The 72,089-nt window shown below is 44.3% G+C and overlaps 1 protein-coding gene and 1 pseudogene across 2 annotated transcripts; one reads left to right on the forward strand and one right to left on the reverse strand.

Moving 5' to 3' along the window:
* Window positions 1-11,658: 11,658 nt before the first annotated feature.
* On the forward strand, window positions 11,659-52,157 carry LOC147888302 (uncharacterized). 2 transcript variants are annotated; one of them, XM_087393711.1, is made up of 8 exons: window positions 11,659-11,857; window positions 14,201-15,772; window positions 41,472-41,591; window positions 41,745-41,960; window positions 42,595-42,655; window positions 42,773-42,844; window positions 51,488-51,603; window positions 51,699-52,157. In XM_087393711.1, exons 2-8 carry the CDS (start codon window positions 14,343-14,345, stop codon window positions 51,799-51,801), a joined length of 2,118 nt encoding a protein of 705 aa, XP_087249837.1. In that variant the 5' UTR covers window positions 11,659-11,857; window positions 14,201-14,342; the 3' UTR covers window positions 51,802-52,157. The 2 variants fall into 2 exon arrangements, with proteins under 2 accessions (XP_087249837.1, XP_087249836.1); XM_087393710.1 differs by having other exon boundaries at window positions 14,209-15,772.
* On the reverse strand, window positions 21,459-23,621 carry LOC147888303 (uncharacterized; annotated as a pseudogene).
* Window positions 52,158-72,089: the final 19,932 nt, after the last annotated feature.

Here is a 72,089-nt window from a genome sequence, read left to right on the forward strand (position 1 = left end):
TTCTATTTGGGTGTCTTCTATATTTAGATTTGCCACTCTGTCAGATGATCAATTCACACTTGCAGCTTGGTTGTTCAAGAAAGGGCTTCAAACTTGGGGGTAGCTTTGGAATAGAAAACATATCAGATGGAAATCTTGGCTTGAAATTAGAAGAGTTCTCTTTAACCAATCAACATCAGAGACTGATTATGGAAAGACTAGATTTATGGCAAGCAGATGTGACTTGGAAGGGAGGGTCAGTAGTGTGCATGCACAAAGAGCTTAGCTGGGTGGGGTGCTCCTCTTCATTACCCATCCCAACTCCTACTACTTATATGGAGGATCTATTTAGAACTCTTAACAGAAGGTGGAAATTGAATGATGACAAAGCCAAATGGTACTACAAATTCCATAGAATTTGGACTAGGAATGTGTCTGAGAAAATGTAATTCTTGCCTGGCTAATACTTGATAAATTTGTTTAGTCTAATTCAAGAGGACTCAGCATTAGCAAAGAGGATGGCAAGTGTATGAGATGTTTAAACTCTGTTGATGATGTCTTCCATCTTTTTTTTGCTTGCCCTCATGCCAAAAAAGTATGGAATTTATTCAGATGGAATGTGGTGAGCCTGTTAACTGGAAAGCTATTCTTCTAGGAGATGCTTGTTGCAGGATAAGGCATGAGCCTTGATTTCTCATAAGGGTCCATGCACTCTGATTCATTTGGATATCTAGAAATAACTTCCAATTTAATCATAAAGATCTTTCTAATAATGCTATGTTTGCTGCATGGTGGAGTAGGAAAAAAGGAGACTTGACTTCTTTATTAGTGCATACAACCTTGAACATTAGAGGTTAAGTGCATATATTTCTAGACACAAGCGCTCTTATTTTATTTCAGATGATCATGCAAAGCTACCCCCTTTTCTTCAAAGAAGATCTGCCACAATTGGGGACCCCCTACCCTCTTCCCTAGGCTCAACTCCTCATCATTCTCATGCCTCTTCAAGCAAAGCTCGCTCCATTTTTGCTACTGATGGTCCCATCCACTCTACATCTATTGTTGGGTGCCTCTCCATCAATTCCCCCTCTGTGGCTGTGGACCCATCCAAACAACCTCAAGATGCCTCTCCTGGAGCCAACACTCAAATCCCTGGTTTTGGCTTGCTCAGCTCACTCCTATCCTTGTTGATCTCACCCAATTGTCATCTATGTCTATTGACCCTCTCCAGGGCCTTTCTGCTGCCTAGGGACATTCTACAGACACTCCACAGACACCTCTGCTACTGCTGCCTCAGATTTCAGGAAGAAACTTCCAGCTTTTCATTTCATCTTTGAGAAGTCACTCTTGACTTCTTTAGGAGTTTATATTTTTGTTGTTCTTCAAGATGTAAGGGCTCTTTTAGCCACAACAAACACCTTTGGTTCTATATTTTTTATGTATCACATGACAATAAAGACACACTACTTTTCTAGCCCCACCCAAAAAAAAAACATGTGCGGCATGACTAGATATGTGTATGTGTATGTGTTTGGTGTGATTTAGAAAATCATGGAGATAATTAAGGGCAAGGTCAATAGAGATCTTAGCTATGAGGTCAAATACATTGTATACAATTGCCTATATTAGGCTATCTCTTTAGAATAGATGAAGAGAGATTTTGTGACTTTGATCCCTCTCACCATTTCAACCATGCTTCAATTATACTCCATAGTTCAGTCCTCTCCCAATTTCATATTGCCTACAATATCCAAGCTTTACATTGTTTGGAACCAACTAACCTATAACTTTCCCTACATTTCAAGTTAGTTTGAAAAATTTTAGGAGGAATAATTTTATAAAAGTAAGTTTTTAAATGGATATCGAGTTATTTGTGAAAAGAAAATAATCAAATAGACCTTGTGGTCACATTGACATGGTATTCAACAAAGTAAATGCAAACCTTTAATTATATTAGAGAAAATTCAAGTTAACTTAATGGGAAAAAACACCATTAACAATAAAAGATTTTCTAGATGTGCCTCAACAGAGAAGCTAAGGGCATTTAAGTAATGAATAAAAGTGTGTACAAATTTATGGCAATTTAGACAAAGCTATGAAGACAAGCAAGTCAATAAATTATCAACAATTTTAAATGTTTGGGTAGTGGTCTAATTCAGACAACCTATTTACTTTGGAATCATGTGCAAAGTGAGTTAATGTTTTGTAAAGTCAAGATAATGTTTTGTGAGAACATCGATCAAGGTGATGCTTTAGAGGTAGTAGCTATGATATCTATTTAAAAGGGAATAAAATATTTTCTCGATGACACCAAGCAAAGATACGAGTAATGGTAGCAAGTATTTGAAGACAAAATTAGCCATAACGTGAATTAGGTTTCTTTGTAATAAGTTTATCAAGTCAATTTTGCCTATCAAAGATTTATGATTGTCTTCTAGAACAAGCTATAGTAAGCCAGTGACTCCATATAGTATAAGAATTGCTTTCACTTTATATGATTTTGATTGGGCATGCCAAATTTTTTCTAGAAGTAGACCAAGTCTATTGGTAAAGTACAATTGTGTACTTTGTGTATAAGTGATGTCGAATTCAAACTATGATTTAGTGATGTTTTTAGAACATCAAATGTTATAATATTTATAAGTCTAATATTGCTTTTCTAATTTTGAATGGCCATTCCTTATCATAATTCCATTTTTAGTTTAGGTATTCATTGAGTTGAATGAAGTCACATTATTTTTACATCATTTTTTGGGAAGCATTCTTTCTTCTCTACATTATTTGGTCCACAAGAAAAGATGATCCATTTTTAAAAACTACAATTTGTCGATGAAAGTAGAATACATGATTTTTTGCAATGAATTAAAAAAATTAGTGAATTCTAATTTAACAAGTGATGTTTGAACACTTGATGGAAGTGTTTCAATGTAACGGCAGTGTTGCCATAGTTGGCCATGTTTTATAGTTACCTAAAAGACTCTCCTATAATCGATACGGCAATGATTAGTTTTGATAATAGATGGATGATACCACTTTCATTCACATGTGGCAAGTTTTGTGTTTCAAGTACTACTAAGGTGCGATGCCTCATATGAATGACAAATCACGTGATATAATATTTCCAAATGTTTTAAGTTTATGGAAGTTTTTCTAAAATGCCAAGTACATAAGTGATATAGCAAAAGTACAAACATCTAGATTTTAAGCTAACATTTGGATTTACGAAAATCAATTTTAACAGGTTTTACATCTACCCAGTATAGGTTGGCTAGAATTCTCCTATCAAAAAATAGTAAGTAGATATTGAGAATACTACAAAAGGTTTACACCTTAAGGATCCTTAAGAGGGGATATGTTTAAGTATTCAAGCAAAAACTTCATAAGCATAGAATGAGTAAAACTATAGTTTATTGGTTTCTTCCATTTCCACTCAAGAACTAATTGAATTAATCAAGGGAGAGTAAAATGCCCCTCTCATAATGTGAACAAGGGAAATGAAATCAAGTCAATTTTTCAAGCAAACAAGAGAGCACATGGTGTGATGGACCAACATGACCTATGTGGATGTGCACTTTAGATGGAATGAAATAACTATTTGAAAAAACATTTGTAAGATTTATAAGCTAGAATAACCAGATGGCATAAGGAAAGTGAAATATAAATATGAAAATATATTATTATTACTTTAACTTAATGGCCAAAACATCTCTCCGGCTTATGATGAACCTCCTTTAATGGGGGGGGGAACATAACTAGTTGTAAGGAAAATTATATAGGATGAAGGAAACCTCTCTTTAACTAAAAGCTTGGCTTTCTCAAATGGTACTACCTATCTATAACTCTCATTAAAAAAAAAGAAATCTTACATCACACTTACTAAGCTTTACTTGTTCTATTCTTTAACTCACAATCTGTTATTTTCAAAATCTCACACCTCATTTCATCACTCACACGAATTGCAATATTTGCTTAACCATAATTAAAATACCTTTCAGTATTTTAGCAACACAAATTGATAAATCATTGATGGATGGTGCACACATGCGACACATTCCATAGATGGTACACACATGCCACACATACATAAAATCGCAAGGATGGTGCACACATGCTGCACATACCGTCCTCGCAAAAGTGGTGTACACAATGCCATGCACTCATAGTCGTAGAAGGATAACCAGCCATGTAGGAGAGCATACATGCCTCACTAGAAATAGCGAGCACACATGCATTAGCTGCGTGACAAAAATGCTGGATCTTGCTTAACTAAATGCATAATTCCAATTATCATAACATCCCTCTTGCTTGAAATCACAAATTTCCTCAATTGCATGATAAAAATCTAGTCAATAAATCAGGGTACTGGAAAAAAAATATTACTTGAGCATCCACTTAGCATCCTCAACGGGGTGATTCTTGAATGTGACATTGAGCTGTAACAGTCTCGAGATGGATGACCTCCTGAGAAGTTTTCTCACAAGTCTCCCTCGTGCACAGCCAATGGTGCCTTCAATTCTAGGTCTGCCCAAGGACTATGCCTTGGTCATTCGTTTAAAAAGAAGCTAGGTCTTGTCGCACTGTCGACTCTTTAAGCTATGAATGCTTGATCATTGGAATGACCTTTGCATGCATGAATGGATTGCGTTCTGAGTTCTTCAACAAGTAAAACTGACTGGAGTTCTAGTGTTAGAATTTGTCATTGAATGGCAATAATTTGGACTAGATTCTCATATCCATCTCCTAGTCCATTCAAGAGGACTTGAACCATTTCTACTAGATTCATGGTCTCTCCTACTACTACAAGTTGATTGATATAATCCTTGATTCATGAGTACATAAGCATGACCAGTTTCTTTGATGTTGCAGAAACTCTGGTTGATTTGGTTTTGTAGTGCAAGAATCCTGGATGTGTTCTTGGACTCGTAGAGAGCTACGAACATATCCCATGCTTCTTTGGATGTCTTGACTGCCCTATTTGTCAAAATATTTTCTCGTGCCCTTGGCTTTGCGATGCAGTGGTCAGTCCTTCGTGCACTAGCCCCAACTCTATCTATTGTGACTTCTTTCCTACCTTGCGTGCAAGGCTTGCTTGCTTGCAAAAACATGACCTCCAAGTGCTATGGGTTGACAAATCTGTGCTGTGATACCACTGCGACGAGAAACACTCACGAAACCCCAAATCCTCGCAAACACAATAAACACTATACACAAAATACACACAAACTTTCAAAACTCACAAACACAAGAGACAAAACAAGCATGCTAGATACAGTCTCTCCCCATGAGAGTGGTGCTCTCCTTTAACCTCCTATGTATTTGAATTATGATTGAATAGTTTTTGGGGAAACATCATACAAAATTAGGCTTATCCTAGTCCATCCATGCATCACTGGAGTTGCACCTATGTGCCAAAAATATGGCAAATCATGCTTGCCAACAAATGCCATCGCCCAATCACTTAGTCTTCCCTTGAAGTTACAACAATCAATAATAATGAAAATGTTTCAATTATAGAATAATCTTGGAACTAATCACCACAATTAATGTACCTTTCAGTATTCTAGCGACACAAAATGAATAAATCACATATGGATGGTGCACACATACCACACACACATAAAAGCGCACGGATGGTGCACACATGCTACACATACCATCCTCGCGTAAGTGGTGCACACAATGCCACACACTCATACAGTCGTAGCCATATATCCAACCATGTAGGAGCACACATCCAAATCTATACAAACAACGAGCACACATGCATCAGTTGCGCAACAAAAATGCTACATCTTGCTCAACCAAATATTGAAGTATTAAATTAATGGGATAATTCAAATTCTCATAACAATATGATGCACTTGAGCGATGCACTTGAGCGGCAATGCTTTCAATCTCATTTCAAGGATCCTTGGACCAAGTCTCTTCTCTTTGACTCCTTAGTCTGTCTAGTGGGCATTTATGATAGTCCTCGCTGGGGGGCCTAATCTATCAGAGGTAGAATGCCTGAGTGGAGAGTCTCTAGGTTCTCATGGATGACTTGCATTAAGCCGTCAATCAGATATCATATCATTTTATATGAGTTTGGGATAACCCCACTATAGCTTGATGTGTTGCATTTCGGGTCATCATGTGCCTCTATTGAGTCATGTATTGTGGTTGCTTGATCTCAGGCTTATGGTGGTTACCATGATTGACCTGCAGTGGAAGTGAACAACAAGAGAGAGAGAGAGAGAGAGAGAGAGAGAGAGAACTACTCATAAGACTGAACTAGAAATAGATAAAACTAGAGAGACATAAGGATCTTAAGAGAAACCCCTCCATTGCTAGGGAAAACCTCTACTCCAAGGTGACTTGGATACTAAACACATAGATGAGAACAATGGGGGAGAGGGCCCCTATATATAGGGTGTCCTCTTGCCCTAAAGAATCGACTAAAGGGGGAGGAATTAGTTGACCTGACCTGCTAGTTGGGTCAAAGGACCAGGGTTGGGGGCCTGGTTGACACCCCAGCCAAGGTGCCTCTTAGGTACCATCAAGGTAGTCTAGTGGCAGCCATAGGGATGGCCCAGAGGTAGGCAAAACAACCCTACATCCCTGTGGTCTGGTCTGTGGGAGACCCGACAATAGCATAGTCTAGTACGGGGGCAACCCTACACCTCTTCGTATTCCCCTCTATATGTCCTTAGATGGAGTAGCCCCTATATCTACCCCCCTCTATCCTCTTGGGTGGGCAAACCCATAAGCAAGGCCCTCACTCAACCTCTCATGGGTAGGCAGACCTACAACCAAGGCCCTCACTCTACGATACAGGAGATGTCACCTCTAAGACCCCCTCTCAGCTCTCATCATCTTGAGGGAGCCGAAATGGTCCCCAAGCAGTTTTTGTGCCAAGGACTTGGTGAAGAGGTTTGCCTTGTTGTCCTCCATCTTGTGCATCATCGAGTACCTTCTCCTGAACATAATGGTATTGGATCACATCATCAAGCACATTCTCCCAAACATAATCGTACTAGATCTCAATATGCTTGGTTCATGCATGGAATACTGGGTTATGAGCAAGTGCAATACAACTTAGATTGTCACTATGAATGACGATCGAGGACATCTATGGGAATCCAATCTCCCCAAGTAAATGGCAGAGCCAAACTGCTTTACAAGTAGCGGAACAAGCAGCACGATACTTAGCCTCCCTCAAAGACAAGGTTTCAGTGGGTTGCCTTTTACTACTCCAAGCGATAGCTATTGAGCCGAGGGTAAAGTAATAACTATTAGAAATGACCCAACAGAGGGTACACACAACATAAGACATATAGCAATGCCCAGGAGCTCACACAGTGTGCGGTGTGGGTGTGGAATCACAAACTTCTTTACTTATGTGCATTCAATAGATGTGCAGACTCATCAATAGACAATGCACCAGCCAGATAGAGAAACCACCAAAATATATATATTTCCGTCCAAAGCTATCGACACAATACAAGAGAGACAGATCCAGAGTCCCACCAATGGTGTGGTCCTCTGATCTTACCACAAGGTCCTTCTCCTATCAGCTGGCTATCTCTAGACTCGAGCCCGCATGCTCCACCTCGAGCGTCTATAGACTTTCCGTCTAGTGTGTTCTTCTCCACCTTACTGCCTATGAATTAGCCTAGGTGGGCAGCCCCTGCTAAGCTTTGTCTGCAGCACACAGGTCTCTGTTCCACTGCTCCAACCTGCTTGTGAATGGCTACTCCAGAAGGTATGATGATCTCAGCACCTTGCTGCCCTAGAAGACAGCCAAGGTCCAGCCTCTTCCTGGCTAAGTCTACAGCCCTTCAAGCACCCTCTCACCTCTTGGATATAGGTCCAGAGGGTGGCTTCCTGCTGCTCCTTTCTGCCTCCTGGAATGCTGGCTGCTGGATGTGAAATGAGGCCACAAGCCTCTCCTTTTATAGGGCTCAAGGCCCCCTTGAACCAACCGACCAGCCAGCCCTAAATGGACCAACTGACTGGTCTGTAGCAACCCTAACCAACCGACCAGTTGGTTGGCTAGTTGGCTGCCTATCCAGCCCTATTTAGGGCCCTTTGCTGGCCCTTTGTTCCATGCAAGGTCCAGCCCCTTGCTGCTGCTGTCCTGCCACCTGCCAGCCCTGCTTGTAGGCCATAGACCTGCCCATATGCTTTGCCAAGGACCCCGTCATGCAAGCGCCTCTACCAGGCCCTTCTCCAGCACCGTACAGTTTCGTACACCCTGCTGATGTCAGTGCCTCCAAGGATCTGCACAGTCTCGTACAGCCACAATGCTGTCCCATACTGTTCCTTCAGGGTTCCTCCTCTCTTGGTTGTGAGGTGCTGCCCATGTGGCAGCCCCCTCCCTCTCTCTTCTCTAGGCATCTTCTGCCCTAGGTCTCCCTCCCCCACGCTCTCCTCATTTGGGGGCTTACAGATGGGGAGGTGACCTTTCCAATAATAACCAATGGTTGAACGACGAGTGCCTGACTCTCCTCCCTAATTAGAATCACTCTAGCCTAGTAGTAGCTGGATCCTTGCTACGATGACTGATAGAATAACCCTTGATTATGAGAACCTTCTATGTACCGGAGGGTCCTCGTACCAACATCCTGGTGAGTCTTCTTTGGTGTCTACATGAACGAACTCAATAGCCCAACGAAATAGTATAGTTCCAACCTAGTTTTAAGGAGCCAAATCAAAGATCCAATCAACTTATGGTACTTGCTTGCATCCATAGGCTCATTAAGATCATACTTATATAGTTTGGTGTTGGGGTCAATGGGGGATGAGATGGCTCAGGGAGCTTGCTTGAGCTCATACAGAGTTTTCTTCAATCGATAAACCATCCCTCCTTACTTGGTAAAGCTTGGAGGTTGTTTCACATAAATCTCTTCCTTCAGGTCACCATTGAGACAGGCAGATTTGACATCCATCTAGTAAATCGTGCATTGCTTATGAGCAACAACCGCGAACACTATGCTGAGAGTGGCCATCTTGGCAGTAGGAGCAAAGGTGTCATCATAATCAATTCTAGGTTTGTTGGGAGTATCCTTTGGCCACAAGAGAGGTTTTATGTTTATCCATAATACCATCGGATGAGTGCTTGGTCTTGTAGACCCACTTGACACCAATGATGAAATGGTGCTTGGGTCTTGGTGGCAACTCCCAAGTTCCATTTCTTTCAATGGAGTCTAACTCCAACTCCATGATCTTCTTTGAATGCTTTTGAGAGAGTGCTTCTAGGATAGTCGAGGGTTCTTTGTCTTTGACAATGCGGGACATCAAGGAGTAGTTGACTTGCGGTGGGCCTGCTTCTAGAACCTTCTCCTTATTTTGGTGAGATCTACCTTGATCGTTCTCTTCTCGAAGCCACGAAGAAGGAATATCTATTAAGCCAGAGTCATGGAGAGATTCAATTAGCCATTGGGGTACTTTTTGAGAGCCGACCTTGAACTTTCTCCTATTGCCTGAGGAGGTGGCGAATCATCGAGGTCATTATCTGGGTCCCTCTCTGTTTGAGGGTCGGGGACAACAATTGGTATGTGAGGAGGTTCAGGAACATGATCGTCACCACTATCATCACAATTGGTTTCGCAATAAGGGGTGGCTCTGCTTCAATCATGGCCGACAACATCCCTGTTGAGGACAATCTCTTGTCTTGAAGAGTCATTAGATCTGTAACCGATTGACTGGGAGTTGTAACCCACAAATATCATCTGGGCAGACTTAACATCCATTTCCCCCCTCTGTTTCTCGAACAAAGGCATCACATCCAAATGCGCAAAAATAAGATACATCTGGTTTCTTTCCAAATTAATCCTCGAAGGGAAATGACCTTTTGAACAACAATGGTCGAAGAACGGGCATGATCCAACACCTCCATTTGATTTGCAAGAGAAACCCTCATCACGGGGGAAGTCCTATTGTACAAGGATGCTAGGTACTCCCATATGCATTTGGCTACCGTCATGTGCTTTACATGATTTATAATTTGACAAATATAGCTCAGAAAAATGAAAGAACGTACCCTTGCATTGACTCTATCCTAAAGCTTAGCCAAATTATTGGCCTCCTTTTGATCAAGGATCGCTAAGTTTTCTGCAAGGGGGTCTAGCCTTTTGACACTCACCAGAATGAAGTTTGTTATGTCACAGGACTACAAAATGGACTCCATCATACCACACCAAACACCATAGGTATTCTCGTCCAGTTGATGATATACTAAGAAGGTGGGTAATACCAGGATCTTCACCTTATTTTCTGCCATCTCTCACAGGGTAGCCATTTTGGACAAAAGTGGAGTGAACGGAGAAAGTTAGGTGGGAGGATAATAGAAAAGGGTATGAAGGAAGAAGGAGAGAGGAGAGCAAGAAACAAGGCAAAGAGGCTTGCAGAAAGCACTTCCTTCAAGCTCCTACAGTCTGGCCTTCACACACGACAGCTCTCAGATTTGAAAACTCCCGTTTATGTACTCCCAAATGCCCCGTACCTTCTTATTCTCCTCTTTAAATAGCTCCAAAATGCCGCCCAAAATATTTCGTAGTTTGCTGGTTCCAAGCCCTCTCCCCAACACGTCTTCTTAGCCAACCTTTAACTTTGATACCATGTGAGAAGTGCAGCGGAACCGAACATATAAGCTATTCAAGTTCATCCCTTAGGACCCTTTTAGGCTAAAAAACGACGAACTACAAGGGGCACATCTTATGCTCAGTTCACACCACATGGACACCGAACTTGCAATAGGGACATCTGGGTGATGTGGCTCAAGGTCTTTACAGACCAAGCCCCCACCTGCCCAAGTTGCTATTTTTCCCTCCATGGTGGGCGGGGATCATTACACACTGCCATGAAGATGTGGCAAGGTATGGGAGGTTCAAGCCCCACCAGCCCCTAAGCAGCAATAAATGCTTTCAACAATGTAAACCCCCGCCCATGCTCTTGGGCAGGGGGTCTTGGCTGCCCAACTTTGTCCACCTTTCTTTTTTTAAGGATCCAATAAGCTTTTTAAATGTGGCAGTACACCCCTGCAACAAAGTTTGGCGGGTGGGGACTTGGGCGGTCTGTAAAGACCCTCAAAATCATTTGATTTTGAGTTGTTCGCCTGAAAGAAAGATGTAAGGCACACTCGCCACCACCCATGGGTTGGACACCCACAACACCACCAAGTAGAGAGGCTATTGCAGGCTGTAGGTTTCCTTGATAGTTGATAACTAGACTGCTCAAGGAGTGGGCTTCAATAGTGGTAGACTCCTCCATCGACCTCCCTTGGTTGTTAGTTGGTGTGAACCTGGCCTTATGTTGCGAAGCAGAAAGGATGCATCTAAAAGATTCGAACGTAAGTAGCCAACTTACCTCTGGTGGGGTGCTTCACTCTGTTTCCGTTTCTTAGGTAAATAGTTGCTTACAGCTTCCGTTCAGAAACACTAGCACTCGGTACTTCAACATGGCATGCATTGTCATCGTAAAAGTTTGGGGTCAGCGGAGATTAAATCCGATCCGGCCAGACCTACCACTTGCCCTAAAAATTCTAATCCTAGCAACAAATTCAGAATCTGCGTCATCCAAACCTAACCCACGATTAACTGCGGTCAAGCGACTACCACTTTGGAGCCCATCAATTCGGCCATCCATGGGGGGGATGGAAAGTGCCCAGAATCCGGCTTGCGGCCACCTTAGTCGACGCTAGGGCACTGTGCGTATAACCGGTTCGTTAACAACATCTCAGTACCAAAAAGCGGTGTTGCATATAAAGCAGAGACAGAGTGATTAATGAGACGATCGCTCTGAAGAAGATCCGTTTGGAGCGAGAGGATGAAGGAGTTCCTAGCACTGCTATACATGGAATCTCTCTTCTCAAAGAAATGCAGCATGGTAACATTGTGAGGTGTGCTCGCTTATCTTGCAACTTTATGTCTGATTCCTTCGCTCGGTGCGTCTTTCTAAGCTGTTAAGCGGCGTTAGCCACGAATCTTCTTTTTTTCTTTTCCATTTCCAATTTTCTCTGGCCGTGACCATCTTTGACGTCGGCGTCTTGCTCTTTATTATATTGATTCTACCCCTTTCTTTCCAATATTTCTTTCGATGCACAGTGCACCTATGAACATAGCGTTGTGATAATGGCATCTCGGTACAATCGTTATTCTCATGTGCATGGACACCCTGCTAGATGAGTGAGAGAAACCTCGAATAAGAGGTTTGAGATGCTCTTACTAGAGTAGCACCTGATCCACATTCTAACTATACATCAGTTTTTGTGCTGACGTAAATTAGCTGTATCTCAGAAAGATGCTTTTGTGAAACCTGTGGTATTTCATCCCGGTGATGGAGCGCCAACTATAGTTATTACCTATAATGCAAAACTTAAGACCCTTTGCAAAATCTTTAATAGCAGTTCCACTAGTATGAGTGCTGGTCAAAACATTTATACCTTTCATACTAAGTACTGTTGGGAGCGGATGACGTCAGTGGGGATGTCATAGTAGCTAGTCCCTGCTATAGGTGGTGGAGTGTATGGTTTTCAACCTTATGACGAGCATTGTCATTGCGGAGCAGCCATTGGATCCGGTTAGTAGAAGACGTTCTCTCCGTAATCAATCTCTCTCTCTCTGTCAGTCCAAGCATTTGGGCAAAGAATACCTTTGCAAGAATGTACATAGTGGAGCTCCTGACCCGTCTTGAAGAGTGCACTTTAAAGAGTGCCCAATTTCATCAGTGGCTTCTCGAATGTTTTTCTGCAGAACTTTTACACCAAGTATGAAATGTAAAAGCAGAACGGAAATGGACAGGAAGGGGAACATACAAAATTCCAGCTGCTAGATGCAATCCTGCACAGGAGCCGGGCAAGCCAAGGGAGGCAACAAATGCAACAAGGGACGTAAGGGGTAATCAGACGTTGCTTTGTGGAGAAGATAAAACCAGTGTCATTAGGGAGGAGAGGAGTGGTGTGGAGCATTACCTTCCGACAGGTGATATGTCATGTGGCATCCAAAAATCGTCGGAAATAGCTTTCGGGAGGGGAAGAATGTCCCAAAGCAGAGCGTTTTTGGATGTTTTTCCTCGCATGACATAAGACCCATATTTCCCCTCTTTGTCCCCTCCATGACATAAGACCCTTAGACGACAGATGACAAGGCTTTCCTTTCCCTCTCCTCTCCTCCAATCAAGTTAGACTTAGATGACAAACAGGGCAACGCTCCTCCTCCATCTCCCTCTGTCTACTGTCCTCCCATTTTCTGCTTCTGAGGCTCTGTATTCTATTCATCCATGTGTGTGTTTAATCAATTCCCCGTGTTTCCCCTTGCCATGTGTGCATCTCACAAATGAGTGAAAGAGAGTTTTCTGCCAAGAACCTCCCTTCCTAATCGCGTATGGGTGGTCTCTATGCTTACACCATCTTCTTTATTGTTCTATTGCGAATCAAAGCTTAACCAAGATCTATGCCATTGGAAAGCATTTCAGTTTTGCTTTGGGCTGGCTTGCTTGGAACCTGTACAGCTCCTTGCATCTTACGATCGAAAACTGAGTGCCCATGCTAGAAAGGTTCTTGAAAGGTTTTGTCGTTTACGAAAGGGGGTAATGAATAATGGGCCTGGTTTCCTGAAGTCTGGGCTCAACCATTCATGTTGGCTACTTAACAAATTTTGAATCTTAGTGAGCTTTGTATATTCAATGACACTAAGCTTCAATTAGTTAGAATTGTGAGATGATTTCCAAACCGAAGCTAGTGTAAATGGAAACGTCGTGCAATAGCCAGTGTTAAAGTGATGCCTGTCCCAGGGATGTAGATAAATTATGTGATCTGATAACTACCATTGGTACGAACCCTTATACACAAGGGTTAGCTGGCCCTCCCCAAAAAAAATGATGTTGGTAATGTTGATGAGTTGTCTCAGTAGTTTTCATGTAGTTTGATTATAAGTACTTCAGCAGTGACTGAATCTGAATATGTGGTCGTCTTTTATAATTGCTAGCGAAGGTGCGAAATTTTACACAATCTACCAAAGCCTATTGGTCGCGTAATGATTGTTATTTTCTAAATCTTAAGAAGGTGCTTGCAGCATCAATATATGTGTATATTTTTCTTTTAAAGACGTTTTTTGTGTTCTTTGTATCTCTACACCTAGTCTATTTTAAATGCATGAATCGCCTCATATTTTTTTGAAGAGTTGGTAGTAAGGTGGTTGTGGTTGGTAGGCATCCTCTAATATACTGTGTGTCTCTTTGCAAGACTTGCAGCTGCATTTAGTTATCTGGAATATATGTAGTGTGGGGTGCTTTGCTTTTAGATACAAAGAGCAATGGCAGAGTGTGAGCACATCTCTGTGTTGTAACAAGGAGCTGAATTAAATACATACAACATTGTTACTGTCATGGAGCTAAGACCCAGAAAGGATCGCAGCTCCTCTGCCTCCAAGTTACCTCCGTCTACTCCTGTTTCTTCTGTGAAGGTCAAGGTGCAACGTGGGTCTTCTTGTAAAGCCCCTGCATTGTCCTCCTCCTGCAAGAAGCCTACCTGTGAGGAGGAGAGGAGTTCAAGAAAGCAAAACAATGTGAACACTCTCATTCCTGAGACAAGTCGGACAAGGGAGCAAAGATTGCAGGGATCAATACGAAAGGTAGTTTCAGCACGTGAAAAGAAAGTAGATGAAGGTAAAGTTGCTTCAGTAGAAAGTAATGTTGATGCAGGAACAGATGTATCAGTTGTTTTAGCATTGCAGTGTTTTTCAATGGAGGTTGTGAAGGGTGGTGTTTCTGAGGTCTACAATGAAGGTAGAGAGGGGTCTGGTTCTTCCCCCTTCAATAACGCTCAGGGGAAAGATGAAACCAATCGGAAGCTTTTTGAAGATATTTGCAATGGTATAGTGGGTCAAGAAGACGCAGAGCTGAGAAGTACTGAGCTCCACAAGAGTGATACTTACATTAATACAGGTGACACTTTCGGCATCCCTTTTGACAGAGTTCTTAGTTCCAGTGAGCATCAAGAGAAGCAAATTGAAGACCATGCAAACTCAATAAACAGAGTCAAAGAAGAGGAAATGAACTCTTTTACACCCATGCTACGTGATGAGTGTGTTCATCAAGCAGTACATGCGAGGGATGCAGAAGTTAAATTAGCAGAGACAAGATGTTTAGCTGAAAATGAACAATTAATGTCAGAGGTAAGAGAGCATCCTTGTGCAAATTTGCAGAAAAGCATTCACGAAGTAGAATCTGAACAAGATATTTGTGGGAGTCCCATACTGGAATCACCTGAAGCAACAGGGTTATATTCTGAAGGAATTGCTGGTATGTTGCCTGGGAAAAGGCTGGGAAAGGAAAGGACTGCTGTAAGGAAGATAGCTGAGCAGAAAACTGACAAGTCTCAAAGAGACAAGCTTGACAGATTGTTTTTCACAAATGGTGGCAAAGGATCTATTAAAAATGAAAGAAATTGGTCCCCTTCCAAAGAGGATACTCAGGTACCAATTTCGAAGACTAGTGAGATCGGTTGCATTACACAACACGGCATTATTGGCAAAGAGGAAGAAAAACAAGGCTTGGCATCTGCAGCGAAAAATGAAACAACACATGCAGAGGTGTCTATATGTCATAGATGTGATAAGGAAACTGACAATGACAAATACACTGGCACACTAGAGACTAGCGGGGAAGCCGAAAGAATTAATATTCAAGGATCATCTATAAACGTGAGCAAGATACGGAGGGAAGATGTTGGTGATGAAGTTGAAGATGAACATGAGATGGCAAAGCTTTTTGTCAGGTCCCTTAAGAGACATTTGCAGCAGACATCTGGTAAAATGTAAGTTCTCATAATATTTTGTGTCATTGTATTGATCTGGGATGTTTTATTTTTGTGGCTTGGTTCAAGGAACGTTCTCAAGGATGTTAAAAGTTCTACTAAGGTGTTGTGTCTCTATCATGGAAGACATGCCTTACTGCTTTTTGCCCTTCGCATTTCTGTTACAAACTGTCAGAGTTGTGCTATAGTGGAAGCACAATTTTCAGGTAAACTTATAATTTTGAATTAACAATTATGCAAAATATCATTCAAAATTCACATTGGGGATAGGGTTGAGAAAAAATTAGGCACTGGTGCTGATGGTTGTGCGAGGTACACCCCCTACCCAAGCTAATCCGAGGTATATTTCCTTTATTTCAATGGTGAGGCTTAGTAATTCAGGTCCTCGGACAGAACCCAAGCACCATGATTCCCTATTGAGGAATATGAAGTATGAGAACCAAAGTATCAAAAAGTCGTAGCCAATAGCAGTCCTTGCAGATATCCAGGTGCAGAAAAGTCCAAAAATTGTCGAGGTAGAATCCAATCTCAGCAAAAAACCAAGGCTGAGATCATGAGTTCACTGTTTCTCAAATTCTGAAACACAAAAGCTTCACGTTAGAATCAGTTAGCAGAAATCAATACTTTCAAATCTAACATAGCTAACTCTTAGAACTTGGATAAAATAGGTTAGAAGTAATTCAGGTGTACATACAAGAGAAAAGAGCATGCACTCAAATCACAAATTGGGAATAGGCTAATTTTGAACAACAAAAAACAAAAAATCTAAATCTGTATGACTGGATATATTCTAGTCTTACAAAGGTATATATAATTTGAAGATCGCAATTACTTCTTGTCTGTCCGGAGCATGGAAACATGTAAAAAGCAGAAATGAAGCAGGCTGCAGGTGAATAAAGAGCAACTATAGGTCGGATTTGCAGGCAAGAGTGATCAAATTGTGTCAGTGCTGAGTAATACGAGGAACATGCCAAAATCTCAGCTCAGCTAGGAGATGATTTGCTGCTTCATTTTGCCATCCACCCTCTGTTGAAACACTTGTGCAAGGCTCAGGCTGGCTCCAGGTTGCTCTAGGCTGCCCTAGGGCAAATTGCAAGTAGGCTTAGAACCTCTTGGAACAGGAACATGCGCTTGGGGGGGGGGGGGGGGGAGAGCAAGAGAGCTGAAGCTGAAAGCACGTGCAGGAGACCAGAATTGACTAGGAGATAAATCACAGTTTTTTGGGCCTGGGCCCTAGATCCCGCAAAGTTTAAAAGAAAAGATCTAGTTACTTGACTAAATTAGTTTAGAAAAGCTGTTAACAAAGTCAAAAACGACTTTTCTCATTTATTAAATCCCAACTTTAATGTTTAATTAACTATTGTAGATTAAAACAATGTTTAGGTAGTTAGTTTAATACTTGATTATATCTTTTATACTATGGTCTACACCCACTGTTGGGCATTGATGAGGTCAATGGGGATGTCATAGCTAGTCCCTGCCATGCATGATGGAGTTTATGGTTTTCAACCTTATGAGTGACTATCATGAGATTGAAACTGCACTATGTTATGTTTTTAGAGGACAAGTTTGGGCATGTTCTCTTTAATAAAATTTGCCTCATGCCCTCTACCCATGGACACAATTAATTAAACAAATAGGCCTAGAACAAATATGATCTTAGGGTTGCTAGGCTCATAAATCTAATTGGACAACTCAGAATCGTCCCAAAACTGAAAAACATTAGTTAGAACTCAAATGCACTCTAGCTTATGTGAATGTAAATAATCATGGTGCTAATCTAGACAACAGGTTCTGAAGATAAGTCTAGGTGATCTTGATCTGCCCACATTAAAAACACCAAGGCTCGCCTCCAAAGCTAGTCTGAAGGTGTTAGGAAGAAACTACGGCTATTGTAGACCCAATGGGTGTTAGGAAACCTTTGTGGATGTGCAAAGGTTCATCAGTCTCATACAACATGTCGACAATTTAATATCTGGCGAAGGGTGATTTGGTAAGATATACTCATAGGACTCAAAACTTTCCTGTGCACAGGATATGTAGAAAATAACCCCCTTGGTGTGAAATCATGTCACAAGAACTCACACAAAGGAACTTACACATGTGGTCAGTAAACATATGCACATAAAAGAATAGATGAAATAACTGAAAATAAAATATCCAAGAAAAGTTCATAAATGTAGTCAAGAAAAGTGTAGATATGTTACATTAGGATTATAGCCGCTTTTCTTTCAAGTTGGAGAACTTAGTAGAGCTTGGAACATAGTCTTAGGTTAATGTAGGAATTCTTGTGTTTGTGATTGTGTGTTGTCTGAGAGACTATGCTACTCTAAGCTTGATCATGGTGGTACGAAGGGAACCAAAGGAGAATCACCAAAGAAAGTAGCCTTGGTAGTCAAGAAATTGTGCCAATGAAGCAGTGGAAGGCTATTGGATATGTCGACTGGATGCGGGAATGAAGCAGTGGAAGGCTATTGGATATGTCGACTGGATGCGGGACATTCACTTAAATGCAGAGGAGGAGACTCTAGTGATATAGAGGGCCAAGGTAGAGCCTCGTAGAGATGAAGAGGCACTGGCGGACTGTGAGCAAAAAGGTGAGAGTAGGAAGGAGAGCAATGTAAGTTGTATTGTAAGAGATAGTCAACAACACACAAAACTAAGGGTTTTGTCATAGTGACAAAACCCTAACTAACCCAACCACTAACTACTAACTGTAGTTGGGTATCCTAACTACGGTTAGGGAAAAAAACCTCTAATGAGGGAAAAGTACCCCTAACCCACTTATTAGTCATACATTGGTCACTACCATGAATTATGGCGATAATTCCAACACCCCCTGCAGTGCCAATGTGATGATGTACAAGGAAAAGATCAATCACCAAAAGGAGATAAGTTGAGAGCATTGCGGAATGCCTCAAACTTCTCACATGGAAGTGCTTTGGTGAAGATGTCTGCAACATTGTCATGTGTGGAGACATAGATCATACTGGTCTCCCCTGCATGGAACTTCTCTCTGACATAATGATAATGAACCTCAATGTGCTTTTGAGGTTCTTTTTACGAGTATGAAACACTGGTTTCTTGGCAATTGCAATAGCACTCTGACTATCAGTGACAATAGGAGAAGGACCCTCCAATGCTAGATGAAGATCAGCCGCTAAACGACGCAGCCAAACACACTCAACTGTGGCTATGAAAGTTGCCATGTACTCAGCCTCACATGAGGAGGTAGCCACTGTAGATTGTTTCTTGCTCAACCAAGAAATACAAGCATCACCCAAAAAGAAACAATTACTGTCACAGGGACGTGATGGCGAAGTGATTAAACTAACCATTAGTGAATTTGGCCTAGGGATGCCAGGCTAGGGGCATTAATTAATGTCCAAAGGGTACCTTTGATTGAATGTGCAACAAGTGCAACTCCTAGTGCTATTAGCTTGGTCCTATTCTCTAGGGTCATTGGTTTAGTTCACTAGGGTCATGCTTTAAAAATTGACCCATTAAAGGTCCTATATACTAGGGTCACTGGTTCCAAGCACTAGGGTCATGACCTTTAAAAGTGACCCCCTAGGGGCATTAAAATCCCACGCCCTATTTGCCATGTGTCCTGTGTGTGAGCATGTGTGGGCTCTTTGCTTGACTTGTGGCACCTGTGTGTCCCATCTGGAAGCTATTGGAAGGTCTTGGAGCCCTTCCCTAGTCTACCCTGCTGTTCACCAGAGGAGTCTTCTAAATTTGTAAGATTGGACTTATTCTAGTCTTACAAAGGTATATCTTTTGCAAAAGATGGCAGATTTCTGCAGCTCTCTCTTGGCTGGCTGAAGACATTTTTGAAGCTTTCTCCGCGACAGATCCTCTCTCCTTGGTGTTTCTTGCTGCTGGCATGCTCCCTGGACCTAGGCGCCCCCATTATGGGCCTTTTCTGAAGCTTTTCTCGACATTCTTCGTGACATAATGCCTCCTTTTCATTGTCTGAAGCCATATTCTTGGACGCCTCTCTCCTAGCTCCTGTTTGGTGCTAGGCGCACTGAGTTCTGAGCTTCCTGTGAGTTGGAATCTTCATTTTGGTGGATGAATTCATGGCGGATATGCTGCTGATTGCTGGACACCCTCTCTTGTTACCTTTTCTGGTGTTGGAAGGCAGTCAAGGACAGCTCCCTCCTGCCAGAGTCTGCTATCTACTGTTCGATCATCTTCTGAGGCTGTTTCGAGCTGAAATAGTCTGCATTTGTTGGCCGAATTCTTGTCTTCTCCTTCTGCTTTGTGCTACTGCCACTCTTGCTGAGTTTTTGGAAGGTTGGATGCCCTGCCGTTGGCTCGGGAGAGGATTGCTTGGCATGATGTTGGGTTGTTCTACTTGCTCGTTTGGGAGAGACTAAAATGAAATCGTTTAGACTTCACAAGTAGTTGTAGCTTGAATGAAGAGATTTAGACTACTTTTTGATTAGCCTTCTCCTTTAGTGCTAGCCTTCGTCATGGCTGAGTTTGCCCTTCACCTCCGGAGTGCCGACAGAAACTCAGAACGAAGACTTTGTATAAATGGATGCTAAAGTATGTGTGGGTGTGTGGATTTGTATCTGTGAGAGCATACTTTTATACTATGGTCTACACCCACTGTTGGGTGCTGATGACGTCAGTGGGGATGTCATAGTAGCTAGTCCCTGCTATGCGTGATGGAGTTTATGGTTTTCAATCTTATGAGTGACTATTGTGAGATTGAAACTCCACTATGTTGTGTTTTTAGAGGATGAGTTTGGGAATGTTCTTGGATTCATCTAGGTATATGTTCTACTTGCTATATGCTTGGCTATTGAAGGGAACCAAGAGAATAGCATTGGGAGTTCGTCACTTGCACAGCCACGGGTTGGCATTGTACTGGGTTGCATCTGTGGGTGAGTTCAAGAAGGGAGTCCCTTGTAATTGAACTAACCAGTGAATAAATAAATACCGCAAGGGGCGCCAAGTGTTGGGGCCAACAGGTGTCATTGTGTCTGCTATTGAGTAGGGGCATTCTAGCCTCCCTTGTTTTGTATGGTTCAGTGATGCTATGCTGTGGAATTGTATGCTCTAAGTATTGTGTTTGGGCAATGGCAATGGAACATGGTGGTTGTATTTTGGTGTTGTGAGAAGATAGAGTAAGATATACTGCCCTTTGTCAGTCAAAGGCCGGTTACAGTGGTTCCATTGCCGGGATCCTCATCAAATCATCCAAAGGAGTCCCTGGGCAGCTTGGGCAGAGAAAGTATCTGCTGATTTTTCTTGGTACAGCCACCCATTGCCTTTAATATGGAGCATATAAGGCTTGGTTATGATGCATACTAAGAGTCTGAGCCAGAGCAACAGACAAGGGGAGCACACCGTGGAATAAGAGTGCAAGATGCAGCCCATGAAGGGCAGAATACTCAGGTTGATGCATTGGGGCAGCCAGCTCCACTCGCTCTCGCTATCAACGGATGACTCCTCAAATGTGTCATCATTTGCTAGAGGTGGTGCAGCACTGCTACTTGTATTTGCTAGAGGTGGTGCAGCACTGGTAGTAGCCCTCTCAAAAGATCGTGTCGCATGAGATGGAGCTGAAATCTCCTCATATAGCATGGAGTGAATGTCTCTCTCCTCCTGAGGAATCTCTGGAACGTCCTTGGTTTTGTTGATGTCGATTCTATCTGGATTGACTTGTTGTGGCTCAATGGGTTTCCCCTTCTGCTCCAGCAATCTCAAATTGCAATGACAAAAAACAAGTCTCTCCAACTGCAGTAGAGAGCCTATTTCTCTTTTTTGTGTGAAAGACAGCCCAGGTACTCCAGTTTCTCTCGCACGGGCCAGAACTACAGCCCTGCGACAAAACCTTCATGGCAATGTGTGTCTGCAATTTGCAAAGAAGTGCAAATATTCAATGAAAGAGACATAGAAAGAGTACAATAGAAACAGCAACTTTCAGCAAGATATGCTACCAAAAGAGATAAGAACCCTGCCAATTCTAGGGTAGAAATGCCATACTTCTCCCACCAAGAAACTGGCTGTAATTGTGTGTCACGAAGCAAAGCAGTTGGCTTTCCAAACATAGAGATACTATTGCGGAACATGAGACGTTGATCCTCGAGCTTTCTCACAAGATTGCAGTAATGTACTTCGTCCAACCCTCCTCAAGCTCCTCACACAATGCCTGGCTCTCACTCCTCCACAGAGGATGCAATATATGTGCGACCGTGTGGATTGGTCTATGAAACCAGTCCCAACGCTTGTTCCATATCTGCTTAATGTCTTGAATCCTACATAAATGATAAGAGTTCAAAGGTTAAGGATGCAACATGAGCTTAGAAGTCAGCAAGCATTGCAATATGCATAATGGAAAATAAATAAATATTATGCAGGTAGCAAGGTCAAATGTGTTTGGTCTAGTTAGAGAAGAACCTTTCGGGCTCTAAAACAGTACAAGCATCCAAGGATTCCCCAATCTTGTCCATGAACTCATATAGAAGCCCGATGGTGCTACCCGCCATATCTGTGAGGCGCAGGTAACTATATAGAGGGTTTAGGGCCTTCACCAAGGCCTCTACATCTCGCCACTAACTATCTTGCAAAACTGCCTGAGCAAATGCAATAGACTTGGGTTCATCCCTGTCATCCCATGTACACCACTCACGACACACCACAGTGCGTGACAGGCGAAGTCGCACTCTTAGCAACCTCTCCAATACAATAAACATGTATGAAAAGCGCGTGGTGGAGGGCTTTAGGAGCTCCAAATCAGTGTTTGCCCTGAACATGCTCAGAACCTTTGGCCTCTTGGTGACAAATTTCACCATACTTGATGCTGTAGAGAAAAGACAGCTCAACCAATCAAGCTTCCCTATATCTTCCATCAAGAGATCAAGACTGGGGGCTGCGCAAGGTGACCAGACAATCTTAGGAAACTCTTCCTCAAGCTGCGTCAAGCATCTATCCCGTAGACACACAATTGGAGCCATTATCTGTAATGACCTGTACAATGTTCTCAAGTCCAATTTCAATGATAGCTTGACAGATATGAGACCAAATAAACAGTCCTGTAACCATGGTCCCTGCCAGGGATGCATCCATGGCATGAAGAAACATAGTGCCTTTGCATGACGACCTGAGTATATTATATACACTTCTCCTCCTCACATCTGACCACCCATCGCATAGCAACGTGCATCCATACTTCTCCCAAGTGGCCTTTAGTGGTTTCAGCTCCCTCTTCAAAGACTCCTTCTCCTTGTAAAGGTGTGATGTGCGCAAGGTTGTATAAGAGGGACCATCCCACTCACAACCTATGCGTGAGATGGATCTTATGGCCCTTCTCCAAGCCGGCATGCGCGCAATGTTAAATGACATCCCACACTGAATGAACAACTTTGTCAATTGACTAGTTGCCTCCTTCATGGCAGCCTTTTGCATCCCTGTCTTCATATGCCCTTGCTTGTATATTTGCAAACTAGTTCTTTTTGCTCGAGGTGTTGAGCTAGAACCACCACTGACAGCAGCAACATCACTAGCATCTTTCCCCTCCAAGTCCTCTGTACCACTGTGAGATCTTTTGGACAGCATTACATGTATCTTCATGGATGGCTTCCCAAATTGGGAGTTCCTTGATCGGGATTCCTGTTACCTTGGACTTCCACCTTTTGAGTTCATTGAAAATCTCTTCAGGCACCTAGTTACACGGACCAACTCCGAAACTTGAGGTGTGAGAGAAATGGGCCTTCAACCTGGTCCCACTACCACTTTTCGAAAGGCCACATAACTTGCACTTCCACTTTTGAGCACTTGAGCCACCATACTTGGCCTCAAAAGTAACATTATCCCATAGTGAATCACGAGGCATCTTGCTACCTGCAAAATCAACCAAGAAAAAAGAAAAGAGCCTCAACCTTAGCTTAAGGCTTACATTGCTTCAAGAAGGCTTAGCTTGGGCCCTGCTGCTGCACTATAGTCTATGCTAAAGCCTCAACCTTTGAAATCTTATGCCCCGGTGCAAGCATATGATTACACACACACACACACACACACACACACAGAGTCATAAGACTCATATGATACAGCCTACATAGTACAATGCAGCTGTAAACAGATATATATCTACATATTTTTTGGGCAGCTACAACATGCAAGGCGGCAGCAGATCCTTCCAATGTCCAGGCAATATACACACACAGAAAAAACAGCATCTTGCAAACAGGACGTTTTGGAAATAGGTACCTGAAGGCTGGAAATAATTGTGCCCTTTGGAGCTGGGCAAAGCAAGCAGGTCGTTGCTGGCAGCTGCTAGTGTGAGGCATACGTATGGGCGTACATACGGACGTACGTACGGACGTCAGGGCTTGGGACACCAACAGGTGCACGGATGAGCTGTATGGGGATTCACGGGTGCGTGCGTATGTATGGCCTGCAAATTGTTGGGCGATACAGAAATCAAAGTCGGGGGCTCAAGAAACGTCAAAACGGGCATTTTTGGGGCTTCTCAACATTTGAGGGTTTTTGGGGGCCCCGAAATGTGCGTTTCAAAAGCGAAATGTTTTGTATGTTTCGGGTCAACTATGTTAATATCATTTTGCCAAACTTGCGAAAGCCTTTTGTTCTTCAATGCGATGCAAGCGGCAACAGTGTTGGTGGAGTTCTTAGGCAGGAAGGCAAAGTGGCTGCATATGAGAGCAGGCTGCTCCGAGATGCTGAACACAACATGAATGTATATGAGCAAGAATTGGTAGCTGTAATACATGCTCTTACTGTGTGGAAGCACCATCTTTTAGGTGCTGATTTTTATGTGCAAACTGATCACCAATCGCTGAGGTACTTTCTCTCTCAGAGAAAGTTGTTAGAGAAGCACATGAGATAGGCAAACTTCCTTTCCATTTTTCATTTTCAGATTGTTCATGTGGCTGGAAAGAAGAATATAGCGGCTGATGCACTTTCCTGAAGGCCACGTACGGAAGCTATGTCCTAGAAACCACAGGTATCTGCAGCTACTATTGCTTATCACAATGAGCTAGATGCCATGAAGAAGTAGTATGCTACAGATGATGCTTTTGCATGTATTTATGATCCACTTATGGAGGGCAATCGGTATGATCATTATACACTCAAGGAGGGATTATGATGATGCATGGTAATTTGTGTGTGATGCAGCCATTGAGGCATAAGGTGATCACTGAAAGTCATGCCCCACCGTATGCAGGACATAGGGGTATTGAGGCAAAGCAGTGGAGCACTACTTCTATTGGCCTTCTCTACGGAAGGATGTTGAGGCTTATGTCAGGACTTGTATCATTTGCCAGAAGGTGAAGTATGATAGGTAGAAGCAGCTCGGTTTACTTCAGCCTTTGCCTACACCAGATAGACCATGACATAGCATTGCTATGGATTTTGTTTTTGATCTCCCTTGCACTCCTTTTGGTCATGATGGCATATGGACTATAATTTGTAGATTTAGTAAGCACGCTCACTTCATTCCAGTGAGGAAGAAGATTACAGCCGAGCAGATGGCAAAGGAATTCTTGAAGTTTATTTTCAAGTACCATGGGATGCCTGAGTCTATCGTGAGAGATAGAGATCCACGGATGACCAATATGTTTTGGAGAGGTTTGTTTGATAACATGGGTACCTCACTGCTGTTTTCATCTTCATATCATCCACAGTCTGGACTCTGATGGCCAGTTATGACACGTCCTAGCACTCCTGAAACCTTTGATCTGCAAACAAACACAAGAACACACACACACAGCGTGAGAAACTGAGCAGGCTGCTCACCACCCAACCATGACATCTACGGGATGTGATCCCGAATCAGGAGATGTCCCCTCGAGCCACGAGTTGAGCTACTGGCACGAACTCCCAATCAAATCCAAACCAGTGTGGTGTCCCATACCACCAGGTGGCGCTGTGAAGCCTGGGATTTGCTACTAGGCCTTGGGCTACGCTAAGATGTAGGCGCGCGTCCGCGACTCAATCCAGGATCAGACCTAGCACCTTGGAACGAAACTTGCTCCCATTGGCTCTCTTGAGAACTGAACCCCTGGGCCCCTTTTATAGACTCGGGCCCCAAGCGCCAAAAATAGCGAATACCTCTAACTGGTTCGTACCCTTGCCACTCAACCCGAGAATCAAGCCTGCCTAGCTCTAAGCCTCCCCAGGCTTCCTGAGCTAGTCTTGTGTACCCAGTACACGTCAGATACCAATCCGTGCACATGACAAGTTAGAAGAGGCAAATTCTACAGCATTGGATTTGCTGCGTTATTATGTGTCTGAGCACAATGCAAAATGGGAATAGTATTTGCCGCTGATTGAATATGCATACAACAACACAGTGCATTCTTCCACTGGTAAAGCACCGTTTGAAATAGTGGAAGGTGGGAAAAAGGTTCCTCCTATTTTGCATACGAAAGAGAAGATATTTGTGGCTGATCAGCATGTGGAAGACCTGTAGACAGCGCATGAAAAGGTTAAGTATGTCCTTCAACGCAGCTAGGACAAATAGAAATGAGCTGCAGATAAGCATCGCAGGAACTCGGTCTTCAAGGAAGGTGATTGGGTATTGCTGCGTTTTCTTAAGGCATGTCTCAGGAGCAAGAAAGGGAAGGTAAAGCTGTATACTATTCTAGGCCTTTTTTGAAGCTTTTCTCGAGATTCTTCGCGACAGAATGCCTCCTTTTCATTGTCTGAAGCCATATTCTTGGACGCCTCTCTCCTGGCTCCTGTTTGGTGCTAGGCGCACTGAATTCTGAGTTTCCTGTGAGCTCGAATCTTCATTTTGGTGGACGAATTCATGGTGGATTTGCTGCTGATTGCTGGACGCTCTCTCTTGTGACCTTTTCTGGTGTTGGCAGGCAGTGAAGGACAGCTCCCTCTTGCCGGAGTCTGCTATCTGCTGTTCGACCATCTTCTGAGGCTGTTTCGAGCTGAAACAGGCTCCATTTGTTGGCCGAATTCTTGTCTTCTCCTTCTTAATAAGGGAGTTTTGAGGGAAAAGAAATTAGGGAAATTAAGGGATGTTGTTGAGGGGAGCTCTAGTAAGTGGTAAAAGCAATGGAGGAAGGGATAGTAAAAGAGTGTGTGTGTGTACCCACCTTTTCCCCAGTAGGATACAACACACTAGGTGAGACAGTAGGTCATCACCTAGTGTGATGACCTACTTGTTGAGATTGACATCTCCAGGTGTTCTGTACAGAGTGAGGGCCTTTGATGTGGGTGTGCCCACCCAGTGAGAGAGGTCTCAGTTAGTCCGTATTCAGGCTCTTTTTCGACCTCCACAGGACTCGCTCCAGCACAATTCCGGCACCCACGAGACAGGGCCGAAGCGGGGGACAGACCAGGCCGACCAACCCTGGCTGACCAGCTCCTGGCCGACCAACTCTGGCCGACCAGCCCCTGGCCGACCAGCTCCTGGGCGACCAGCTCTTGGCCGACCAGCTGGTCGGCCCAGTTGGCTGACCGACCAGCTGGTCGGCCTAGGCCAACTGGGCCGACCACCTACCCTGGCCTCCCCTACATAAGGGCCCTCCCCCTCCTCATTTTTATCATCTTCTGGTGCAGCTCCTCAGGCCTCCTGCAGCTCTCTGCCTCCTCCAGTGCTCCTCTGCTGCCCTGCTGCCTGCCCTCGCTCCCCTTGCAGATCTTTCACCTCTGCCTGTTGCTGTCCTTCAGTTCAGCCCTGGTGTTCCTGCTTCTCAGCTCGTATTTGCACCTCTCCTTCCAGCTTCCGCTGCTGCCTTTGAGTGCCCGCATTGCTGAGCTTCAGAACAGCATTACTCTACCTTCTACAGTCTCTCTCAAGCTCTTCTAGCACGCTGTACTACAGGTTTTGTATCGCTTTTATAGAGCAGTATTTTCTCCTCTATTTATGAGGATTGTATCTACATTTTACTGCTTCATTGAAGGCTGAATTACAGCAACCTTTCAGGCCTACTGGTGTCTCATGCTTTCCTGTTATATTCACTCACTGCTCATATATTTACATGGTATCAGAGCACCAGAATACTGTCTGATCTTGGAGCTCCTGTAGTGATGAAGTAGAAGGAGCTCGTCCTTGTCGGCAACTCTCTTTCCCACTGACTACAGAGCTCTCTTCCTCCCCTATATATATATATATATTTTCTGCCTTCCTCTCGTCGGCAGCCCGGTTCCAGATTTCGATCTGCTCACCAGCACCTATTCTCCTGGTCGGCTGCCCTCTTCAGCCCCTGGTTGCTGTCCACTCCCTGTTTCCAGTCATGGCTGCTGAAACAAAAGATTCCGCTCCGGATCTCCGCGTTCCCCCTATGTCCAGCTTCTTTCAAGAGTCTGACAAGCCTGTACGCATCCCCACCCTTCCTACATTTCCAGATGCTCGACAGTTGGATGGGACCAACTATTCCCTTTGGAAAGTTCAGATGGCATCCGTATTGGAATCTTATGATCTTGCCGAGTTTGTTGATCCCGGGATCCCTCGTCCGACTCCTGAGGATGATCCGCATGCTCCTCTTATCTGGGACAAATTGAATGCTCGTGTGCGCTCGTTCATCTTTCTCAATTGTCAACCAGGGGTTCTCAATCATATCAAGCACCTTACTTCTGCACGTGCTATTTGGGAATTCCTTGATGGCATGCATCTTCGCGTCACTCCCATGAAACGTATCTCCTTGGAAGTTCAGCTTCGTCGCCTCGATCCGGCTACTTCCTCTTCCATACGAGACCACATCAATAAAATGCAGAGCATGCATTAGGACATCCTCCATGCAGGCAAGGATATCTCCTCCGAAGATATGGCTATTACTCTCTTATCTCATGTTATTACAGATAGTCGATACGTCGCATTCTATTCTTCTCTTATTACTTTTGGCCGTCTCAGCACCATCACTTAGGAGGAACTTGTCCCCATGATGATGGATCAGGAGGAACAGTTCATCAAATCCTCTGATGGCCCTTCTGAGGCTCTTGTGGCCCACCGTCTTAAACCTCGATCCAAGAATGCTCTGTCCTCTGCCGCTAGCCCATCTTCTTCGGATCCCTCCAGCGACTGTCCTGCTCCCAAAGGCAATTGCAATCACTGTGGCACTCCCGGCCATTATTGGCGCAATTGTCCCTACCGCAAACACAAACGAGCCGATGCACCCATGGCCGCTGCGGCTGATGCTTCCCTTACCCCCACCCCTGCATTTGTTCACATTGAGCTCTTGAATTCGGTACCCCTTTCTGAAGTAGAGTCATTGGCTCTCCATAGTTCCGATGCTCGTGAATGGATCGTTGATAGTGGGTCTTCTCGGCATATGACCCCCTCCTCCTCGCTGCTCCAGGATCTCACTCCTCATCCTGGTCGTGTCTGCATCGGCGACAAGCACTCTATTCCTGTTCATTCAGAGGGCTCTCTTGATATTATTCCTGATGGCAAAGGGGGTAAACACTCCTCTCGTGTTCTTTATGTTCCGTCTCTCGGCTTTCATCTCCTTTCGGTTCATCAGATTTGTCAAAACAATATGAAGGTCGAGTTTGAAGCGACCTCTGTTACCATCCGCGATCGTGCTACAGGACAGCCGGTTTGGACCGGTTATTCTACTAATGGTATCTACAAGCTTGTCGCCCTTCCCTCCCTTACAAGCACCTCCCTTGGCGACCTTTGGCACTACCGGTTTGGTCATCTACACATTGATGCTCTCCATCGTGCATTCCGTGACCAGCTTGTCCTCGGCCTCCCTGACGTCGGCACTCGCCAAGGTCTCTATCCCTCTTGTATATTGGGCAAACAACATCGCGAGCCATTCGCCCGTCATGCCTCTCGCCGTGCCACCGTTCTGCTTGGCGTTGTTCACCTCGACTTATGTGGCCCTATGCAGGTTATGTCACTGGGGGGAGCCTCGTACTACATGCTCCTTGTTGATGACTTCAGTCGCTATTCTTGGATCTATTTTCTTTCCCACAAGGATCTGGCTTTCAGTCGATTCCAGACCTGGCTGGCCCTGGTCGAGAAAGAATCCAACCACTCGCTCAAAATTCTTCGTGCTGATAAGGGTGGCGAGTTCACCTCTCTCGAGTTTGATCGGTTCTTGAGTAGTCATGGTGTCAAACGGGAATTTGCCAACACCGGTACCCCTTCTGATAATGGCGTGGTTGAACGTAAACATCGTACCGGCGTTGAAATGGCTCGGACAATGCTGACTCACAGTCAGCTCCCTCAGTCCCTCTGGGCTGAGGCCATGATGACAGCGATCCATACTCTTAACCGCTCTCCGACATCAGCGGTTCCAAGCATGACCCCTTATCAGGCTTACTATGGTTCTAAGCCCGATGTTTCTCATTTTCGAGTGTTTGGGTGTGATGCTTATGTTCATATTCCTAAATCTGATCGTGGAAAGCTTGATCCTAAGTCCCACAAGCTCTTGTTTGTGGGCTACAACTCCGTCTCCACTGGATATCGCCTATATGATCCCTGCCGCCGCATCATCTCCGTGAGCAGGGATGTCATTTTCGACGAGCAGGTCCTTCCGCCATCCTCCGACTCTCCTCCTGTTCTTGGAGATCCGTCTGATGCCCCGGAGCCCTCTACCCCTCCACCTGCCTCGTCCCCCGTTACATCTCCTTCTATTCCCTCTCCTCTGCCTCCTTCTCCGGCTCCAACCTCGTCTGCTCCTCCCTTGGAACCCCGCTCGGTACGTGTTCCGCGATGGCTCATTGATACTCTCCGCTCCTCCGGTCTTGAGGATTCCTACTCCGAACCGCACCCTGATGATGGTCCTCGTCGCTCTCATCGCCACCCCCCACCGTCCTCTTCTGATCCCCTCCATGTCAATTACGCCCTTATGTCTCGCATCCTCGCCACTCGCGAGCCAACTACCGTTCCTCAGGCTCTGGCCCAGCCTCATTGGAAACAGGCTATGGAAGCGGAAATTCATGCTCTTCTTCGGAACCACACCTGGGACCTTGTTCCTCGTCCCTCTCACCGTTCCGTGATCGGTGTCCGGTGGATATTCAAAACAAAGTACGCCTCTGATGGCTCTGTCGACAAGTATAAAGCTCGGCTGGTGGCTAAAGGCTATGCTCAACGACTTGACATCGACTATGGGGAGACCTTTGCACCTACCGCCCGAATGAGCACCATCCGAACGATCCTCTTGCGGCCCACCATCAGTGGCCCATTTTTCAAATGGACGTCAAATCTGCGTTTTTGAATGGCGATCTTCAAGAAGAGGTATATGTGGATCAGCCACCCGGCTTCATTGATTCTCGTTCTCCTACCATGGTTTATCGCCTTCGCAAGGCCCTCTACGGTCTCAAGCAAGCTCCTAGGGCCTGAAATCAGCGTATTGATACTTTCTTCTGCCGCCAAGGGCTTCATCGCTCTCTGGCTGATCCCAATCTTTATCTCTTTCATGAAGGACAGCTTCATACCTTCATCATTCTTTATGTGGATGATCTGATTCTTACTGGGAGTCATACCACTCATATCCTTGCCATTAAAGTTGCTCTTCAAACTGAATTTGAGATGACGGATATGGGCCTCCTCCATTGTTTCTTGGGTCTCGAGATTTGGTAGACCAAGAGGGGGTATTTTGTCTCTCAGCAGCACTATGTTCACAAGCTCCTCGAAACTTTCCACATGGCTGATTGTTGGCCCATCACTTCTCCCATGGATCCCAACTCTAAACTCTTTGCTTCTGGGTCCACCGCTTATCCTGATGCCTCCCTCTACCGCCAACTTGTTGGTTCTCTTATCTGGCTCCTTAACACTCGGCTGGATCTCGGCTTCTCTGTCGGCACCCTCAGTACCTTTATGCAAACCCCTTCGCTTTCTCATTGGCAGGTTGCTCGTCGTCTCCTCCGCTATCTTCAGGGAACCTCTACTTTCGGGCTCCTATATACTGCCGGTGGCTCCTCTCCTTCCCCGCTCACTCTCCGAGGTTGGAGTGACTCTGATTGGGCTGGCGACCCCGATTCTCGCCGCTCTACCACGGGCTATGTTTTCTCCTTTGGCTCTGCGGCTATCTCCTGGTCCAGTAAACGACAACCCACGGTCGCCCTATCCTCCACCGAGGCTGAGTATCGTGCCATGTGTAGTGCCACTTGTGAGGCTGTGTGGCTTCGGCGCCTTCTTCTCGATTGTGGTTTTCAGCAACACACTCCTACCACACTTTTTTGTGACAATCAAAGCTGTCTCGCCCTTGCTCGCAATCCGGTCTTCCATGCTCGGACAAAGCACATCGAAATTCAGTACCACTACACTCGGGAGAAGGTTCTTGACGGTACCATTTTGCTCCTCTTCAGCACCACTACCGACAACGTCGCCGACATTTTCACCAAACCCGTTTCCTCTCCCCTCCTCCAGCGTCATGCCAGCTCTCTGGGTCTTGTGCCACACCCTGGAGCTGAGAGGGGGTGTTGAGATTGACATCTCCAGGTGTTCTGTACAGAGTGAGGGCCTTTGATGTGGGTGTGCCCGCCCAGTGATAGAGGTCTCAGTTAGTCCGTATTCAGGCTCTTTTTCGACCTCCACAGGACTCGCTCCAGCACAATTCCGGCACCCACGAGACAGGGCCGAAGCGGGGGACAGAGGGGGACAGACCAGGCTGACCAATCTTGGCCGACCAGCTCCTGGCCGACCAGCCCCTGGCCGACCAGCTCCTGGTCGACCAGCTGGTCGGCCCAGTTGGCTGACCGACCAGCTGGTCGGCCTAGACCAAGTGGGCCGACCACCTACCCTGGCCTCCCCTACATAAGGGCCCTCCCCCTCCTCATTTTTATCATCTTCTGGTGCAGCTCCTCAGGCCTCCTGCAGCTCTCTGCCTCCTCCAGTGCTCCTCTGCTGCCCTGCTGCCTGCCCTCGCTCCCCTTGCAGATCTTTCACCTCTGCCTGTTGCTGTCCTTCAGTTCAGCCCTGGTGTTCCTGCTTCTCAGCTCGTATTTGCACCTCTCCTTCCAGCTTCCGCTGCTGCCTTTGAGTGCCCGCATTGCTGAGCTTCAGAACAGCATTACTCTACCTTCTACAGTCTCTCTCAGGCTCTTCTAGCAGGCTGTACTACAGGTTTTGTATTGCTGTCTCATCAATCTTCTGATTCCATGCTCAAGGAGCTTGCTTAAGCCCATATAAGGCTTTCCGTAACCTATAAACCATACCAGCTGACTTGGTAAACCCAGGCGGTTGCTTCACATAGATGTCTTCCTTCAAATCACCATTGAGAAACGTAGATTTAACATCCATCTGATAAATGGGCCACTGCTCATGAGCTGCAGTTGCTAATATTGTCCGAAGAGTGGCCATCCTGGCGGTAGGAGCGAATGTGCCATCCTAATGAATCCCAGGGTGCTGAGAGTAGCCTTTGGCAACAAGTCGGGATTTGTGCTTATCCACAGCCCTATCGGAAAAATACTTGGTCTTGTAAATCCATTTGACACCAATGACGGAACGACGCTTGGGGCGTGGTACTAACTTCCAGGTCCCATTCCGCTCAATAGAATCTAACTCTAGCTCCATGGCCTGCTTCCAGTGGGTCTGAGAGAGGGCTTCCCAAACATTCGAAGGCTCCTTGTCTTTGAGGATGTGGGACATCGAGGAGTAGTTGACTTGAAGTGGAACTAGCTCCACAAACTTTTCCTTATTGCGATGGGATTGCTGGGGTCCATTCTCCTCCTAGAGCCATAAGGAAGGAATGCTGGTGACACTGGAGTCATGAAGAGTCTCAATCAACCAATGAGGTACGCTTTGAGAGCCTGACCGAAAACTTTGCCCAGCAGCCTCGAGAGGTGGGGACTCATTTGGATATTGTTGGGGTCACTCTCTGGAGAAGAATCAAGAATAGCTATTGTGGTTGGGGGTACTGAGGGCACATACTCATCACTATTGTCATCAACCTCGGTCTCTGGAAGAAGGGGTTGGGTAACATCAATGACGGAAGATGGAAGCTGCTCATCAAGGATAACATCCTTGCTGAGGATAATCTCCTTCTTGGAAGGGTCATACAGTTGGTAACCTTAAATTGGGAATTGTATTCGACAAAGATCGTCTGAGTAGACTTCACATCTAATTTCCCCCTCTGCTTCTTGGGAATGTGTACAAAGGCATCACATGCAAACATGCGGAAATAGGAATCATCGGGCTTCTTGCTGAAATAGGCTTGAAAAGGACTTGCCTTAGGGATAGCAGATGTTGGAGAGCGATTCAAGATATGAACTACCGGGCAGTGGCTTCAACCCAAAGGAACATAGGAACTTCCTGGTGAGTCAGAGACATCTCAACCATGGTACGATTCTTGCGCTCAACAACTCTTGCTTCAGAGGCAGTGCTGGTGTTGGCAAACTCCCGTCTAATGCCTTTTGTCACACAAAACTCCTCAAATGGATGAGAACAAAATTCACCACCTTTGTCTGACCGAAGGGCTTTTACATGAAAGTTAGATTCATTCTCAACTAGGCACACCATTCCCGGAAGCGAGAATATGCCAGCGATTTTTGAGCCAAGAAGTATATCCACATAAACTTGCTGAAGTCATCAACCAATAGCATGAAATAGGGAGCCCCGCCAAGACTGGCAATAGAGATTGGTCCACAAAGACCAACATGGACCAACTCTAGCGGTAAGGAAGCTTGCCGTGTGCATCTCGGTGTTGCTTGCCTTCAATACATGACCCGCATTGACGGTGCTTGTTGCCCACATCCGGTAGTCTGAGGACCATTTGTTCTCGAGTAGCACACTGGAGAGCATCAACATTCAAGTGACCAAACCGAAAATGTCAGAGATCACCTTGAAGAGATGACGTGATTGTAAATGCCATGACTAGTTCTAGCAGTCTGTACCACTTGACCGATAGCCTTATCTTGAACTCCCACAAAGTGTGCATTCCTCCTTTTCCATTGGGAATGATGTCGAGGTTGCCTTCACCACGAACTTTGATGGTTGAGCTATTGCCAATACAGACATCACCACTGGAGGTCACAAAATCCTTCAACCCACCTGAAGAAGGACTCATATTCTGGGATGCCCTGCTATCAATGATCCAGGTCGGGACGTCTTTGGCTTGGAGAGAGAGAACCCCCTCTCCAACAGAGGATGCAAGAGAATCAATCATTTCAATATGCACAAAAGTGGGAGTGATAGCAGCAAAAGAAGAACTTGGACCTTTGGAAGAATTGGGACCTTTGTCGTTAGCCCGATACGGGCACTTCCTCCAGTAATGACCTTTCTTGCCGCATTGATTAAACGACCGTTCCGCCCTGAATGCCTCCTTCTCAGCTTCAGTCCTTGTATCAAGGGTACGACGTCCTTGAAACTTGCCCGACTGCGGGGTTGCCAGAGCATCGGAGCCACCGCCACGGGGAGAACTTTGAAACTGCTCCTCTTGATCGAGCACCATAGGCACCATTTACTCCCAAGTGAGAGTACTCATCCTGCCAGTGGTGATCAAGGAAGAATAAAAAGCAGAGTACTGGGAATTGAGATGAGACAACAAAGTAATGGCCATATCTTCAGATGAGATCTCCTTTCCTGCTTGAAGTATCGCCTGTTGAAATTCTTGAAGCTTATTGATATGTTCCCTCATGGAAGATGACTTACCAAGATCTAATATCCCCATTTGAACCTCAAGAGAGACCCTCTTCATCGGAGTAGTCCGGTTATAGAGGGAGGTCACATGCTCCTAGATACTCTTTGCGGCTGACATGTGCTTTACATGGTCAATAATATGAGAGTACAGTTCAAGAAAATGAATGAGTGGACCCTTGCATTGACACGGTCCCAGAAATGGTCCAGATTCTCGGCCGCCTTCTGATCCAGAATGCCCAAACCTTCATCAAGGGGATCTGGCCTTGTGACACCTACTAGGATGAAGTCTACAAGGTCATAAGACTGCAATACTGACTCCATCATAACATGCCACACGCGTTCCCATCCAATTGTCAGTCGACAAGGAACGTGGGACCTTGTTTTTTGCCAATTCTTGTAGAGAAGCCATGGGATAGAAGTGAGAGGGATGGGGAAGATCGGGAAGGAGGATATAGGAAGAGCAATGAAGGTACCCCTTAGAAGGAGACTAGCTCTCCACTCCTCAACCCTAGACTCCTCCTAAACCTTGCAACCCTCTTTGAACCCTGGGACTAGTTAGCTCTCTCAACCGTATCCCCATTCTGAACCTTGAAAACCCCTTCTAAACCCTTGAACTCTTGTGGAGAAGAGAGCCTCCATCCATCGGTGTGATTGAGCCCTCTTTCTCACCTAAGCGAGCATGACAAGAAAGGAGGAAGGAGAGAAGACTGAAGAGTTTTGAAGAGGATGCTTCCTTCATCCTCCGAGTGACTGGCCTTCACATAAACTGCCCCTTTGATCTGAAAACACCCTTCAAAATAACTATCCTTCTATGTACTCCAACAGCAGCCCGTGCCTTCTCAGCTTCCACTATGAACAGCTTCCCAAGTTGTTGATATAGCTTGCTGAATCTCCTCTCCACAGCTCAGGTCTTTTTAGCCAGCCTTAGGCTTTGATACCATGTGAGAAGTACAGCGGCGCGGAGCAACAATGGAGAGAAAACAGCAAACACTCACAAGAAAACAAGAGAGACTTTCACAGGATTTCAGGAAAACCTCCTCAACTGCAGGAGAAAACCCTCAACTGATGTGTGTACAACTGTGAACTGAGATACCAAACAAGGGCGGGAGGGGGCCCTATTTATAGGGTCACCCCCTGTCCCAAAAAACTGACTGAGGGGGGGGGTAGGTGGCCGACTACAAGGGCTGCCCCCTGTCTGGAGCAGACCGACCTGATGGTCGGCTGTGGGGTTGGCTGTTGGGAGGCCAAGGGGCCCGCAAAACAGGGCGCCAACCAGGCACACACATACGGCCTGGTGGCAGCCCCCAAGGCGGGCCGTAGGTGCCTCCATACCTGCCTCTAGCAGTCCCGGGATGGACCTGCAGACCCCCGCATCTCTCCAGACAGATGGCAGCCCCTCCAAGACCTGGAAACAGGGGCAGACAGCCTTGCACAGGTCCATGAACACGTAGGCTTCCATGGTGAACCCCCTATGCGTCTCTGGGGCGGGCAAACCCACAACAATGGCCCTCACACTCCCTCACATGGGCGGGCAGACCCACAACCAAGGCCCTCACTCAAGGAGACAAGAGATGAACTCTAACAGCCTCACCCTCCCTTTGGAGCTTCCTGGAAAATGTGAGGTCTCTGGGGAAAGTGGAAGCAAACTGCGATGGCAACGATGTGCACCTGTTTCGATTTGGCGTGCAGGTCGCATCGCTCCTAATAAGACCAAAAGCTAAACAATGTCATAAAAGTACTGTCCCCATTGGTGTGAAACAAAGGTGTAAAGAACTTTCTATTTATGCTTGAAAAAACCAACCATACAAATCAGTCAACGAAGGAGTGCTAATCAAGGAAGAAAAGCTAGAAAAACTGGTTGGCCAACCACTCCGTTTCAGAGAACCCAATGCATTGCCAACATGTGTGATAAGTTTGTCCTGCTATATCCCGTGATATGTGTGTGTGTGCGCGTGCGCGCGTGTGTGTGTGAGAGAGTGTGTGAGATTGGTATGGCGAGCTCAGCCTCTCCCTCATCTGTCCCTGTACCTTGCCTGCAGCCTGTTTGCTGCTGCTCCGCCTTCTTCCGTACCTTCTCCGTCAGCCCCCGTACATGGCCTGCTGCTGCCCGTACCTTCTGCGCAGCAGCCTCTGCACAGGCCGCCCCTAGCCGTACCTTCTTTGCCCGTCCCCTCGGCACTCCCCTTTGTTCTTGCCCCTTCCTTTGCCTCTGCGCAGGCCGTACCTGCTGTACGGTCGTCCGTGCAGCCTCCCCCCTTCGTAGAGTTTTCTTCATCCGTACCTGCTCCCATGTCCGTACAGCCGGGTTCGGTACAATCTCTTCCTGATGTCTCTTCCTCCCCTCTTCCTGCTGCTTCGACAGATGGCTCTTTCGTTTTCTCTGCTTCAGCCCCCCCTTCTGCCTCTATTCCTCTTGCACGTGTCTTCTTTCGGCGGAAGCGTGGTGCTTTGCCTCCCTCCACTTTGGTTAAATCGGCAAAGTTGGATATTGCGGATGGTCCTTCGTCTTCCCTCCAGCTGGACCTTCTTCGCCAGATGTGTTTTGCTTCCGTTACAGATGTTCTTCATTAGGCTCACCGCTTGTTTGTTCTTTGGATTCTGTCCTTCTGGTTTCCGGTCTTCGACAGGCTCAGCAGTTTGGGACGTCTCTACTTTATGAGCAGGGTTTTATCTGCAGCTCAACTTCATCGTTGGGCTGAAGTTGCAGTGGGACAGGATTGCCTTTCTTCCTTTCTCTTTCTGGGCAAAGGTTTTTATTATGCTCACTGCTCTTCGACTGATGTGGTGGAGCGACTTGTCAGTCGTGCTGGTATTCATGGGGCTGGTTTCTTTGCTTATGTGATGCCCTGGGATCTGCTTTTTGATCCGTCTGCCTCTCTTCTGACTCACTGTCCGGTTTGGATTACCCTCAAAGCGTTGCCTTTGCCTCTTCTTCAGCGTCTTCCTACTCTTGTAGCTTTTTTGGGGAGGCCTCTACATATTCCGAGACATGAGTTTTTGTAGGCTACTCGGGATGTTCGCCTTTGTATTTTATGGGATATGATGCAGCCGGTGCCCTCTACTTTGGATCTTGATTTGGGATTTGCTCATCCGATGGGTATTAGGTTGCATTTTGCCTCTTTTCCTACAGCATGTTATCGGTGCCGGCAGGACGTGCTTGCCCTTCGGCTTGCATGACCACTCCTCGTGTTCCTTCTTCAACTGTAAAGTTTGCTCTTCCTTCTCCTCCAGTTTTTGCTAAGGCTTTTCTGGATAAGCTTTCTTTTACTGCTCCGAAGCATTACTGCTAAAGAAGTTTAGGGTCCGGCTCCCGTTAAGCATCATCAGCCTCCTTCTCCTCTAGATATGGATGTGCCCCTAGGCTCGAGGTTAAATTTCCTCTTAGGAGCAACCTCCCCAAGACAATGTACTAATTGTACTTTAATAACGCATTCAAGTGCGCACAGTGTATTAACGCTAGATCATGCTTTTATAGGAGAATGCAGACTACCTAAACCTAACCCATTTTGATAGCTCTAGATACCTAGGTCCTTGCACATATAATTAAGAAATTTTTATCACTAAAATTTGATGCACTTGGCAATTTACTCTACTAGAGTAATGAAGATGTGATTTAGAGGGTGCGTTGGGTGAAATGATCCTAGAGATGCCTAAGGGAGGTGGCTAGGTCAAACTTGAAAGAAGGAACAAAAGTGTCACTAGAGAAATCACTCGCTATTTTTAGCCACTGGCATAATTTTTCACCAAAAAGTCAATTTCAATGGGGAAGCACTTGAGAAGTATTAAGTTCTAGATGCATGACACAAACGAGTCGGCTCGACTTGCTATTTTCAGCCAGTGGCCAATAAACAAGGTTTTTGCACTAACATCCTTTGCCTCTGAGAGAGATGAAGAGGCATAAGAGCTACTCATAACTTGGGTGATGCATCAAAGCTCAATTGCACTTTAATTTTTCTCTATTATATTTTTAGTAAATGGAGAATGAATTCAAATTGGAGATTTTTTAAGTGGAGGGTACCATGTCAAAGGGCTCGAGAAGGCTCACATTTTATGCCAAAGGAGCACTAGAAGTTGCAATTTCGAAATACTTTGTTGTTTTGAAATCAAAGATTGAAGGCCCAAAAGCCTATGAAGAATTGAAGGAAACTTACAAAAAGGGGGCATGGGAGCCCTTGCTACAAAAGCATCCCATTGGAAAACCTCTCCAGCAGATTTCTCCTCTTATGCCTAAAATAGCTGTCTGCAATATGGTCTGTTGCTCTCATTGTCTACATAAGCACTTATGGTCAATGACTACTCCGACCTGCATCTTCTGATTCATCTGCTCGTACACTCTTCAGATGCTCCAAAGGTCACTGTCAGCTTCATTCCCTGCCTTTGACCGTCTCTGATATACGCCTCTGCCGTGAACTTCTGCACCAATTCTGAATCAGCAATGAACTTTTGAATCTGAAACAATCTTCTGGCCCTGAGTCTGCAACAACCCTCTGCTGAACAAAGAGCATCTACATCATGTGCATTCTAGCCCTTGCTACAAAAGCATCCCCTTGGAAAACCTCTCCAGCATATTTCTCCTCTTCTGCCTAAAATAGCCGTCTGCAATATGGTCTGCTGCTCTCATTGTCTACATAAGCACTTATGGTCAATGACTACTCTGACCTGCTGGCCAGTAAAGTGCCTCGGAGCTGCTGCCAGTTTCATTAAACAAGCTGCTTTCCAGACTAGATGACGGGACCAATTTTACTCCCTAGGCCCTAGCTGGGTAAGTGTCATCAGATAGATGCTGTTTTGATTTTCTTTCTCAACCTAGGCCCTTGTTGGGTAAGGTTGACACTCTTCAATCTGTGAAAAATGGAATAGTGCAAACAGTGTTGCACTATAGAATCTGAAACTGATAATTACTTGGTCATATCTTGATGGGCATGGCTCACCCATGTGGAGCACAATCAAAAGACTTGTACATACACTTGGTCAGTCTGTGTGATTTTCTTGGTCCCTAGATCTTTTTGGGATAAAGCTAGCCTACGCGTGGGGATCCGCACCTTGGCCCCTCAACCGGTCTCCCATTCTGAGTTTTCTGTGTGGATTTTTATATGTTCTGTGAAGGATTAAAGATAAAGTGACATCGGCTCTACATCACCAGCCAAGGCAGTCTCAGATACAAGCAAATGATACCCTCTGACCGTGACACACCTTTGAGTACCATTGCCAGCATTTCTTGTATAATTCTCATACAGGCTGTTAAGTCGGCCTCTGACTCAATCAGCTACAAGTCTAGTATTTTTTCGATCTTCATTGCTAACAATTGGTCATGACATGCTGTCTCCACAGAAATATGATGTGGAATCGCTGGGTCTTGTACACTTTGTTGGAACATAGTGAAAGGATCATACACAAAATGGACCCTGCTGGTGAAAGTTTCTGCCTTCTGGAAGTTGTGTTTATTTTTATGCTACCTTCAACATTGGTATTTTGTTTAGTTTCTATGTACGGTCTTCTGGAGATGTTGATCTTTCTTTTTATTTACACAGTGTAAGAAGAGTTAGTTCTTTTCTCTGCTTGTGTATGTCTTTGTTTTGTTGTATCAACTAAGGTTTAGGAAAGAATTTGAATTCACTTTGATAAGGATTGGAAGGAAAGCATTTGACACTACAGGTTTGGACGTGGAAAGAAGTTTTTGACTTTAAGTGTAATCTGGGATTTCATGGTTTGCAAAAAGAGAACTGGATGATATTCTGTCTCCAAATATTGCAGTACAAACAGTGTTTAGGATCCCATATTACGGCTATCCAGCAGGAACAAAAAATGTTTAATAATCTAAACTTATCAGAGAACTGAGCATCAGGCAGGTTCAAGCTCTGACGCTGCTCCCAAGCATCTTTTCAGCATGAATAAGCGTTGTGCTTTGCAAGCTTGGACAACATGTTTGAATTGTCCAATGTGTGAAAGCCATATATGATCTATAAGTCTGCTGATTAATTTTGTATTTAGTGATGTATTATGACGTAGAATAAAGTTCCACATGGCGACCAGATGCTTGATTAAGAGAATTTAAAATGCCTGAAAAATTTGCCGTATGCTTTTCTCGAGTGTTATTCATTTACCAGCTAGCTTGGTCATGCCTGATTTAACGGTTTTGTACATAATCTAATGAATGCATATTTTTTCCCAAAGTGGTGTTGTGAACATGCAGAGAGAAGTGACTGCAAGTGGAGATGGGTGTGAAAAGGATGAAAATATTTTACGGAAAGATGCTCTGAACAAAGTGCAGGAAACATCTAAGAATGGTTCTAGGTTGGTCAACTTCTACCTTCCCCTGGAATCTTAGATGAAACCCAAAGTTATGTCTTTTAATGATGGATATACTGTATAGTGAAAAACGATTTGCGGTCAAGAAATTATCATCTGGAATCCTTAAAAAGCATCTGATATTTCCATATTGTCTAGCATGGGACTCTCATGGTCTCCAGAAATAGGCCTGCAAGCGTCGAAAAACAATGGACACAGAGAGAGAGATTCTGATGGCACCATAAGGCGAGTGGCTGAGACTCTCTGGCAGAAAGAAGGGAAAGTTAAGGATGGATTGTTGGTTCCTCCGATGGACCCACATAAACTAAATAAACTGGTGCGAAAACAGGAGAAAATTACTGCGGGGGCCAAATGGTACGTTTTTCTGCAAGTGATGACACTTCGTGTGTTGATTCTTGTGCAAATATGAAGATAGCCTAAAAAGGATCTTCTCAGTTCTGTGCCAATTCTAGAATATGCTGTATTCCATCAGTTAGAACATGTGAAGACAGTGGAGGTATGGGTGTTTCTGTTGGTGAGTTCTAACTTTTATGAGCTCGAATTTTGTAGGTCTTTGTTTAAAATTTTACCAGCTGTCTGTGCCTACTCAAATTATTGTGTATGCTTACTCAAATTAGTGTGTATGCCTACTCAAATTAGCGTGTCTGTGCCTACTCAAGTTAGTGTATGCTTCAGGGACATTATGCTTTATGTTGGCTTTCAATATATTGAAGATTTCCAGCCTGTCAACTTTTGGAATTGTTTGTGCCTTTCTTAAAAGGTAAAGTACTTGGGGAATGTAGGGTTTGAAGTGGATTGACATGTTCATTAAAGTTTCTTGCCTTCTTGTCATTGGTATTTTTTGATACTATCAAGATATGCTTGTCTGCACGGGATTGGAGCCCTTTTCACATCTCCATGAGGGTAATGACATAGTCTAGATTTGCTGGATGTTCTTGTACTATACAAAGTACTTTATGAACTCATGCTTAGCTATGAATGAGAGCAGGTTTCATCTATCAGCCCCAACAATTACTCCAGAAATCAAGAAGGAGCTCCAGCTTTTGAAGGTGCCTGACATTCTTCACTTATTATAAGTTGTGTGACTCTGATATGACCAGTGAAGTCTGAAACGTATTTAAGAGGCAGTTGTTCACAAGGCTGTACTTGCCTTTGTTTTCGTGCAGCTTAGAAGAGTGGTTGATCCAAAGAGGCATTATAAGGCTGAAGATTCAAAAGGGCTCCCAAAGTACTTTCAGGTAAGACATTAGTGCTGTTGTATTGCTCTATTTTCTGAACCTTGCCAACTATGTAAGCAAAAGATTGAGAGTCAGCGAGATCAAATTGCTGATGATTTGAAGAGCTATTCAAACGAACGCAAGTTCCAATCATGTAGGGCCTAATTATTAGGGCTTGATAGATGTATTTGCACATGTGTGTCGGTTAAGAAAGTGCCAATCATAATAGAAAAAGTAAGGGACCTTCCTTAAAGGGAACAAGGTGAGGGATCTTTCTAAAAGGGAACAAGGTGTGCTGCCCTATCAGACGTCAGCTATCCTTTATTTGGGAGAGACTAAAGTGAAATACTTGTCTTGACAAGCAGTTGTAGCTTGTATGAAGAGAATGTGGGCAATATTTGATTGCCCTTCTCTCGTAGTGCTAGCCTTGGTCCAAGCGAGTCTTCTCATCTCTTCACAAGAACTCAAGATGAAGACCTTTGCATTAATGGATGCTCATGTGTGTGGGTGTTTAGATGTGTGAGAACACATGCTTACAGTAAGGTCTACACCCAGCTTTGGGCGCAAGTGACAATGGTGGGGATGCCACAGCAGCTAGTCCCTGTGATACATGATGAAGTTTAAGGTTTTTAACATTGTGCAGTCTTAGACTGTACATGTTGGCTTAGTCAAGAGGAGAGCCTTTCTACCAATGTAGTCATGGATTGTGATATGTCTGTGCCTCAGTATAATTTTTGTACAGCGATTGTCACTCAGTGCTGGGTGCTGATGAAGTTGCTATTAGGCTGTTGTGGATACATTTGATGGTGTAGATGTTTTTTAATATGGTCTTGCTCTGTCCCTGCATGAGTCTGCCGCATCTAGAAGTACGAGCTGCTGATGGATGGTGCTCCCGGAGAAACAAAAAGTCATTACTGCCTGCTACCAAGGCACGTGAAGCTCCTGCCTGATGATGCTCCTTCCCTACCGAAGATGAGCACCACCCAAACCTTGAACGCTTCAAGAAACAATCCTGATGATTGAGAATTGAATCTTGAAGAACTTTGTGGCTTAGAAGTGATCTGATGCCCTCTGTCCCTCCTGCACTCGTAGTGTCTAGAAAATGCTCAGCAGGAGTAGGAAACACGAGACACTCCCTCTCAGTAGGTGTCTCTCCTGGTGAGCTATTGGATTCAGAGCGGGAGTCTCTCCTTTTTGAGGGGGCGACTGGATCTGATTGGTCTGCTCTCTCTCCCTCCTTGAGCTAGGAGATTGGATGGAGTCATCTGGCTCAGTGATTTCGTCCTGCTGCCTCTTCCCTGTAAACTGAGGTGAGCCATCCTGCTGACCCATGTCCATTCCAGGCAAGTGAGTCTTGCCCACATGGGATGGATCGAGCTAAATGGATGAGAAGGAGCTGACTGGGCAGCTGGAGAAGATGCTGGCTCCACTGGCATGGTCCCCTCCTGGGCTTGCTGTGCAGGTTGCTCCGTTTGCTTGACCTCCTCCTGGGCATGCTGTATTGGTTTCACTGGTTGCCAGACTAATTCCTGGCCCCTCCTGTGCTGGGCCTGTTTGCACCTCTTCATGGCCTCCATCCTTCTCGCTCCATGTGCCTCTGATCGCCTGTGCATAGTCTCCCACTCACCTCCCTCTTCACGAGGTCACCACTGGACCTGTTCTCTCTGTCTCCCCTGCTAGCACTTACATGGGGTTGGCTTTTGTAGTTCCAATGTGGTGTACAACATGTAACTTCTTGTATCCATTGCATTTCTCATCTTATATTTTTTACTGTTCAAAGATAATCCACATAGATAATGCAATAGTTTGTACCATTTAATTAAATAGAAGGGATTTTGTCTGCACATGCTGGAAGAGAGGCGGAAACCCTACCTTTCCAACCTTGCCATAATTCCCACTTGTTCTCCTACCAAAGTGAATTCTTGTGATGACATCGACTTACTTTAGAGCATCACCTTGGTTTTTCCAAGGACCTTGACATCATGGTTCGTCCAAGTATCTTAGTAGATCCTTGTTTGTCTCAGGTAAAAATATATCATCTTCGTATAGCAAGACAGGGAAAATAAGTCTGTGTTATTCGAGCATATTGATGAGGCCAAACTGTGAGAAAACATGAAGCTGTGTTTCATGCCAATATTGCTTATCGACTCCTCGGACATGCCTCATATAGTAGAAACCCTGCCTATGATCCTCTCCAAGAATGCCTCGATTACCCATGTGACCTCATCTTGAAACGCAACAGAGTGCAGAGGATGCAGCGGTATTTCACTCAGGGCATTGCAGCCTGGTTGTCAAAGGAGGCCACGGCATGGTCACCCCAGCTTACAGGATCAAGGGGTAGAGGGTCTTCTGGATTGAGATACAATCCCCCTTTGCGGCAGCAACCTGGTTCTTCCCTAGAGGCTGTTTGGGAGATGGTGTCCACAATCACAATTGTAACATTTGGCTTGCTCGCTGCATCTTGGTGATGGGAGGCTGCCAGGAGCTCCCCTTGGCAGCCACCCTCATGGCCATCTAGCAGGATATCATCTACACCCCACATGCCATTTGGGGGGGTGGGACGTCAGAATCTTGGGTGACTGCTAAGAGGCGGGCGCTTTTATGCAAGGCTTGGCCTGTAGGTGTTTTTAATATAGTCACAGAGTCAAGTATTTATTGGATGTATGGTTCCCCGCCCTGGTTGTCGGCCCCTGTTTACAAAGATTCCCTAGGCAGTGAGGTGGTTCTCTGAAGTATATGATAGTGTCGGTGAGGGAAGGCATACCTGCTTCACCCCATTGTGCTCTCGATTCAGTTTGACAAGCCCTCAGGGGCACGTACTCTCCCGCTGACTGACTTGTATAAACTCATCAGCCCCCAAATAATGACTCATGGGATGCATCTCCTGAAGTCACTGGATCATCCGGGATCATGGGAATGTGTCCAAGGCCTTTTAAAAGTCTACAAAACAAGCGTAGACTTTCTGCGATCTTGATCTCGCGTCCTCGATGGCAAGGTGAAGATATGATCAAGGGTGGAATGTTGTCTCCGAAACCCAACCTGTCCCAATGACCACTGCTTGTGTGCTTCCGTGTAGGATCCGATCTCTCTCGCTAGTATTGATCCATAAACCTTGGCCAGTGTGTGACCAATCATGAGAGTGCGGTAGTTCCCAGTATCCATGGGGTCCCTTGCTTTGTGTATCGGCACAATGGTGGCAAGGGGGAAGCCGTGGAGCACAGCCTGATTGAACATTTGTGCTAGGATTGGGGTCAAGACTTCTTGTCCATAAGCAAAGTGCTTGCACATGGCCCTCATGATCCTGGGCTCTCTGGTTGTGGAGCCGGCGTAATGCAGCTCACACATTCTGTGCCGTGAACAGCATACATGTGGTGGAGAGAGAGAGAGAGAGAGAGATGTATTAATGTTCGCGGGAGGCCTCACAGGTTTAAGGACAAAGTACAAAGTACATTAAAAGAAAAAACTCATACAAGCCTCAATGGGCTGAAGCAAAGGGCGCGCTAAGACCCTTGCTGAGCACTAATGTAAAGAGCTCAGTGGCTCGAGCAAAAATCAAGTGCAAAACATGTACTAATTAAGTGAGATAGGTTGAGAGCTGGGACTCTGAAACCAAGGCCTGGTAGGTTGACTAATTAACTGTACTAATTAACTGAGATAGGTTGAGAGCGGTGAAAAATCTCGGATTTGCGTCTGTCGGGCTGTCTCACGCTATGGTGGTGAGGGGGGTATGGTCTCCTCGATCTTTGAACCCTCTGGGCTATGTTTAGAGTGACCCCTTGTCTTGGGCGGTCTCCTCTGAGGAAGCTATGATAGGCCGGATTTCAATAGAGTGTGCTCTAGTCGCTCTCCGTGTTGTAGGTGGCCTTTGTGTCCTCTCGGAGATCGAGACTGTCCGCATATCAGCTAGCTCCTCCTCCTCCACCTCACCGTGTCTCAGAGTTAACTTGAACGCATTAAAATCTGTGACACGTTGCTATGCCTGGTGAGCCTCTGTATCTTGTGGTTTGGTCACCTCTTGTTGCTCTCTGATCTATCGTAGTAGAGTCTCCCTGTGTCGGTGCATCTCAAGCAGATAGAGCCCAATGCAGACGTGGTCATGAAGTGGTTTAGTGATGATAATGGGCCAAAGTTGCTCCCATCTTGGTAGAGGCAGTGGTATCGTCCCCCTAATCTGATAGTAGGCCGGACAAGCACGGAGAAAATGCTCCTTTGTCTCAATCACTCCCAATGTGCATAGCATGTAGATCTGCTGCTCTCTGGGTATACGTGCTGCTCTCCCTATCTCAATCCTTAGCTGATGAGATGAAACTCGCATCTGTCCAATGGCGATTCTCAATGCATGCGAGACTCCTCTGTTCTTGAGATACTGGGGTTTGATGATGAATCCCTCCTCCGATTTTCTCAAGAAGTGGTCGCGATTAATCTCATCTTGTGGGATCAACTCAGGAGGTGCATCCATGTTGTACTGGAAGGGGGAAGCTTGTCCATCTGAATCCCGTGCCTGGCAAACCATGTGGATATAGGTGTATACCATGTGTTTGCTCCGCTCTCTGGTCATTGTCTGGATGACTCCAGGGCCAGCCTCGGTAGTCTCCTGTGGAACCGAGGGCTTACTTTGAATCATCCTAGATCCTATAGTCACCTGTAGCCGCTCAAATCTCTTCCACTCTGCCATCAGTAAATCACATCCCCAGAAGGGTGCTTCATACATGCAGATGGTCGCACTAGCGTATCGAAAAGCCAACACTTTGTTGGTGGATCTTGGAAGTGTGCCTGGAAGCACTGTCTCTCCAGCTAGGCAAGAGCACTTTGTCCCCATGCGAGTCATGCCTGGGCTGCATGGGTCATCATGAAGTCATGCCTGGGCTGCATGGGTCATCATGAAAAGGGGCCTTGTGAAGACTACTCCCAGATACGTGTAGGATTTCACTATCTCCACTGGCTTGCCACGATAAGTAAAGCTTAGTCGATGGAGCACTGCGTATGAGGTGTTGAAGACCATAACCTTGGTCTTCCCATAGGTTGACTGTCAGGTCTCTCTGTGTGCAGAACACCTCTAGGGCCTCTAGATGTCTTTGTAGTCCCTCTCCTGGAGATGAGATAAGGACTACGTGATCAGCGTATAGCAATATTTGTATCATGAGGTCAACCAATCACCTCCGAGGCGGTCTATGAAGGAAGTGATCTCATTGATGTAAAGCTCGAAGAGAGTCGGTGAGAGGGGGAACCCTACTTCACCCCGATGGTGCTCTCGACCCAGTCCGAGAGACCATCTGAGGCATGAACCTTGCCTCTGATTGATTCATATAGGCTCGTCACCCCCGAGATCAGTGTCTCTGGAATCTGCATCTCTTGTAGTCTCTTGATCATGTGGGATTGTGTGACAGTTTCCAATTCCTTCCAAAAGTCTACAAAGCATGTGTAGACTTTCCGGTGTCTAGATCTCGCTTCCTCAATGATAGCCCTCAGAGTAAAGATGTGATCTAGAGTAGAGTGCTGTCTCTGAAATCTTGCTTGTCCTAGTGCCGCTGCCCGTGAGCCTCTGTGTGATAGCTGAGTTCGCTCTCTAACACCGACCCATAGATCTTGGCCAAAGTGTGGTCAATACTCAATCATGAGATGTGGTAGTTCCTTGTGTGCATAGGGTCCCTGGCTTTGTGTATCGGCACGATAGTGGTGGTACTCCAAGCAGGTGGGAAGCTGTGGCATATAGCTTGGTTGAACATCTGTGCTAGGACCGGAGCTAAGATCTCTTGTCCATGTGCAAAGTGCTCTGTCCGTAGGCCCTTATGATCGCGTGCTCTCCGATTGTGTAGTCGACGGAGTGCAGCGCGTACATACTGTGTGGTGAACAAGTGACAGGTGGTGGGCTTGGGCATAGAAGACATGCATGGTGGTGTTTGCATCCTTGCATCATAGAGGGAACATGCATATGTGTGCCACACACTTGGGTCATTGACAGGAACATGTGGCTTCCCCTCCGATAGAAACCCCCACCCAGTGGTCGGGTCTCCTCCTCAAAAAGATCTGACAATCTCATCCATCCTGTGTGTGAGGAAGGCCCGCCTCTTACATCATGTCAATCGTCTGAAGGTCCGTTGCTCATCAGATGACGTCAAATGGCCCAAGGTTTGCTCCCGTGTGAGGTGGGATCTCGCCTCTTTGCACTCGTTGTTGAATCAAGGGTTTTCAGGCATCTTTCTCATCATGGACCCGTGTGGATCGGGTGGTGGGAAAGGATCTCATGGTAACTCCCATACCATTGAGACAAGGGTGTCTGAGGTGCAGGCGAGATCTATGCTGTCTCCAGGCAAGGTCGAAAGGTCCCTGGCTAAGTGGCTCACGTGCATTGGGTCGAGGGTTTTAGAAAAGACCCAACAGAGGGTACGGTACACGCAGCGGAAATAATGCCCAGGAGCTCACACAGTGTGCGGTGTGGGTGTGGAATCACAAACTTCTTTACTTATGTGCATTCAATAGGTGTGCAGACTCATCAATAGACAATGAACCAAACTAGATAGAGAAACCACCAAATAATATATTTCCGTCCACAACTATGGACACAATACAAGAGAGACAGATCCAGAGTCCCACCAATGGTGTGGTCCTCTGATCTTACCACAAAGTCCTTCTTCTATCTGCTGGCTATCTCTAGACTAGAGTCCGCGTGCTCCACCTCGAGCGTAAGTAAACTTTCTGTCTAGAATGATCCACTCCACCTTGCTGTCTGGAAACCAGCCTAGGTGGGCAGCCTCCTGGCTAAGTCTGCAGCCCTGCTAGCACCTCTCTATCCTCCTGAATGTAGGTCCAGAGGGTGGCTACCTGCTGCTCCTTTCTGCTCTGGATCTGCTGCTGCAAGTGGTGTGTAATGAGGCCTGAATGTCCTCCTTATATAGCCCTCAAGGGCCTGGCCAGCCAACCGACCCAGCAGCCCTAGAAAGGGCCGACTGCTGGTCGGTTCAGCCGCCTGCCCCTGGCCGACCAAAACCGACCCACAGCTCCCTATTTATGGGACTGTGGGCTGCCCTTTTGGGGCACTCATTACAAGGGCCCTTGGCCCACCTTTCAAGGGCAGATGCCCTATAAATACAGGGTCCAGCCCCCCCCAAAACCTACTGCAGACAGTGCACCTCCTGTCTAGATCCATCGCAATCTGTCCCAGCCATGCTTCTGCACTTTTCTGGCCCTCTGTCCTGCACATAATAGTTCTAGATGTGCTGCCCACATGACAGCCATGATGCTGTCTATGTGGCAGCCCCTTTCTCTCTTTTTCTGTTGGGTACTGCCCTAGGTCTCCCTCCCCCATGCTCTCCTCATATGGGGGCTTACAGATGGTGAGGTGACCTTTCCAACAGAGGGCACGGTGAAAGTGGATCTGGATTTGTGCAAGTGCGGGGCGGGCTCTCCTTGTGGCTGGCACAGTAGCAGAGATACAGAAGGCAAGGTATGAGTGGTCAGCTCCGAGTTTTGGGGGGGTAACATTGAAGTCGTGTATCCGTGAGACAAAGGCTAGTGGGCCTAGTAGGTAGTCCATTGTACTTGTCCCACCACCATGTGGGAAACAAGTGAGTCCTCCAGGTGATGGCCATCTGTGAAGACCATTATAGATGATCAAGTCATGGACTGCCCCTAGCTCAAGTAGATGTTGCTCGTACCCTATCACATGTGAGGCATCTGCGGAGTGCCTCAGTATCCCAAGCTTAGCTGCATCTAGCTTCGGGACTATGTTGTTACGTCAGCCATAATTGCGTTAAGTGTGAGGTTTGGTTTGTTGTGGATTGGTCACCTACCCATCTGTAAGCCCCCATATGAGGAGAGCGTGGGGGAGGGAGGCCTAGGGCAGAAGATGCCCAGAGAAGGGGGGGTGGTGAAATCCATGTAAAATCGGCAGCTCCCGAAGAGGAAACTTGCGATTACAACATCAAAAGATCTCAATATAGGACAAGTAAACAGTGGAATCTTTCTGTCGAACACACAAACAATTATAGAAAGATTGACTAAGCGACATCCGGAAGTAGTGAATCTTGGAAAAAGTGGAATGTCAAAAAACTCTATGATTTTTGTCTTGCCATAGAGTCTAGAGTGCCCAATACCGAAGCCAAGTGAAGAAAATATCACACACACACACACACATCAGCAGCTACATGGTTTAAGCATTTTTTTGCTTGGATGCTCGTTTGGGAGAGACTAAAATAAAATTGTACAGTTGTAGCTTGAATGAAAAGAATGTGGACTGCTAGCTTTTGTCATCACGGCTGTGTCTACCCTTCACCTCTAGACGAAGACCTTTGTATAGATGGATGTTCAAATCTGTGTGGAGAGAATATGTTTATACTATGGTCTACACCCACTGTTGGGCACTGATTACGTCAGTGGGGATGTCAGAGTAGCTAGTCCTTGCTATGCGTGATGGAGTTTATTGTTTTCAACCTTATGAGTGACTATCATGAGATTGGAAAAACTTTTTTTCGAGGATGAGTTTGGGCATGTTCGTGGATTCATCTCTCTTTATAGATAGATAGATAGATAGATATATGTATATGTATATATATATATCCTCCCCTCCCCTCCTCTTCTCTCTCTGCTTCTTTTCTTTCTTACTCGTTTTTCTTTGAAATCGATAGACTATTCGACCTTATCTCATGTGGAATTGATTGTGGACAGGTGGGAACTGTGGTTGGAGGTCCAGCAGATTTTTATTCAGGAAGGGTCACAAAGAAGCAGCAAAAGAGCACACTTGCTGATGAGCTCCTTTCAGATTCGGCACTTACTGCTTACAGGTTTTCAAAACCCTTGTCTCCTCTGATGATAGGCATACTTTTATTGCCATTGGAAACATTTTTATAGATCTTGTATGTTGTTCTGTTCCATTTAGGAAGCGCAAATATTCCGAGATCCAAGATGAGAAGCAGGCAGGAGGAAAGAGGTTTTGGAAGGATAAAAAGAAGCAACGAACACCATCGTGGGCAAAGATATAATGATGGGGGGATTCCTTGCTGCTAATTTTTATATTATTGGAAGCTGCAATGAGAACTCGAAGTTTTGTAGTTTGGAAATTGTGAGTTGTTTATTGTTGTAAGAGGGGCACCTGTGTCATGAGTGTCAGGCAGATAACTCTTGGATTTGAATTCGGAGGAAGGTGATGTAACAAAGATGAGTGGTTTCAAAGGGATAATGCCACAATGCTGCAAGTTAAATGTTAAGGAAGCTAGCAGTTGTGCTTCAGTATTGGTGGTCTTTGTGATGATTTGGTTTGCTGAGCCAGGAGACAAATGTAGCATGCTTTTTTCTTACAATGATTTTTGACTTCAGGGAATCCCTTTCGTCTATACAAAGGAAGCAAATTTATTTTAAAACATTTACTGTTAAGGTTGAATGTTGCATGTCCCTAGTTTGATTTAGACCTCATCTCTGAAAATAGCTCAAATATTGAACAGATTTACACAGATTTTGGGGATATTTATGAAATTCTTTAAAGAGAATTGTGAGCTCTCTCTCTCTCTCTCTCTCTGTCGAAGCAGCTTGAATCGATGCCTGATTTACTGCAACCCTGTAGCAGCCAGTTTCGGGCCTTTGTCTCCCTGAAGGGTACTAAAGCTGCCGCAAGCTTGCTCTGCTGCCATTGGAGCCCGGAGCAACCGGGCTGATTGCCAGATATTTCTGAAATCCTTGTTTGAAGAGAATTGTTAGCTTTCTTCCTAAGCCTTGTAGTAAATCAGCCATCAATTCAGCTGCTCCGAGAGAGTCTGCGCGCGAGAGAGAGAGAGAGAGTAGTGTCCTTGGAAAGCCTCATGAACCTATGAGACAAAATACATCAAGAAAAGAAAATCATACAAGCCTCTATGGCCTGAATTCAGCTGCTCCGAGAGAGTCTGCGCGCGAGAGAGAGAGAGAGAGTAGTGTCCTTGGAAAGCCTCATGAACCTATGAGACAAAATACATCAAGAAAAGAAAATCATACAAGCCTCTATGGCCTGAAAGCAAAGGGCGCGCTAGGGCCCTTGTTGAGTGCTATGCTAAGCTAAAGAGCTGAAACTCAAAAGTTGAAACTCAAAAGTTGAAACTCAAACTGAAAACTAAGACTCAAAATTCAAAACTCGGAATTGTGGTGGCTCTCCGGTGGGCTGCAAAGATGTCCCGCCTCTGCGTTTTTCGAGTCGTCTCTCGTTGTGGCGGAGGATGTAGTCTCCTCGACCTTTGTATCCGATGAGCTATGTCAAGAGTGACGCCTCGTCTCTGGTAGTCTCCTTTGAGGAGAGCTAAGATAGACCTGGACCTTGACCGTGTCTACTCTGGTCACTCTTTTGGATCATGCGTGGTCTCTGCGTCTCTGGCTTGGCAGCGTCGCATCATCTCTCCCCACTAATCCATGCTGCCCTCATGTCAACTAGCTCCTCCTCCTCCACCCCACTATGTCTTGGAGCTGACTCAAATGCATATAAATCCGTGCCATGTCGCTATGTTCGGTCTACCTCAACCTCATGTGGCACGGTCACCTCTTGTTGTTGTCTAATTTGTCTCAATAGTCTCTCATTGTGCTGTTGCATCTCAATTAGATAGAGCCCAACACAGATTTGATCATGGAAGTGGATTTACCGTGAGAGTGGACCAAAGCCGTGCCCTTCTGAAAGAGGTAGTGGCATCATCCTCGGACCTCATAATAGGTTGGGCAGGCACGCAAGAAGTGCTCCTTTGTCTTGACCTCCCCCATCGTGCATAACCTATGGATCTGCTGCTCTCTGGGTGTGCTTGCAGCTCTCCTTGCCTTAAACCTGAATTGATAGAACGAGATGGACATTTGCCTATAATGGCTAACTCTACCTATACCATCTAATGGGGGACTGAGGGCCTACTCTGAAACATCCTAGACCCCATAATCACATGTAGCCTCTCAAATCTCCTCCAGTCTATCGCCAAGAGATCACTCCCCCAAGAAGGTGTTGCATACAAGGCCAATCGGCCTAGTCGTTTATTGGTGGATCCTGAAAGAAAGCATGAAAGCACTGCCTCTTTAGTCGAGTCAAAGCTCCTAGTTCTCGTGAGTCATGCCCTGGCTGCCTGGACCATCTTGAAAATTGGCCCTATGAAGACTGTCCCTAAGTATGAGTAAGACTGCACTATTTCCACTGGCTTACCTCAGTATGTGAAGCTATGTCAGTCAGTACTGTGCGTGAGGTGTTGAAGATCATGACCTTGGTCTTCCCAAAGCTATTTTTTTTTCAAAGAAAGGAACCTTATAGTAATGCTTGAAAGCCTTCATACAAGACAGCAGCCCCGAAGGTGTTGAGTATGGAAAAAAACCGGAAAGGATGAAAGAAAGAACCGGCCTGTTCCAGAGAAACCCAGCTCACTGCCTAGGGGATCTCTGGTACTGGGGCTAACAGCCAAGTGGGGGGGCTATACAACCAGCGAATCCCTCGTGGGGTGAGATGTAGAAAACTCCTGCAGGCCAAGCCTTGCAGAAACGAGCACGCCTCTCAATAGTCCCTGGAGCCTGGAATCCCACGCTCCCAGGTGGACCATGCTCCCAGGTGGACCATAGTATGTATATGATATCTTGCCAGATGGCGACTTGGGTAGCCGAGGGTGGAACCGGGTGCTGACCCATCACAAGACTGCAACGAGCCACCCAAATGTTCCATGCTGTGATGCTGGCTACCACCTTCCAAACGTTGTCCTTCCTAGCAAAAGGAGCTAGGTTGAAGATGGGGCCGTAACCGCAAACTCAAGACCTTGGCGAGAATCTTGTATGCAGTATGAAGCAGAGTAATTGGTCTCCACTGTCGGATGTTTGACTTATCTCCCCCTTTCGGGATCAAACAAATCCACCCCCTGCTCAAGGACTGAGGGAGAGAGGCTGTGTCAAATATCTCCTGGCAAGCTAAACGGAAAGGGGTAGAGATAATCTTCTAGAAGTCCCGAAAGAAGGCCAGAGTCTAGCCATCCTCACCCGGACACTTCTTGGTCGGGAGAGCCTTGAGGGCTTCCCAGATCTCATCATATGTGAAAGGTTCCTCAAGTCTGCTGCATAAATCCTGCGAGACTACTGTTGGAACGTGATCTCAGACTACATCTCGGGCCACAAGACCAGGGGTCATGCTATCCGTCTGAAAGAGCTGGCTGTAAAAACCCGTGGTCAGGTCTAGAATCTCTTGCAGGTCAGTGTGCATGATGCCTTGCGAATCTCGGAGATGCTGCAGCTGTGTGCCTGTCGATTGGGGCCCAATGGTTTGAAAGAATTGTTGTCATCCTGTCCCCCTGCTGCACCCACCGAGCTTGGGTGGAGTGGTAGGAGAACTCAGCCCGCCGAATCTCCGTTTCTTGAAGCTCAAGGCAAGCACTCTCTAATCTGTCACTAAGCCACTGAGAACCTGGGTCGTGCTCCCTAAGCCGCTCGATGGAGGCGAGGTCTCTCCTCAAAGCGCGCTCACTCTCCTAAAGGGTCCTCCTTTGCCTAAGGGCGTGAGCTTGCAACTTTTCACTACTACTATGGATCGCATCGGCCACCCACGTAGCCCAGCCCTTGCACGGTGTCATCTCTGACTGCTCCCAAATCCCTGCCATGACCTGCTAGATCTCCTCGTCGTGCAAGAGGTCCTCTCGAATGCGGACCCCCTTCTGGGGGAGACCTCGGTGGGGCTGATCCAAGTGAAGTACTACTACAGAGTGGTCTGACATCGTGGTACTTGTCAGAATCCCGATGGAGCCTTCTCTGTGTAGTGCCCAGTTGCCAACATAGAAACGGTCTAGTCTCTCAAGCAATCCATCTTGTATCCTCTGTCCAAAGGAGAAGAGGAGGCTGCCAGATGTCCTGCTTAAATCTGGCTCTCTCCACGGGTCTCTGCCACTGATCATGAAAATGAACTGCTCCCAGGTGCTACGCTCTGCTCTTGGCATGTGAGAGAAAGAGGCGCCGCCCTGCTTGTCTTCCCCGAACTCCAGGTTGTCGAAGTCACCTCCAACAATCCAAGAGTCTGCATCCAGAAGACACTTTGACAGCCTCCTCCAAAAGGTTGGGGGTGCTGTCTGCATGCTGGGGCATACTTGTATAGGATCCCAATCGTAGACTCTCCCGTCCGAACTCCCATCCAAACTGCCAGTCTTGGAATGAGCTCGCCTTGATCATAGGCCTCTAGAGCCAAAGATTGTGAGACTGAGATGCAGACCCCTCCGCTCCGTCCCACTGCGGGGGACCACTCCTTTGGACCTCTCCCTGGGAGAAGGTGATGACGTCGTCTGATGTCTTCGGCTGAAAACATGTGCTCCTGAATCAAAAGGATGTCCATTGCCCGCCCTACCACTGCCCTTTGCAACTTCTGTCGGAGTATCGGGTACTGCGGTTGGCTACAAACACGGTCGTGGAGCCCATGCACGTTCCAACTCACTATAGTCCAGCTCATGAGGATGGGGGTGTCGAGAACAAGGCTCTCCTGTGAGTGGGTGCTTGTTCCAGAAAGACCGCCTTGTGTGACTTTGTCGGGGGTTTGGAGGGCGAATAGTCCGTGCCTGTGCGGCGACGTACTAGGGTGGATACTGGCTCAATACCGATCTTTCATGCCATCATGAAGTAGGCTTCCACCCCGAACAGCTCCGCACACTTCTGGACCGGCCAGAAATATGCCTGCTCCACCTTTGCCTCCAGCGGCAATCTAATAGCTCCTACTGCCAAACCACACACTGGCTCCTCGCGCGTGAAGCCCAGCTGAAAGTTCACCTCCGTACCATGGGCGTGCCAAAGGTCTAGTCCCTGTGGCCCCATCCACTCGTCCATCATGTGTGAAATCTGATCTCCCCATAATAGCATCGAACACCTTTGGGGACCACTTTTCCAACCCTGTGGAGGCAAACTGAAATCTCCAAACGAGGTGTGTTTGAGATCCCACTGCACTGATCAAACCCCCCTTCCGAGGCTGAAGGACCATGAGCGTTACCTCCAGTAGTACAGGATATAAGTTCGGAATCTCCAGATAGTTTTGGCTGAGATAAAGAAGCAGCTCCCAACCTCCAGCCTGGGCGTCCCTTACCGCGGAACTTCTGGAGGTTAGGACCCTAGTTCTTTGTTTACCTGTGCTTTCTCATTCAGCAATGCCACATTAGTGGCTTCCAAATTATCAACCTTCTCAACCAACACTAGCCAAATTTATGAAGGGGAGAGATGACATAAGAAATACCTTTGGGTGGTCCCCCCCTGTGCAATTGTTCATGGTAGCTTCCAAGGCTTGCTTTCCCCATGTGTCTTCCACACAACCTCGTGTGAACATTGCTCCGAATAATTCTGCGATTTCCTGCTATTTTGAGTGTGGTAAGTTCCTTTTCCCACTTCCATGCCAGGCATACAATGCACACTGTTTTTCCCACTTTTTTACCACTGTTTGTTGCTGTTTCTCCTCACATCTTTGTGTATCTGCCTGCAGCTCGTCAGCAATGAACAGTAGACCATCGGTGGGGGCTGTCTACTGAGTCATGAATCTCTGGTGAGCCTTTGTGAGTGCCTTCCTGACCATCCAGGCTGCCATTGCATGTCGGACTATCCAGGCTGAACATTGGAGATCCTCTTTTGCTCTTTCAGCTCAAACTCCATGGGAGGGTGGCACTGGAAGCAGCCAATTGATTGAATTAAGGCTTCACATTGGGTCTTTGTTTTGGATCAAGAGCACTGTGACAACAGCATTCCTCAGCTGGTGATTTCTTTTCTGCAGCTGTTAACTTGTGTTGCTGCAGCCAACAGCAGCTGATAGTGCCATGATTTTGGCAATCTACAGCATTACAGTCGCAGTTACTGATTCCAAGGGATTTGTGGCAGTGACGTAGTCTGCTTGCCGACACTGGTGGTTGTGATTTTACTGATTCTAGTGGTTTGCCTTGCCTTTGTGTGATAGTTGGGGGGTGGATAAAGACTAAGACAGTGATAGTTTATTGTCTTTCTTAGAAGGAAGCAGATTACAGCGATCTGGGATTTGGATAAATCTAGGGTTTAGGAATAGTCTAAATCGGGGATTTGGGGGGTGGAGCAAGACTAAGAGAGTGATTCTTATTGTCTTTCTTAGAAGGAAGCAGATTCATGGTTACACCAATCTGGATTTGGATAAATCTAGGGTTTAGGAATAGTCTAAATCTGGGATTTGCTGATAAATCTAGGGGTTAGGAATAGTCTAACCCGGTGTTTAGGATTTGGATAAATCTAGGGTTTATGAATAGTCTACCCTGGTGTTTGCAATGGTATAAGCCGAGCACTTAGAGCGCAGTCTAGATGAGGTTGGAATTAACCTAGGTTGAGACTGGTGCTACTATGGATGAGGTTTAGGTCCTATGGATAGAGCATTCGAGGAAAGGCAAAGCGAATTGGGGAAAGGCAGGGCTTTAATAGAAGGGTAGGCTCGCTACCATGTATTGGATAGGTTGGCACGGTAGTACCTTGGTGGAAGGGGCATGATTTAAGGACGTTTTTCCTAGTGATTTGCTTGATGGGTTCCCTCTCAAATGAGATATAGATTATATTTTTCATGGATCTACCCATGTTTTTAATCCGTATGGGTTTAACAAAACAGAAGACGGTGAACAATGATTTTACAAAATGATGTGTCCAAAACAGTTTCAAGTAATATTAGCCAATTCATTTGATCAATTTCTAGCTGCATCCATAAAATTTATGAAGATTGTGTTGAGAACTTTATTTAGGAGATTTTTGATTTATTTTTCAGATGGTACAATATTTTATAGTAAAACTTTAAAACAACAGCTTATATACTAGAGGAAGTATCTCAGTTGCTTAGAGAACATACACTGTTTACGAAAGAATCCGAGTTTGTAAAAGAGGTAAAACTGAAAATTAACATCTTGAACACTTGAGGCAGGTGCTTAGAGAACATACACTCTTTACAACAGGAATTCTTTGCAAAAGTAAGATATTTGGAACATATAATATCCAAAATGAAATATGTATGAATATTGATAAAAGTGAAGACCATATAAGTACAAATTTACAACAATTGCAAATATCATTAGGATATTAGCATTCTATCATAGTCATTGAAACTAATTGTTCCAATGATGGACTCGTTTAAGAGGAGAGAAAAGATGCTTCATTTAAGAAGGCCTCTCATCTTGAAAATATTAGAAAATGACATTAGGTGCCAAATTCTTTATGAACGTCATTATAGTCTAAGTGAGAGACTCCAGAATGTAGAAGACATGAAATGCTGAAAAGTCTCTCTTTACAACAAGCAGCCCAGGGTTTTCTCACACCTCCTTGAGCCATGTGTCATGGATATAGGCCGTTGATTTTGAAGTTCTCAATTTGGTTTGATCACACTAAGCTTTTCACTAAAGCACTAAAAGCATATTGGTGTTTTTCACAGTAAAACTATACAATTGTTCGAACTTTGATTGAAAGAGAGATGAGCAGAGTGCAGAAAATACTCTATTTGATTTGCAGCTTCGATTACGGGTGTAGAGATTTGTTTGCAGCGTTTTTAATCAAAAGCATTTTCAACCAAGAGCGAACAATGTGCTTGAAGTGTACTATTTTTTGGTTATTTTGATGAGAATCCTATTGTATAGTAGTTTGCTAATTTTTGCAGCGCCGGAGTGTTTTATATCTTAGTAATTAATGGTGTTTCTCTGGCTACACCATATAGACGAGCAGTAGCAACAGAAGTACCGCGTGGTATATATGTTAATCTTGTGTAGTATTTTGACTATACCATGTGGTATACATATCACCGCTCCCTATAGACAAATATCGAGCAATAATTCCACCTTACCGCACTGTGTGCCTTTTTACCGTGCAGTAATGGTTGCAACCGGATCTAGTAAAAAAATGTGGCAAGGTCGGTTTAAATCACTCCAAGAGGGCCCAAAAAACTTTTAAAGCAATCTAATTTGATGTTTTCCAACACCCATTTTAATTCCCTCCCAAATCCTTGAATGCTCCAATTGAGGTAAAAATATATAATCTTTAAATGTCACGGTATCCATTTATAAATGTGTACTTTTTGGTGTCTTCTTCACACACAAGACACCATAAATGATTACATTAATCTAGTATATCATTCCTAAGGCTTACTGAATTTTGGCTTTTGAACTCTCTCTCTCTCTCAAATTCAACCATTCTCTCTCTCTCTCTCTCTCTCTCTCTCTCAAATTCAACCATTCTAAGCAACCATTATCTTTAGTAAATCAATTTTTAACTTTGGGTTGTGCTAAAGGATCCACCCTTGACCTTAAAAAAATAGTTAAAGGCGTGCACCTTTTTGTGACTAGACAAAGACCAAAGGGCACATGTTTTGAGCAACGATATTGAAGAAAACAAGAGGTGGAAGGTTGTTCAAGAGAAGCGACTATGAGGTAGATTCAGAGAGAAAGAGGGGGGTGATGAACAGTGGTGAGTGGAGGGCATGTGCTAGCCAGTTCTAGAGGGGATTTGTAGAGGAGGGAGAGGAATTGGAGATTTATGCTAGTAAGGAGCAAGCGAGTTGCATCAACACGAAGAGTTCTAGCTATTGGAAGAAGTTGTCCACTTGAACTCAACCACATGCTCCAAACACTAGCACGAAAACACAGTGCACACGCCGCCAAAAAAAACATGCATGTAGCAACTTCTTACTTTGAGACATGAGTGCATGTTAAAAGAGCAGACACGAGGACGATGCCAAAATAAGACACACAATTTTGAAATATTCATCAACCAAATTTCCTTTCTTGTGGGCTGCTTTCATTACTAAGACCTTCCCTTCTACAAGGGCAAGCCAAAAACTAGATTTGTGGGCAAGCAGCCTTTCGAGCGTAGAGAGTGTAACTACTCATTTGAAATCCTAAAATTTTATCAAAATTATAAGAACAAATGAGTAAAATGGTAGACATCAGATGCGACACAGGGTCTATTAGGAACCTGATCCTCCCTGCAAATGTCACGGGGGGTGATTTATTATTGATTTCGTGATGTCCATATTTTGGAAGCTGAAGTCCAACAAATACATGAATAACGTGATACAATAATTGATGCTTGTTGCAGTCTATGCAATATTATCACATGGACTACAACCATATGAATAAAGGTATTGTCACCCTCTGATCTTACATCCATCTTGAGTTTCCTTGCTCCCTCGCATCGATAACATCCATTAAGAGAGAGGTATGTTGTACGAATTTAGATCGAAAACAAGCAAATTTGAATGAAAAAGCAATTGAAAATATTTATATGATACTATATAATATATACTTACTATAACCACACAATGTGTAGGCAGGGAGGCGGCACGCTTCCTTCCCCAAAGAGTTATAATCCGAGGGAACGTATCCTTCCCTAGGTGCCGAGATAATGCCGAGAATATTAACATCAAGAATATAAATGTCGAGAATATTAGTGCCGAGACAAGTCTCACAAATGCATAAGATACTAGCATATTACTTGAATGTCAATAGTTGTAATCCTAGTCAAACTCCGAGAGATAATATCCCAAAACTTGCCAATGTGAGCCTGAGAGGATCTACATGTGTCCTTGAGTGGGATGATTCCAGAATTCTTAGATTGTTCATCAGTAGACTCTGGACAACACAAAAAGACAACTATCATTAGAGGAAGTCCAAAGTAGAGCACGTAACAATCTCACTCTCCACTTAGCCAAAGTTACGTGCTTCTCCAACCTCGAGAAAATGGGAGTTTGAACACTATAGTACGTCAAGCTTTTAGGCTTGTGAAAGTAGAGCATAAGGTCATCGTGAGGCTCTTCAAAGCTTCACATGCCAAGGCTATGCCACACTTGGCTTCATCATTTAAAGCCCTTGCTACGCTTATGTGCTAATAGCTGCCTAAATACAAATCCATTTTGGTTGCTTGCATCTGCTTAACACCAAGTCCTAGAGGCTGGCCAACTTCCAACAACCTCACCGAAGTGTCTCCACTGTAGCTAACATGACATGCAGAGTGATAGACAGATAGATAAATCGATTAGCATCATTCCCGTAGAGCTCTAATCATTCAATTGTCTCGCCATAAATCTACAAATAAAAAATACGGAACGCACATCGACTGGAGAGAATCTTACCTCGGAATCTTGGTTAAAGACACTACAAGCAACAAGACCTCTCCATTGTTGCTTGAAGACACAAACAATGATGACAATCATGCACTTGTTATGAATTATGACAAAAGCACTTCAGTGGAATGAGACGACATTAGTAATCACTTATGATGACCATGGTGGATATTTCAACCATGTCGCCACGCCTCTTACAAACGTCCCTAATCCTGATGATTTGGCAGCTTCTTCAAATGTGATTGACTGGGTGTGCATGTGCCAACCCTTCAAGTCTCTCCCTAGATTGAGAAGGGAATAGTTTTACATGGACCCTTTGGCCGTACTCCCTCTTCAAAATTCGAGCACTCATTGTTGCCAGCAACTGTTAAGAAGATGTTCAATCTCGATGCATATTTTTTGACCCAAAGAGATTCTTGGGTAGGTTCTTTTGAGAGTCTTGTATTGGGACGAATTGCACCCAAGACAAATTGCCCAGTTGTGTAATGGTAATTCGTTCTACTGCATGAGTGAAAGAAAAGCTGAACTCTCTTCCCGAGCACCATGTACATGCTCTATTTCTGAATGATTTGTATCAACATTCTATAACATATTTGTATTGTCGTGATCTCTATTAGATTTGGATCTACTTTTTAAAACACAATTGTAAGTACTTTTGCATCGATCTCTCACAAGTTAGGATTCTCTTTGCACCAGCTTTTTGGAAGCAAAATTGTAAGGATGCTTGTGTTGAGCTTTGGGCTACTACATTCATGTTTGAAATCACATTTAGTGTGTTGTGAGTATTGTATTCTCATACAATTTTGTACTGCTTCTATAGAGGAACTTTGAAGCCCACCTTGTTCCTTGAGGCATTCATTAGCCAATGAATGTGCATCTGCTCTATACTCAAAGAAAAGATTGAAGAAAGAGCCCAGTGTATGATGAGTTGCCTTTCTTTTATCCCCATAGTAGCTCGTCGGTAAGCTATTGCTCTCCAACCACGCTAATACCATTGTCTGGCAAAGCTTCCATCACCCAATCGGTACCATCCTCAAGGATTATACCTTCACCATTGGCATGAGCGCCCACAATTGATGAGGAATTCAGCTCATGGGCAGCATCCGTGACTGTGACACACGAGTGCCCGCAATTGGTGAGAAGGATTACATGATGTTTATTGCAGTTACAAGCCTAGAAATGTCTACAAGACATAGAAGAGAGAACGGAGCAGGAGGCCGCAATGAAGTCTCTCTCCCAAAATTGATTGTGGCCTCTCTTTTGTGAAGATGTCTAGGACTATGAGACAAAATTGTATGACTCTTCTAGCTACTTTCTTCCATATATCGTTTGAACCTAAACTTAATGGAATACCTGACAACATCTCCTTCTCAACTCTGCTTCATAGATCGGGTGACAGGCAATTTCACAATGTGCTCCATGGTCATCCATTGTTACATTCTGAAAATCACCTAGTATCCCTTAAGAATCACCGTCCCTGCACCATTGATTACCATCCATGCACCATCATTTTGTTGTTGGAGGGCATGCTGACAAGTGGGTTAGACCCTAAATCAGTGCTGTAAGTAGGTTTTTTGGGGGTTTGCACTAGAAAAAGTTTGAGTGGTTAAGACGATAGTCGTCACAGAGATGAAAATCATTTTGCACACATCGCGGAGCTGAGTGTTCGTCTCTTTTGCCTATGTTACCTCAAAACAACCATGGCACCACTTTGAAGGGAACTATAGTGTATTACATGGCCAAATCTACTCTTGCCTTATCCATTAACTAAATCACTAAAGCTAAAAAACTCTTATAAGCAACTGCTCCACTATAGTGAGCTGCAACCTCTATACCAATTTCAAATCTACAAGATTAGTGGCATAAGGTATGCTTACTATCATATCACCTTCATTATATTTCATACAATTTTAAATGATTGGTAGAAAATATTGAATCTTATGAGTGCATGTGAAATAGGTGGATCTCACAAAAAGAGACCTCTGTATTGAGCAGCATTGAGAGGGCTAATGTGGACTCTATTGAAGCTATGTGCTTGCTTGAGAAGCACTTTCCCTCCAGCATTATGACGGCTCAGGTGCACTTGCTTGTACACATAGTTGATGAGGTCGCCATTGCAGGAACCATTCATAGTTGGATGTTTTTCCTTGAACGGTTTATGAAAACTTTGAAGGGATTTGTAAGGCAAAGAGCTAGACCTAAAGCAAGGATGGCAGAGGGATAGCTTGTGCAAGAGTCATTAGTATACATCATAGAGTTTCTTGCATCCATGGATCCTGATATGCCAAGTGCTTGGAACATCAAGGATGATGATCGTGTCATTGCGGAGGTTTCCCAAGTCAAAGGGGTTAAAAGAAAGATGAGCAAAGAGCAAAGAGAGAGATTCAATAAGTGTTGTGTCCTCAACAGTCCCGAGATGCAAAGATGGGTGGAGAGAGATGAAGAGGCCAAAGCAACAAGAATAAATGAGAGGGTGAGATTTAGAGTCATGCATAGACTAAGGGTGCCATATCCACCAGACCTTGCTCTTCTCCCCCAATACATGTCCCGTGATTAGCACAAGAAGCTCTTCGTGAAGCCAAAGATGATGGAGAGGATGTAACCGATTGAGAGCAAGAGCTTGCAGTTGGATGTATGCCACATTTAACTCTTTTACATTTCTTCTTAATTTGGGTATTTATGATCACAATCACTACAAAAAGCATCCTCATTATTTTAATCATATTCTTTTGTAGTACAAAAAGTGCAATGCATTGTAAGGAAGGCATTTTCATGTGGAATGCATGGATTCAAGGAGGACTACATGTGATTGTGGAGTCATGGCTAACTTTGTACAAGATAGCCGAGCAAGTGCTTCTAATACCAATCTTCTCTCCTTGCATCTAGATTATTGTGGGACCATACATGACATCTATAAAGTTGATTTTAGATGATTTAGTATTTTCATTCTTGATGTCAAATGGTTTAAAACTATCCACAATGGTTCCAATGCTACAGTCAAGAGAGACAACAAAGGTTTCTTTGCCATTGACTCCACCAGACCCTGGACAGATGAAAGTGATACTTTTGTTCTTCCAGAGCATTGTGAATAGGTACATACTAATGAATTAATTAAAAGCTAATATCTTCGTTTTCAAACAAATATTGGTCGATGTTCATATAAATATTTTTAAATACCTAAGCATAAATGAATATAATTACTAGTACCTAATTTGTATCTTCAACATAGGTGGCCTTTCATCTGGATTGTTTGGATCCAAGATGGTGGTACGTGGTCCAAGTTGCTCATCAATGCAAACATATTTTTAAAGATAGGAATGTTGATATAGAGATGCCGGCAGAGTATCCAAATAATGATGCCAATGGATCTAGGGAATAGGATGAAGATCATGATATGGGCCACAAATAAGGTGACAATAATGAAACATTAATGGAGGAAGAGAGAGGTCATGACTTTGGGGAAGAAGAGGGAGAACTAGAGCATGAACTAGAGGACCAAGTCTTAGGTAGACATACAATAGCGGGTGATGCATATGATATAGGTGGTCAATTGTATGTAAACCTTGAGATAGACATATATGGCATGCAAGACTTGGATCAAGATGAAGTTGCGATGTAAATGCTATAAATTCATTGTTTTGACATCGACGAGACTTCCTATATTCACTTTAGCCCTCACATTTTTATAGTGACATTTTGTACATTTATATGTTAAGTTCACTATTAATATATGAATGTTTTGGTCTCAATTTTGGTGTGCATACTCTTATATTTTCTATCTTTCAAATGACCAAACTTGTGGTCCAAAATTATTTTGGGACCCTTGGAAATGACGTTTTGTAAAAACATCGGTATAGAAAATTGTACCTAGAAGTCGGTGCAAGCATCAGTGGAAGAGTTGGTAGTACTCGGTATAGGGGCCAATATATATCGACCCCTATATTGGCATACATACCGACTACCATACCAACTAAGATTTTGACATACTCGGTATAGGGGCCAATATATATCGACCCCTATATTGGCATACATACCGACTACCATACCAACTAAGATTTTGACATCTACATCAACACTTTCCATGCCTGCCAACTGTAGTGACGATCTTCGTGCCTGCGCCCATGAAGCATTGGTAGACAGCATCACAAAGAGGCTTGTGTCTTATAGTGGGAGGAGATGGAGGCCTAGCAAAAATGATAAGATGGCTTAGGAGTACCTTTCAGAAGAACTTCAACCGATGCTGAAGGTCCCTCCTAAATTAATTCATGTAGTTTGGCTTGGACTTGGTTGGCGTAATTTAGATTCATCTGATCCCAACGATTGTTGAACAGGTTTGGCATATAGAACTAGGCTCAAACCAAGGGTATGATGTGCTAATAGATCTCTGGTGGCATTGCACACATATTTGTATAGGTCCATGTAAACAAATCCTTGTATTACAAAAATAAATCCTTAAGTTCTCGGAGTTGGTCACCTTTTAGATGTGCACTACCAATCACTATTCCAGGATCTTCCTCACTTCTCAAGTTGAGTTCTTGTGTTTAGGATTATAACATCAAGAGCTTCAATTTACAACTTTGTTTTAAGGGTGCATGCTTTTGGTTGGTTTTTGGATATGGATGTTTCTATTCATGTTGCTAAATTCCCCATCTCTCCCATGTTCCCAACAAGCATGTGGGCCCTTGTGAGCTTGTGCTAGTGGATGTTTGCCTGGGCTTATCCTTGAAGGGGATCTTGCATGGGATTATCCCTTAGAGATGAAGATGAGGAGGGCATTGACCTTGGATGCTAGCACATTACTTGCAAAGAGAAGTAGAGAGACTTCTAGTGAGAGTGCACAAAGGTCATCAACATTCAATGTGGCTATGAGAAACCACTTGCTAGGTGGATGTAGCTTGGATGCTAGTGCACCACAAAGAGTCTCATTTAAAAGGCTAGCATCCAAGCATGCTTACAAAAGCAAGAACTTTTGGAGGCCTAGCAAGCTCACAAAGCTATGTGGGGTAGTATAGTACTGCAATGGCACTACAAGGACAAGAAAAAAGGATCAAGTATGTCATGCACATAGTTAAGGTGGTCAAGATAGGCCCTAGGCTAGTTCCTAGGGCCAGTAACAATGCAAGACACCTGGATAGATTTGTATGCTAAGGGTTGCAGATTGGCATGTTACATTTTTGCAGACCCAAGATAGCAATAGTTCAATGAAATGAAGTTAGCCCAAAAGAAGGCCTAAAACAAGAACATGTGCAATCTAAGATGGTAGCAAAACGTGGTGGATCCAAGAAGGTAGCCAAAGGGAAGATGGTTGAGTTGTCTACCTTGGTTTCTTTGGGATCACTTTGCATTTGTAGGTTTTGGACAACCAAGAAGAAGAACCAAGACAAGATAAAGATTGAAAACATAGAAGACTCAGATTGGAAAATCTTTCAAGATATCATATCATTAGTTGTATCTGCAATCTATTTTAAGTAAATGAATGGAATTTGTTTTCATATGAACATGCATGGTTGATCACTAGTAATTCATTAGGAGGGTACACATAGGGAGATATTTTACAAAAAGATGTGCCCATGGTGGGTGATGTCTTGAAAAAATATTTTGAAAGTGTTTTTTCTTCAAAAAGCAATTTTTTTCTTTATGGCAATGAAAAGTTATTTATGACATGGCCTTATTATTTTTTATTTTATAGTCTATAACATATATTTTTGCATGAGCAAGTACTCCCTTTTTATACAGCCAAAGCATCTTTGAGCACCTACAAACATTAGAGACGAGCATATGGAGGAGGGTTCAAACAGTGTTGGAGGATGTAATGGGGGTGAAGCTACAAGGATTCTAGAAAATCATCCTTTAAGAAATGATGAGTCTTGTCAAGAGAAGTGTAGAGTCACATGGTTGCACATTATGTATGAGACTTTGTCTAATGCATTTAGATCAGCTTTGCAAGGGTTTTATGTAGAAACAAAGCTGTAAAGCAAACTATGAACTAGGCAAAACCAGCAAGATTGGAATGTAAAGAGGCAGCTAATGAGGTGAGAAAAGTTTTTTCACCCAAGATACATTATCAAAGGCTTCAACAAGTGCACAACTAGTAGCAAGGCACAATGAGACATAGCTATGAGAGAAAATGTGTACAAGTAGAGAGGTTAAAGTAAGGCCTAGGAGGAGAGAGATGCTACAAATTATTTTCTTAGCAGTGGGGGTATTCAAGTAACCATGGTCACGACAATGCACTAGAAGGTATTGTGGTTGCCTAGGAAGCAGCTCTATGAATGCAAGTTTGACTCAACTTTTGACTAGTGAGGGAGTAGTATGAAAGGGAATGATTGTTCACTAGCATTTTGCCATGAGATGTAGAGGATATTGTTGTTAGGTGGCCAAAAGTGATTGCCTGAAGAATTGATGGTCTTCCACCTAGTGTTGCATTACGTGGTCAGTGTTCAATTTGTGCCATGCCTCTCGATACATCTACAAACACATAGGTGACATCACTATCATCTAGTATGTCATGTCAGGAGCCTTCCACTCAGCAAAAATATGGTCTTGTATGCCCCTACAAATACCACATTGGGACATTTGGACATCTCCCAAGTCTCATTTTAGATTTCCCTAATTCCTCAATATAGTATTTTCCCACACAAAAGAACAATACATAAACAAATGTAGTAATTAGTAGCTTCCCAATATGTACTTAGAAATTGTGCACATCATATGGATTCAATAGAGAAATGTAGTGGATTAATAACACTAGATGGCCAAATCAAATCTTACATGGTCAAATTTCATGCACTAAGTGGTAGTGGATAACTATAGCTGTGTTAAGCATCATTCTAGTAATAAAGACTTTACTTGATTTCAAAACACTAAAAAATGGGATGAAGTGACTCACTAAAATTGGTGCTTAGAAACTATTCAGATCTCACAGTTCATGCTTTATTGATGTCACATATTTACAATATAGAAGAGCTAAATTAATAATTGTTCTCATCATAATCAATGTGACATCAAAAACATTACCAATTAGTACTCATAGATTACAAATAGCTAAAGGAATGATTACTCTAATCATCTCTTGCATTGATATCACAAGTTGTTTGTATAGTGATGTCATATGCAACATTATTATCAAAATCTTAATAATAACTCATTTCTAGAATAGGCAAGTACACACATCATACATTTTCATAGTCCATGCAGTCTTTATAGTTGTTTATATAACCCCCCACATTACCATCATGTACATCACCAACAGTGTACACTTAACTCTCTTCACCACAAACTCTTGGATCCTCAATAATATTGTCTTTTAGTGCTCTATGGCTTAATGAGAATAGAGCCCTCAAATTAGAATACTTGTACTTGTTCGTATGTATCTTAGAATACTTTTTCCAATTTCTATGGTTTTAGTTGTAAATAAGCCAAGGCTAGCTCCAGTAGTCATTGAATCATCGACCATGAAGAGAATCCCTCCCACATAGAACATCAAATCTAGTAAAATTCACAAATACCATAATGAAATCAAAATTCTAGAGACTAAACACAAGGCAATATATTGTCATATTAGTGATGCACTAGTTCCATAATACAACACACTATAATCGATTACATTGATAATTTTTGTAAAATAAAATCTTTGGAGTTTTCCTTATAATGCTATGCTTTGCAACACCATTAATGAATGGTTTCTCATTACCCAATTGTTGAGCCATGTGCATGGCATCGTAAACACATGAGTAATTCTTCTCAACTTTAAGACTTGTGATGTACTTAAGTAAATAGGTGGATCATGAGAAATACCTACGGATGGGAATGGTGTCTTGGACGGAGTTTCAAAACTATGCATCACACCTTTTTTGTGATCATGACCTATGATGTTGAAGTTGGTTGAAGAAGTATCCTGCTCTCCCTCACTATAGAATGTATTCCATACAAGATTACATTTCATGCAATGGGGATACAAATGGAGCCCAAATTCCACTACATGTTGACCATATCTACTATCAAAGTTTATCACCTCATGCACATCATTAGCTACATCCAAATGAAGCAAGAAGGTAGTTTCTCTTCAATCAAAGTTGAATCCTTATGATCACAATTGAACATTTTCAAGAAAATGTGATTTCTTATAGGGATAAGACACCCTTTATATGGACTATCATATATGAGAATGTTTCTTTCATGTTTGCAAATATCAAGCCATTAATGCCAAACATGTACTAGGAGCTTGAACATTACTTCTACTCCCATCGTATCTAATCTGTAAATCTTTTCCCCATGATATATGTAGCATTGTTCGAGACTCCACATTGTGAAAAAGTTAATTTCTTCTTTACATAATGCTATAGACTCTCAATGACTGCCATAACATTCTTGTGCATAGCTGCTGATGACATGTCAACTTGAAATTTCTCAAACAAAGTGTCAAGAAACTACATGCATATTGGCCGAAGTACCAACCATTGCTTGCCCTTATGTACACTTTCTTATTGTCTTTGAGTAGCAATGTTGCAAAAGAAGATCCAATACAAAAGAAAATCTGGATAAGTTTTTGACTGATGAGATATTAAATGTATGGACTTCTTCCATTTGATCTCTCAGACACCCACGTGTAGACCCATTTAGTACCTAATTTACACTTGGTTTTCAAAGGATTGAACAATAACATACTCCATGGCAAACCATTATTTTTCTAAAACATCTTATGTTTTTCTTGAGCCTATTTAACATGTATTTAGAGATGTAGACAACATCCAAATGTTGAAAGGAAATGATGGATTAAATAGTTGGTCATGTGGTCCAATCTATTGTTTTTTAATTCAACATTATCATTTTGATAAAGTCAAATCTATTCTTCCCCACACTCCCATCAAGGTTTTTTTGGACACCATCTTAGCCTAATAAAGATTTGGCCACATGGTTAAATCTTCTTTATGGTTTGTGATTGTGTGGGCACCATCTTGCCATCATAAATATATGGCCACATGTTAAAATTTTATCTAGGATTTGAGATTTTGTGGACACAATCTTGTATAAGAGAGAGAGAGAGAGAGAGAGAGAGAGAGAGAGAGAGATTTGGAAATGGGGGGAGGGGGGAAAGAGAGATATCTTACCATGTGGTCAAAAATTTTTGTCGTGAAAGCCTCTAAGGCTGATATTTCTCCTACCAAACGTTGTGGAAAGACTTCACCTTATGGTTAGTTAAGAATATGTCAAGACAATATGGTAAAAGGTTCAAGATTTCTATATTCAATTTGTTATTAAATTATAAAACTTCAAATGCCTTTATATTCTTTTTCTATCTCTTTATTAATACGATCCTCAATGTTTTATTCTAGGTTCTTTTCATCTAATGATTACAAATTCAAGTCTTGAGGATTAACAAGACTAGGCATTTGCTTTGGATGTGCGATTTCATATGCTCTCCAATAAAGAGCTTCAATGTCTCTTTGCCTTTGTGCATTTCACACGACTGTGATAGTTTTCTTGTTATTGTCCACTACAACAATTGAAGCTTCACTATGCTTGCAGATATCAAAGAAAACTTCATTCTTCTCTATGAATGCTTCTATTGTGTTGATGATCACATATCTCTTCTTCCTTTTTATCAATCTTGCAACCCTTACTTCTTCTTCCATGCCCTCATTATCCTCAATCTCCTCATCATCTAATGAAGGTTTCATGCTGCGTGGTATCCAAAAGTTTCCCAAATGAAGGTTTTTGATGGAGACCATGTGAGATTTTCTATATTAATTGCATCTTGGTATTCTGAACTTCCTTCAGAACTAGTGGAAGGATCTTCACCAAACGCTGTGTTATTAGGAACCAATCTTCATCTTTTGAACTCGGAGCATTTCATCCAATTCTGGTTGGATTTTGGATGGTTCTCCTACCCCTTCCTGCGTTCCAACCGTCTCGCCAGGTCCTTCCTCATTTGCATCAATACAACCCCTTGCTCGGGCCCTTGTAAAGTACAGACGATTAATATGCCGAGGAGATGACTCCGTTTCTTCCGTGTTTGATATTCGCTACCACTCTCTCCATGAACATTATGTGAGATTGCTCGACTCCTTCTCCTTTTGGTCTTCAGATTGAATTGTTTGCGCTAGCCTCAATGCTCCTCGTTATTTCCATCCATGATTTCACCTGCAAGGAATTCTCACCTCTTCTGCTACTGCAAATTGCGGATTAATTCCCACACATTGCTGATGATCTCTTGAAGTGCTTCACAAT

The sequence above is a fragment of the Dipteris shenzhenensis genome, chromosome 22 (assembly GCF_047967505.1).
Source record: "Dipteris shenzhenensis isolate YYH24624 ecotype China chromosome 22, Dip_SZ_1.0, whole genome shotgun sequence".
Taxonomy (NCBI): Eukaryota; Viridiplantae; Streptophyta; class Polypodiopsida; order Gleicheniales; family Dipteridaceae; genus Dipteris; species Dipteris shenzhenensis.

Coding starts and splice junctions, on each gene's coding strand:
- LOC147888302 (XM_087393711.1), top strand. CDS start 14,343: ATGGAGCTAAGACCCAGAAAGGATCGCAGCTCCTCTGCCTCCAAGTTA. Junction 42,656..42,772: donor AGGAGCTCCAGCTTTTGAAG/GTGCCTGACATT, acceptor GTTTTCGTGCAG/CTTAGAAGAGTGGTTGATCC. Junction 51,604..51,698: donor TCGGCACTTACTGCTTACAG/GTTTTCAAAACC, acceptor TGTTCCATTTAG/GAAGCGCAAATATTCCGAGA.